The sequence below is a fragment of the Pelophylax lessonae genome (genome assembly GCF_965119305.1).
Source record: "Pelophylax lessonae genome assembly, chromosome: 4".
In the NCBI taxonomy this organism is placed as follows: domain Eukaryota; kingdom Metazoa; phylum Chordata; class Amphibia; order Anura; family Ranidae; genus Pelophylax; species Pelophylax lessonae.
In genome coordinates, this window is record NC_138771.1 from 63,872,956 (window position 1) to 63,945,044 (window position 72,089).

Sequence of the window (72,089 nt, forward strand, 5' to 3'; positions counted from 1 at the left end):
TCACGACTGACTGCTGGTCAGGACAAAAAATCAGGCGAGCCATTAACGATTCTTTCATGCCACTTCACTGACAGTGGATGGACATAAAGCCAATTGGTGTTGGATACAAAAGTGATGCACGGATCCCACACTGAGTACAGTAGAGAAATGTTTCTAGGCATGCTTGAAGACTGGGGAATCAACAAAGACTGAGTGATGCTTGTGTTTCTTCAAGACAATGGAGCAAACATGCAGAAAGGAATGAGGCTTGCTGATATGTCAGACTTCAGTGTCATGGCACACAACACCCTCCAACTTTTACATGATGGTCTGTCAAGCCAAAGAGCTTTGGTTGATATATGTTTTGAGAAGCATGAAGAGATTAAAAATGTTGTGCTTGCAAGTCTTTTGAATCCTTGATACAAAAACCATGCTTTCTCTTCTGATGTATTGGCTAAGGCAAAACAATGGCTGACAGAAGATATTCAACAGGAAGTGCAGGAGGTTACTGCCAAGAAGACAAGTCCAGAACAGCATTTTTATAATGTGAAAGAGCAGCATGCTGCAAAAACAGAAAAATGTCCAAAAAGGCCGGTATTTTTCAGGCATGTGTTGGACCAGCTATGAGGGGAGGGGAGGTTGGAGGCCGGTACTTTTTCTTTTTATGTGTGTGTTGGACTGGCTATAAAGGGAGATTGGAGGCCGGTACTTCTTTTTTACAGGTGTGTGTTGGACCGGCTATGAGGGGAGGTTGGAGGCCGGTATTTTTTTTAGGCGTGTGTTGGACTGGCTATAGGGGAGGTTGGAGGCCAGTACTTTTTTCCCCAGGTGTGTGTTGGACCGGCTATGAGGGGAGGTTGGAGGCCGTTATTTTTTCAGGTGTGTTTGACCGGCTATAAAGGGAAGGTTGGAGACTAGTATATTTTCAGGGATGTGTTGGACCGGCTATGAGGAGAGGTTGGAGGCCGGTATTTTTCAGGCATGTGTTGGACCGGCTATGACGGGAGGTTGGAGGTCGGTGTTTTTTTTTTAGGCGTTTGTTGGACTGGCTATGAGGGGAGGTTGGAGGACGGTATTTTTCCAGGTGTGTGTTGGACCAGCTATAAGGGGAGGTTGGAGGCTGGTATTTTTCTCAGACAGGTTTTGAACAGCCTGCAATGGAAGGTAATTTCACATATGATTGCAAATATATGTAACCAAAACCTCTGTTTTGAATGAAATTATTGAACTAGTTTAGACTTTGAATGTTTTTTTTACTTTATATATCACAATTTGGAAATGACAGTAGAGTAGAGTTAGGGACTGCACTTTGCAGAGGGGCCTTGACGTGGCAGTGCAGCTTCAGATATATTTGCAAATGTATCCAACATAAATCCAATACAAATTGCTGAAACATTGTAGATGTTTTCTTATTTTGCTGATTGGCTGCCCATGCGCACCTTACTTTAACCAGTTCCTGACCACCCGCCGCCTTTTTACTGCGGCAGGGTGGCTCGGGCAGGAAAAGCGAGGGTCTACGGGGCCTATGGGGCGCCCTCCCGCATGCCCTCAGTCCCCGCGATGGTCTGATTCGGTATAGAACTGATAAGTCATCAGGTCCAGGCCAATGATGATTTTTGGCCTGGACCCGGTGATCGGTTCTGACCAATGACAAACCGACCTGTGTAATGTAAACAGGAAAAGGTCCTCCCTCCTGGAGTCTTTTTTGGATTCCAACGTGAGAGAAGAGAGGATTAAACTGAGTAAACCAACAGCACATATACAGACACCTAGCTAGGCACATTTAACGCCCCGATCACCCCCCAGTTAACCCCTACACCCCCTGTCACATTGAACACAATATACAGTATATAGTGGTTTTGCTGATTTCTGTAATAGTGTGCCTTGTGACTTCATTTAGCGTTAGCAACAGTTAGTTTCTGTCCCAAATAGGTTTAGGGTACCCACCATCCCCCCAATAAAGATTTAACCCCCTGATCACCCCCAGTTAACCCCTTCATTGCCCTGTCACAGTGTCACTTTTATAGTGTACAGTTTTTTTTCTGATCATTATTATTAGTGTCACAGGTGACATTAGTTAGCATTAACACTAGTTAGCGTCAGTCTAGGACAGCGCAGATCTCCGCCGCATAGTTAGAAATATAATTTAACCCTTTGATTACCAGTAACACACACATACACTCACACTAAACACCTCCATTACTAGTATAGTATATGAACGGATCAATATCTTTTATCTGATTAGAACAATACTAGCATCCCCAATAGTTTTAGGGTTCCCAAAATGCAGCATTAGCAGGATCGGCCACAACACCTGCCAGCATCTGCGCTTAGCCCCTCCGCCCAGCCCACTCCACCCAGGCAAGAGAAGTAATCAATAGATTATTGTCACTTCCAAAAACACACAAAATGGCAGCGTTAGCAGAGTCAGGCCTGATCTCTGCTAGCACTAGCAGTTATTTTTTTTGTAGCGTTTCAAATAGTCCTGGACAACCAGGTGCTTTTTTACCTGTGAGTCACACTAAATACCTATAAATGTTGTGGCTAAAATGTCCAAACGGAGGTACACTAGTGAAGAGGCCTACAGGATACTGTCCATGTCAGATGAGGGGAAGCCTCACAGGCAGAATCAGGGTCAGTATACGAACCTGTAGAGAGCAGTGGCTCCCTGACAGATAGCTCTGATGACGGAGGGGTCCCTGCTAAGGTCAGGCATACCTGACCCCGTTTTGGAGTTGCTGAGGTGCAGAGATCGCAGGGTGCTAGTATGCAGCAGAGTGTTGGTACTAGTGCCGCTCAAACGTCAGGTGAACTGGCAAGCACTAGCGGCCTAGTACACCCTGGTCGTAGACAAACCAGCACTGCAGTAACACTTGCTGACGTGATGAGTCCCATAAGTGCAGTTAGAGCTGGTGCGGTGGCTAGCACAAGTTGTGGACCGCAGCCACCAAGAATATGAACACAGGCCCGTAGAGCCCATAGTGTCCTCCCTGATGCGCTGGCATATCTTAATTGGCAGCCCACAGATTCTACAGCGCCCGTACTTTCCCCATTCACTGCCCAACCCGGAATTCAGGTGGAAACAGCCAATTTTAATTCCCTAGACGTCTACGAGCTGTTTTTCACGAAAGATCTCTTACGGATCTATTGTGGACCAAAGCAATTTATATGCTGGTCAATTCATCACCGCCAATCCAAATTCGTCCCTTGCCAGACCATTCGGCTGGAAACCTATAACGGTTTCCAAGTTTAAAACTTTTCTGGGCCTATCCCTCAACATGGGCATAACTAAAAGGAGTGAACTGTGGTCATATTGGTCCACTAACCCAGTCCTCCATATGCGCGTGTTCTCTGCTGCCATGGCCAGGGGGAAATACGAGCAAATTCTGCGGTTCATGCACTTCAGTAACAATGAACTCTGTCGTCCTCGGGGAGACCCTGGATATGACCGGCTCCACAAAATTCGACCCCTCGTAAACCACTTCAATCAGCGGTTTGCAGGCTTGTTTACCCCCCAACAAGTTGTCTGCGTTGACGAGTCCCCTGATTAGGTTTTCTGGCCGCCTTGCTTTCAAGCAGTTTCTCCCCAGCAAGTTTGTCAGATACAGGTTCAAGCTGTATAAGCTTTGTGACAGGCCCTGTCACGGCAGCCCATTACCATGGGATCTGTTATGTCCAATGACAGCTGATTACACATAAACAGATTTACCAGTTATCATCTCTCCTTTCCTCACATGCCGTGACTGTGTTAGAAAAGGAGACCCGATAAACAGCAATTGTTTACACTGAGAATCAAGGTCAGTGCCCTGATTATCAGTGCAGCCCCATCAGTGCCAATCAGTGCTGCCCATCAGTGCAGTCTCATCAGCGTCCATCAGTGCAGCCTCTTCAGTGCTCATCAGTGCAGCCTCTTCAGCGCCCATCAGTGCAGCCTCATCAGCACACGTCAGAGAAGAAGAAAAGTGACTTATGACATGGTATATGGATACAGGATGATATCTAAGAGCAGGGGAGGGTTGGCAGCCTTAGGCCTGGGGTACAAGTCCAGTCAAGTGGCCCATTGAACCCCCGAATCAACTCACCATCCATGCCCACCTGGTTTTAAAACGGATATTCATCTTATATAGCAAGACAAATTTGATACAATGTGGTATCATAATTAAATTATAAAAAAGAAAACTTTTGATCAATTTAGATCAGTATGTATTCTGCTACATATTTTTGGTAAAAAAAAAAAAAAAAATAATAAGTGTATATTGATTGGTTTGTGCAAATTGTATTGTGTCTACAAACTATGGGATACATTTATAGATTATTTTTTTATTTTTTATTGTTTTTACTAGTAATGGCGGTGATCAGTGCTTTTTAATGGGACTGCGCCATTGCGACGGACAAAGCTGACACTTTGTGACACTTTTTGGGGACAAGTGACACTAATACAGTGATCAGTGCTAAAAAATGCACTGCTACTGTATAAATGACAATGGCAGGAAAGGAGTTAACACTAGGGGTGATCAAGTGGTTAAGTTTTGCTCCTAGGGAATGCTTTCTTACTGTGTGGGGGATGGATGTACTAGAGAAAAAAAAAGATCTGTGTTTCTGCTTAGCTGAAACACAGATCTCTATCTTCCTGTGACAGAACAGCTGTCTGCCTTGTTTACAAAGGCAGACCGCCATTCTGTCATTCTCCTGCATGATCGCAGGTGACCTGCTGATTGGCTCCCGCTGTGTCGCGCCCCCTAGAACCCATGCACAAAATCACACACCAGTATGTGATTTTGCTCAGCCAGGCCGCCCTACAACACTATATATGCGGTGGGCGGTCTGGAAGTGGTTAAGCTGGAAGAGTGGGTCCTGTAGTCCTTCACTAGTTGGGGGGGTTACATCCCCAAAAGCAAAGGACTACAAGTCTCAGCATGAACCCTGGCTGAGATCTAATCATGTGACCTCCTCCTTTGCGGCCAGCTTACGCTCCCATGACACAAGGGGGAGCCCTATGGGACCTCAGGGACCCAATACCTTTAACTGGACTGTATACAGCCTGTATATTGATGTCTAGCTGCTCTTGGCTCTATATACCTGTCTCATACCTGTATAATACAGGTATGAGACAGGTATATAGTGTCAGGAACAGCTAGACATCAATATACATGTATACAGTGCCAGGGGGTAGCAGAGTACAGGAAAATATGCTCCACATGTCCATACAGGACACTTTTTTTTTTTGGCACTCACTGCTCTTCTCCGACTCAAGTCCTGACCACCTCACCGCAGCAGGTTGACTCTGGAGACTGGAGAGGTGCTACGGATGGTGGATCTGCTGCTGGCTGCTGCACCTGCGGAGTGCAGAGTGTGTTCAATTCTATATTGCAGCTTTAGTTTACCAGCCAGGCCCTCTCTTCTGCATCGGCCGGCCCCACGTTGGAAGATGGATGGAGGGAGGGAGGGAGGAGCTGGAGGTGGGTGGGGGCCAGTAATTGGCGCAGAGGACAAGGAAGGAAGATCCTCCGCTGACCACTTTGCATTGGTGGGTCCTCTCTGCTCTCTCCACTCTGCATCGCTTTCGTCCTCTGCTCTGGAGACCGTAATGTCATTGGTTGCTAGACGCTAAGCGGCTGGAGATCTAGCAACCAGGAGGTCTCCGGGGGAGTCGCCGGCCGCGGCCAATCAGTGAGTGACTCCATTTCAATTTCAAAGCAATGCACTGAGAGTGAGTGAGTGACCCCTTAATGAAGAGAAACTGAGCGGCCTTTTCTGGGGGGGATCAGATCGGCCCGGGGGAAAATTGCCACCCTGCCCCCCAGCCCAGAGAGGTATATATGGATGAATAGAATAGTACATAAGAGAGGTATATGGATGAATAGGATGGTATATGAGAGAGATATATGGATGTGCAGGATGATATAGAGAGTGTGTGTATATATATATATATATATATATATATATATATACTGTATATACATATACACACACACAGTATCTCACAAAAGTGAGTACACCCCTCACATTTTTGTAAATATTATATTCTATCTTTTTATGTGACAACACAGAAGAAATGACACTTTGCTACAATGTAAAGTAGTGAGTGTACAGCTTGTATAAATTGTGTAGATTTGCTGCCCCCTCAAAATAACCCAACAAAAGTGAGTACACCCCTAAGGCCCCTTTCACACATACGGTCCGATCAGATCCACCTGTCAGTTTTTCAGGCGAACCTGATCGGATACCCCTAGCATCCCTATGGGGCAGCGGATGTCAGCGGAGACATGCTTGCTGACATCCAATCCAATCCTGTCCGTCAAATCCGGACGGATCGAAACACTATTTTCCATCCATCTGGTGGATCGGATGAGAATGGAAAGGCGGTCCGTTCTCATCCGATTCCCCCATAGAGTACAGCGGGGATCTGACACCTCTGTCTCCGCACACAGAGTGGAGACGGAGCTGTTATCCGCCTGCTCAGCGGGGATCGGCGGATAGATCCCCGCTGAGAGAAAACTGAATTTTTGTAAAATCTTACCGTAAAATTCCTTTCTCGGAGTCCCCTGACAGTCGCCGCCCCTCATATAGTCTTCACCAATGGGTATTGACCTTTTATCCACAGGAGCAAGCTAGGCATAAGACTTGTTAAAAACACAAACAATTTGCATAGACACACCTGTAGGTTGCTGTCCCACTGGTCCAATACCCCCCTGCTATCAGCATTCCCAACTCAGTTTGGTAGCAAGCAGAAGATAGTCCAAAAAACCCCACAAAAGAGGGGCGGGGGCGGCGACTGTCAGAGGACTCAGAGAAAGGAATTTTGCGGTAAGATCTTACAAAATTTCAGTTTTCTCTTACGTCCTCTGACAGTCGCCGCCCCTCATATAGTCTTCACCAATGGGATGTCCCAAAGCAGTGTAGACATGAGGGGTGGGAAGCGCAACCGTCACAAAGGCAACGCAGCACCCAGGTCGGACAAAGGAACCTTATCTGAACCAGGAAGGTAAACTCTGGGTAACAAGAAAGCTCAATAGGAGCAACAAACCCAGGAAAGCAAATCAACAAAGGGGAAAACAACCCCAACAGACAGGGACAGGTAAACGCCATGTCCCCCTCAAGGCACGGCCGCGCACAGGACTTTGCGGCCAAAGGAGGCATCTGCCGATGCCAAAACGTCAAGTTTGTAAAATTTGGAAAAGGTGTGCATGGACGACCAAGTCGCTGCCTTGCACACCCGGGCCACTGAAGCTTGATGCTGGAAGGCCCAGGACGCACTCACCGCTCTGGTAGAGTGCGCCTTGGCAGGGAAGGGCGGTACCCGTTCCATAATCGAGTAGGCCTGCACAATTGTCTGTCCAATCCATCTTGAAATGGTTGCCGCAGACGCAGCCGTACCCTTCCAAGGGAAGGACAAAAAGATAATCCGACCTATGGAAGGATTCAGTAGACGACAGGTACACCCTGATCGCCCGGACTACATCCAAGGAATGCAAAGCAAACTCCTTAGGATGCTTAGGATTTGCACACAGCGAAGGCAAGACAATATCCTCGTTAAGCTGAAAATCGGATACCACCTTAGGAAAAAAAGATTGGTGAGGTCGCAAGACCACCTTATCCTTATGAACAACCAGGTAAGGAGAGCGGCAAGACAGGGCCGCCAACTCCGACACTCTGCGGGCAGATGTGATCGCCACCAGAAAGGCAACCTTCCGTGACAGCACAGGCAGAGGAATCTCCCTGATGTTCTCAAAGGGAAGATCCTTGAGGTCGATTGAAGCCAGGAAATCTCTCGGGCTCAGAGAGGCTACCACTGAACGGAGGGATTCCATACGGAACTTCTGAACCCGCGCGAAGCGGTTCAGAGCCTTCAACTCCAGAATCGGACGTACCTTGCCCTCCTTTCTGGGCACAGTGAACAGATTCAAGTAAAACCCCCGAAATCTGTCCCGATGCGGCACCGGTACGATCACCCCCTGGGCGAGGAGATCCTGAACAGCCCGTTGAAGATCTTGCAAATGATCTGGGGTCAAACGAAGATTTGAGGGAAAGAACCTGTCCGCTGGACGCGAAAGGAATTCGATCTTGTAACCTGATCGAATGATTTCCTGAACCCACCTGTCCGGAATCCGGAGCAGCCAAGGTTCGAGAATACCGCACATACAATTTCATAACTTGTATGAAAAATACAAGGGCTACAAGACTGTGGAATTCTCTACCACAAATGGTGGTTACTGCGGGGAGTATGGCTACTTTTAAAAGACTCTTGGACATACATCTGAAGGATAAAAACATCCGGGGGTATGGGAAATAAATACGTCCACACACACCTACACGCGTTGAACCAGATGGACTATTGTCTTTATTCAACCTTAGCTACTATGTTATATCTTGGTATGCTGACACCTTAAGAGTTCCCTTCACTGGAACTAAGGGACCAAGCCCAACCCCTGAGAAAAAAAAAAAAAAAACAGCATAATCCCCCCTCCACCAAATGATTTGGAGCAGTGCATAAAGCAAGGTCTATAAAGACATGGATGAGTGCGTTTTGGGTGAAGGAACTTGACTGGCCTGCACAGAGTCCTGACCTCTGGAATAAATTAGAGCGGAGAATGCGAGCCAGGCCTTCTCATCCAACATCAGTGCCTGACCTCACAAATGCCCTTCTTGAAGAATGGTCAAAAATTCCCATAGATACACTCCTAAACCTTGTGGACAGCCTTTCCAGAAGAGATGAAGCTGTTATAGCTGCAAAGGGTGGGCCAACTCAATATTGAACCCTACGGGCTAAGACTGGGATGCCATTAAATTTCATGTGTGTGTAAAGGCAGGCGTCCCAATACTTTTGGTAATATAGAGTGTATACTGTATATTTATGGTAGGATTGGCATCTTTGCCCCCTTGTTCTGCACTGTAAATTTACTATTTATTATTACCAAATACTTCACTATGTAAGTATGTAAGTCATCTCTATTAAACCACACCCCCTTTAAGCTACGCCCACTTTTCGCAAGCACTTTTTCTCTCCATACCTAGGGCCCACTTTTGATCCTGCACATGGGCCCACTGATTTCATGATACGCCCCTGAGCGTCCCCCGCTCCCGCCCCCTTCTGTAGCTCCTGGGCTCTCCCATCCCCCAGGGAGACACAAGCTACCAGTCGACACGTCCGCCGGCTGGCCGGAGACTCATACAAAACCGCAATCAGCTTTGATTGGGTCTCCGCTATATTAACCCGGAAGCGATGATATGACATGACTTCCGGTTTACCTGACTGTCATCGGCACCCGTGCAAAGGAGGGATTTGGGGACATATTGACCCCCGATCCCCCCATAAAGAGTACCCGTCACATGTCTATTGCTATCACAAGGATGTTTACATTCCTTCTCACAGCAATAAAGTGACAAAAAAAATGTTAAAGAACAGTTAAAAAAAAAAAAAAAGAATTCATAATTTAAAAAAATTGAATAAATAATTAAAAAAAAAAAAAAATGATTTATTAATTAAAAAAAAAAAAAATTCAAAGTGCCCTATCCCCATGTTAGCGTGCAAACAGCGATCGTCCCACACATGAAGTATCACCGCGAACGTCATATCATGGGCACTATTTCTAGCACTAGACCTCCTCTGTAGATAGAAAGTGGTAACCTGTAAAGGATTTTAAAGCGTCACCTGTGGACAGTAACATTTACGTTGTTTGTAGCCATTGCACGGGTATGCTGACACCTTAAGAGTTCCCTTCACTACTGGAACTAAGGGGCCCAACCCCTGAAAAACACCCCCACACCATAATCCAAATGATTTGGGCCAGTGCACAAAACAAGGTCCATAAAGACATGGATGAGCGAGTTTGAGGTGGAGGAACTTGACCGGCCTGCACATCCATCCCGATAGAACATCTTTGGGATGAATTAGAGTGGAGACCGTGAGCCTGACCTTCTCTCCAACATCAGTGCCTGACCTCACAAATGTGCTTCTGGAAGAATGGTCAAACATTCCCATAGACACACTCCTAAACCTTGTGGACGGCCTTCCCAGAAGAGTTGAAGCTGTTATAGCTGCAAAGAGCAGGTGTCCCAATACTTTTGGTAAAATAGTGTATGAATGAATGAATAAACATTCCGTATTCTTATATCTGTTCTTTAGGTGCAAAAATGTAAGTTTTGGTTCTGCAGTAAATATAAAGAGCTGATAACTTTCTGGTCTCATTGCCTCTGGACTGTTTTCAGTCAGCATTGTTCCCAGTTCTCTATGTGCACTGCAGAACATCACCTCACTATGGTATAGACAGGGGGGAGTATTCTGTAGTCCTAACACACATCCTGTCCTAGGGTGACAACACAGCTTCTCCATAGATTCAGTACAGTGAGTGTTGTCACCCTAGGACAGGAAGTGAGTTACTGGCAGAAACACAAAGTGAAAACAAAGGAAAAAGAAAACCAATGCAGCCACCATATCTAAGGACTGCTCAGCTGTAGTGTATTACATTTTTGTGTTTGAGTTTAGATGTTCTTTAGTGATATTCTAATGCACATGATGGTGGGAAAGACAGGAATGAGATCAGTGGATGAGGAATGACACAATGGTAAAGTATGCGGCTATCACCCAATCAAGGTTTATCCTGAAGGTGTGGCATATTGGTGAAGATTTGTCCCTGGATTCCATGCTGAATACATTCCCCATTATTCCCCGCCGTTTGCTTTCTATGCTGTTTTCAGGGTCAACAGCTTTTTGAAGAATCAGAACTACTATGTAATACTTCAGGACTTTTCAGGTTCTAAAAATCAGACAAATCTCATACCTCCCAACAGTCCCGGATTTCGCGGGACTGTCCCGCATTTGTAACAGAGTCCCGATGTCCCGCACATTGAGGCTGTGTCCCGCACCTGTCCTCCCTTAGCATTAGCATGGCGTGGCGCCGCTAGTATTAGAAGACTGTAATGCAGTGTCCACGGCTATGCCGGTATCTCCGCCCACTCCCTTGCTATTGAAAGCCTGCATTTACCATACAATGCCTGCCCTGGGCTTTGCCACTAAGCCCCGCCCACTCCAGGAATCTCCTGTAAGGGGAAGCGTGTGCTCTCCAGGAAGGAAGACGAGACTGACCTGATGTCATGCTGTGTGATCTCCCTCCAGCAACAAGTGTGTGTGAGTGATGCAGCCTTCGTTCTCACGTGTACAGGGTGGGAGCGCCAGGCACCCAGGGCATATTTGGGGTACATTTGCTGCTGGGTGCCCTGGGTCCTGGCACCACAACTGCCCGCATTGTTTTTTTTTTTTTTTCTTACCATAGGCTTCTTTCCCCGTGGTAAACTCCTCCTCAGCTAGTCCCTGCTAGTCGGAGCTCAGCTGCACTGTCACTCTATTCTTCACTGATTGCCAGTGCAGTCTGATTGTCCTCTCTTCCTCTCTATACAATAACCTGAAGCCAGGCTGTGTCCCCTCACTTCTCTCCTGATTACCAGTGCAGTCTGATTTTCCTCTCCTCCTCTCTATACAATAACCTGAAGCCAGGCTGTATCCCCTCTCTTCTATGTTCACTGATGATCAGTGAGAGGGGATACAGCCTGGCTTCAGGTTATTGTATAGAGAGGAGGAGAGGAAAATCAGACTGCACTGGTAATCAGGAGAGAAGTGAGGGGACACAGCCTGGCTTCAGGTTATTGTATAGAGAGGAGAGGAGAATCGGACTGGTCATCAATGAATAGAGAAGTGAGGAGGTACAGCCTGGCTTCTGGTCAGTTTGTAGGGAGAAGAAGAGAATCAGACTGTTGATTGGTGAAAATAGAGGAGAGGGGTGCACTGCAGGCTTCTGACCAGTGAATGGAGGAGATTCCAACTGCTGACTAGTGAACATAGAAAAGAGGGGATCCAGGCTTTTGGTCAGTGTATGGAGTGAAGAAGAGGACTTCTCAGACTACAGATCAATGATCTGTAGGATACCTCCCAACTGTCCCGCAAATCAAAGGGGGTCCCGGGGTCCCGCGGAGCTGGGCTGAAGTCCCGGAAAATCTGGCCCGCCGGTGTCCTGTCAGATAATATCTCCGATAATGCCGTCCATCTCTGCTGCCCGCCCCCTCCTCCTCCCAGCTCCGCCCTCGTCTTCTGCTCCCAATCAGAAGGGTGGACACGGGGTGCAGAGCAGTGTGCCCCGAGTCCACCCATTGTGTGACAATAGCGAATGAAAATTCGCTATTGTCACACAGATCCTCCTCCTGGCCAATCAGGAAGCAGGTCTTCCTGATTGGCCGAAAGGCAAAACCATGCCATTGGCCGAGGAGGAGAAAGAAGGACTCGAGGAGACGCCAGGGGACAGAGGAGAAACCTCTGCAGGTAAGTGCACCGGTCTCGGGGTGAGGGGGGGGCACGGCACGCTGGTCATTCTGCATTAAGGGGGTCTGTAACGGATCTTCGTACCCCAGCTGGGCACATCCGCCAAAACTGTGTCTCCTGTCCTCCAAACGCACCCACAGCCTGCGGAGAAGCCATACCCAGCCCGTAACCCCTCAATCACCAGACAATCCACACAGGTGTTGAGGGTTCAACATGCAGAGCTTAAACTGTTTATTACATTCCAAGACAACAGTTTTACACACAGTTAGGGAAAATCCCTTTAGCCTTGCCACAGCGGGGGAAGGGGACAAGAAAAAAGCCAATGGGAACTGAACATTTGTACATTAAACAGTCTCTTAATACACACCCCCTGCGGAGAGATGTCTCCAGCTCAGACCATTGTCCACACAATTAGACACAGAAACAGGAGGGGGGGATGGGTTGTAACATTACATTACATTAACTCAATGCCATGAGTCAGTTGTTCAGAGGATGAATAAAGGGAAAATAAAATGCAATGTCCCAAACTCATAAGAAAATGACACAAAGGGGTTTACAATCCAGGGACAGGGTGATCCGTCACCCATAGTGACGGCTAGTACCGTCACATCTCTTCCCCCCAAAGGTAGACTAATCCAGGTACTAGACCTCCAACTGGTCTGTGCCTGAGTTAGTCGGGTAACAAGTCCCAAAGAGTCAATGTCTGTTTGCCTGGATAATTCGTCGGCGTTGCCGTTTTGCTTCCCAGGGCAGTAGTGGACGGTAAAGTCAAAAGGCTGCAGCGCCAAACTCCAGTATCTTCTGGCCCATAGTCTGTCGGTAGGAGGCTTGCGCACAGTCCCCTCCAAAACACACAGTGACAGTGGGTTCTGTCACAGGGTCACACTGGTCATTCTGCATTAAGGGGTCACGTTGGTCATTCTGCATTGAAAGGGGGCACGCTGGTCTCTCTGCATTGAAAGGGGGCACGATGATCTCTCTGCATTGAAAGGGGGCATGCTGGTCATTCTGCATTGAAAGGGGGCACGCTGGTTATTCTGCATTAAAAGGGTCAGGTTGGTTATTCTGCATTGAAAGGGGGCATGCTGGTCACTCTGCATTGAATGGGGGCACGGCACGCTGGTCACTCTGCATTGAAAGGGGGTACGCTGGTCATTCTACATTGAAAGGGCACGTTGGTCTGACTGCATTGAAGGGGGTACGCTGGTCTCTCTGCATTGAAAGGGGGCACGCTGGTCTCTCTGCATTGAAAGGGGGCACACTGGTCTCTCTGCATTGAAAGGGGGCACGCTGGTCTCTCTGTATTGAAAGGGGGCACGCTGGTCTCTCTGCATTGAAGGGGGCACACTCTACCTTGATTAATGAAGGCCCCTTTCACACTTTTGTGACCTCAAAGTCACGCAATTTTTTACAGCGTTTTTTGCCGCAAAGCAATGCCTATAACATTTTTCTGTTAGCGCCCCCCCAAGGGGACATTTGGGTTGGATGGAGCTGGGGTGGGCATATGGGGTGAATGGAGCTGGATGGGGGGGTGTATGGAGCTGGGGTGGGCATTTCGAGTGTTTGGAGTTTGTATGGGTGTTTGGGCTAGATAGTGCTAGGGTGGGCATTTGGGGTGGATGGAGCTAGGGTGGGCATTTGAGGTGGATAGAGCTGCTGGGGGCATTTGGGGTGGATGGGTGGGTGTATGGAGCTGGGTGGGCATTTGCGGTGGATAGAGCTGCTGGGGGTATTTGGGGTGGATGGGGGGTGTATGGAGCTGGGGGTGTGGATGGTGCAGAGTCCGACCCTGCATTCTGTACATTATATACTCCTGTCTCCTGCATTCTGTACATTACACTCTCCTGCACTATATACACAATACTGTACATTATATACTTCTCACCAAAGTCTTCATTGTCTCAACAGTTGCTGGTTGCTATGCAGTCTCTGACTATTTTAATGAAGTTCTTCTTTAAGGTAGGCTGAGCAATCAAAGCATATTTTATGAGTACTAGGAAGTTTGGGTTTTGTTTACCCTATCCCTTAAGCCCCTCCCACTGCTAAGCAATTGGCCACACCGACAATTTGCCGCGCGCCGCATGTTTGTTTTCTCTTTCCGTGTCCCTCATTGCAAAGTTCAAAAGTTGGGAGGTATGCAAATCTTTATAAAAATAGAAAAGAGATATTTCATTTGTAAAGAATAAAATCTTGATAGAAATCTCCTGGAAGAGTAATAATGGGGAGTGTTCGGATCCATTCAGGTCTCATCACTACATCTCTATAGAAGTGTGTCCGATGTTTCCATTGTATCAATACAATTTCCACATTTCCGCATTCCAGAAATGGAGGCTGATCAGAACTAATGAGTGTAACCTCCAGTTCTCCGGGTGTGCAGACCCCCCACTTGGAGGAGGAATGGACCACCCTATGAAAGGGTCAGATATTCTCATATCCTTATCACAGATTTGTCCGGTCGCCGTCTCTGCACAGCTGGCTGGTGTCTGTGATGAGCCAATGATGTGAAAGGGAGAAAATGGCTGACAACCGATGACAGGGCTAGGCTGGGCTGCCATTAGAAATGATGGGGCACTGGAGAGCTGACCAGACACCCCCCACCTATCCACAGGCAGCCTCTGTTGGCGCCGCCTGTACCCAGGGATCAAGTTCTGGGAAAAAAAGTGTGGGAACTAACCCAACAAAGTACCTAAAATGGCCATTTTTTGCGCTAAACAGTGCAAATATCATTATTTAAACTATAAACATGTAGATAGCGCTATTAGCAATGTGTTTAAGTTAAAAAAAGTAAAAAAACATATTTCTCCATTTACATGAAGGTCAGGTTAAAATAACCCAACCAGCACAGAGTTCCTCCATGCGTCAGAGTGTGCAGAAATCCCCCTTACAGTACAAGGGAAGGGGAATGCTGCAGATTATGATCTACAGGGGAACTCTGATATAAGGGGGGCTCTGGTGACCAGAGACCCCCTTATATCAGAGTCCACTGCGTTCCCCTTTCCATCAGAGTTCCCCTTCACATCAGCGTCCACAGAGTTCCCTCTTGCACTGTAAGGGGGAATCTTGCAGACTGATGTAAAGGGGAATGCCGGGAACTCTGATGTGGGGGGGGGGGGGGACTCTGGTGACCAGAGACCACCTTCCACAGAGTGAATGCACTAAGGTGAGGGGTCCTGATATAAGGGGGAACCTTTATATTAGTGTCCCCTTACATTATTGTATTCACTCCCCTTTACATCAGTGAACCCCCCCCCCCTCCCCCCCAGACTGGCCTGGCAGCACGGTCACTGACCTCCTCTCAGGTGCACCGTGCAGGGCTCAGTCAGTCAGCTCCAGTGGCTCTGGTTTTATCCTATAGTCTCTTCTCCACAGTCCACACATGTCTGACTTCTCCCGTGACCACCATCCTGACGGCGCTCCCACTCTTGAGTCCTCTCCAGACTCCCCCTCAGAGACTGCAGACATGATAAAAGACAAGAGATGGTCAGAGATTGCATACATGATAAAAGAGATGGTTAGAGGCTGCAGACATGGTACAGGAGAGGTGGTTAGAGGCTGTGGACATGATGCAGGAGGTGGTTAGAGGCTACGGACATGATACAGGAGGTGGTCAGAAGCTACAGACATGGTACAGGAGATGGTCAGAAGCTGCGGACATGGTACAAGAGATGGTCAGAAGATGAAGATATGATACAAGAGATGGTCAGAGGCTGCAGATATGGTACAGGAGATGGTCAGAAGCTGCAGATATGGTACAGGAGATGGTCAGAAGCTGCAGAAATGGTACAGGAGCTGGCTAGAGGATGCGGACATGGTACAAGAGATGGTTAGAGGCTGTGGACAGCCATATTTTTTATGGGCGCCGCTGCCGGTAACAGACATTTACGGGCAGCCTGTAAATTACCGGGTGGTTGGCAACACTGCCCCACACAATAGTGTCCTCCTCTGCCTCCTTCCTTCACCCTCCCCTACAGTAATGTCCTCCTCTGCCCCCTCAAGTAGTGTCCTTCTCTGCCCACTTCATATCATGACCCCCCACTGCCGTGTCCTGCTGTGCCCCTTTCACCTCTCCACATCAGTGTCCTCCTCTGCCCCCTTCACCCCCTCCCCGCACAGTAATGTCCTCCCCTGCCCCCTCCATAGAGCGCTAGGAGGAAGTAATGTCACTTTAGAGCAGCGGTCCGCAAACCTTTTTGACATGGGGGACTGATTTTGTAGAAGACAAAAGGACTGGAGGGGGGGGGGGGGATGTAGTTTCAAGGTTGATGGGGAATTCGGTGGCTGTGATTTCTCGGGCAAATGGCTGGTATTAGCACTTAAATCATCCCGACACCATTCTTGATATGGTGTCGGGATGATTGAAGCACATTATTTCTATTATTACATTGTAATATATAATAAAATAGTTTAACTCACCATAATGCAGAATCAGTGGGAACCCTGAGCTTGTCACTTGCCACCAGATGCAGTGTGCCACTGTCACCTGCTACCAGATGCAGCTTGTCACTTTCCACCAGATACAGCGTGCCACCATCACCATCCACCAGATACAGCCTGTCACTTGCCACCGTCGCCTGCCATCAGATGCAGCGCGTCACTTGCCCCTGTTGTCTGCCATCAGATGCAGCGTGTCACTTGCCGCTGTCGCCTTCTGCCAGATGCAGCGTGTCACTTGCCACCATTGCCTGTCCCCAGATGTAGCGTGTCGCTTGCCGCTGTCGCCTTCTGCCAGATGCAGCTTGTCACTTGCCACTGTCGCCTTCTGCTAGATGAAGCGTGTCAATTGCCACTGTCGCCTTCTGCCAGATGCAGCGTGTCACTTGCCACCATTGCCTGTCCCCAGATGTAGCGTGTCACTCGCCGCTGTCGCCTTCTGCCAGATGCAGCTTGTCACTTGCCACTGTCGCCTTCTGCTAGATGCAGCGTGTCAATTGCCACTGTCGCCTTCTGCCAGATGCAGCGTGTCACTTGCCACCATTGCCTGTCCCCAGATGTAGCGTGTCACTTGCCATCGTCACCTTCTGCCAGATGCAGCGTGTCACTTGCCAATGTCGCCTTCTGCCAGATGCAGCGTGCCACTTGCCACGGTCGCCTTCTGCCTGATGCAGCATGTCACTTGCCACCATTGCCTGTCCCCAGATGCAGCGTGTCATTTGCCACTGGCGCCTTCTTCCAGATGCAGCGTGTCACTTGCTACCGTCGCCTGCCATCAGATGCAGCGTGTCACTTGTCACTGTCGCTTTCTGCCAGATGCAGCGTGTCACTTGCCACCATTGCCTGTCCCCAGATTCAGCGTTGTCAGGTTATCTCTATATGAAATTATAAGTGATGAAATATATCTGCAACACTTACATTGACCTCGGCCTGACACATCAACCTCTGTGCAGGAAAGCTGGGCCACACACACACAATAGTGTTGACCAACCCTTAACAGTGCAAATTAAGACAGGCTTGTGTAACTAGTCAGAGACAATTGACCATGCAAAAACGTCCCCATTTTCAAGGTTTTATACAAAGAAATGTGATAAGAGCCTGGAACTCAAAGTTTGAAGAAGAACTTCATCAACAAAAGGAAACAATGCAGTAGACTGTCCTCATTGTTCTAGGGTGAAATTATCTCTTCCTGAGACACCCAGTATTGACTCAGCTAAACACATAAGCCTCGTCAAAATGGTGACTAAAATGTGTATATATATATATATATGTGTATGTGTATATATGTACATGTGCGTATATGAATATATCTATGTGTGTGTATGTATCCAGTTATCACCATATATTGAATTTTGGTGTTGTTATATATAAAGGATAATGCATCACAAGAATAACTCATCAACAGAGATGGCTCACCAAATCATAAATAATGTCCAATGACGCTATAAACTACAAATAGCATGATATATCCCTATGAATTTCTTGTAATTAAAAAACCTTGCAGTTGATTTTATGAATTTAAATTGTTTGTCTAGAGTTAAGGCTAATTTAGCAGATTATTGAATTTAAGTGTATTGGGTATAATAGGGTGTTGCTCTTTAAGATAAGTTTCTTTCTTTCCTACGGCCGCGGAAAGTGAGAAACTGCCTTAAGAGTGGTCAGGCATTTTGTTTTTAATATTTTAATTCACAGTTAATTTTACTTTCTATCGGGTCATATCTAATTCTTTGGTTTCAAAAATTGATTTCTAATTACATTGTATCCGTGCAACATATTTTTGATATTGTGTAAATATATAATTATACTCATATTTTAATAAATTATATTTATAAATTTAATTGGGAGATATTTATATATTAGTAAGAAATCACCATAAGCTCCAAGAACTCAGGAAAATTGCTGTGGTATACTATTGAGTGTCTGAAAAAATTGATTGGGTTTTTCTTAGTTATTAAATTATTTGCCGTAATCGGCTGGAGGCACTGCGTCATAATTCTATTGATAATTCAGACACCGCCTTTTAGTGATAAATTAAAATAATCAGATTTTATACCACACTGCACAACAGCGTGTCACTTGCCACCATTGCCTGTCCCCAGATGCAGCGTGTCACTTGCCACTGTCAACTTCTGCCAGATGCAGTGTGTCACTTGCCACTGTCAACTTCTGCCAGATGCAGCGTGTCACTTGCCAGCCGCAGCTGGCCACCAGATGCAATGTGTCACTTGCCACCCAAAGCCTGCCACCAGATGCAGTGTGCCACTGGCCACCCTCAGCCTGCCACCAGATGCAGCATGTCACTTGCTACCATTGCCTGTCCCCAGATGCATCGTGTCACTTGCCATCATCACCTTCTGCCAGATGCAGCGTGTCACTTGCCACCCGCAGCTGGCCACCAGATGCAGTGTGCCACTTGCCACCCTCAGCCTGCCACCAGATGCAGCATGTCACTTTCCACCGGCAGTGTTCTACTTGCCACCATCTCTGTCCTTTCTCTTCAGCTGATCATGCTGGGGACTGCAGTTTCCCCCAGTCCTCGGTACAACATGTCCCACCATCCTCTCTGCTTCTTTTTTTTTTTCCTCTTTCCAATAGGAGAGGAAAGATATATAGTGAGTGGCTGTTCTAGCAAGCGCCGCTCCCAAGAACACAGCAGCAGGAGGAGGAGGAGGGGTGGGGGGAGAAGAGCCTCTTCTCCTCCTCCTCCTCGTGCTGCTGTGTTCTCAGGAGCAGCACTTGCCAGAACAGTGCAAGACACAGCTGCCCCGATTCTCTGCATTCCCTTCCCCACTGCTGACAGGAGGGAGAATGGGCAGGAAACAGAGCCCTCTTCTGACAGTGGTGGTTTGGGGGGGGGGGGGGGAGCACAGTTTTTCCTTTTTGAAAGGGCAGTCCTGCAGGACACAGCTGCTAAAGGGAACGGCATTCCTGCTATGGAAAAAGTACAGGAACGCCGTTCCCATGCATTCCTGCAGGACTCGAGCCCTGCCTGTACCCCCCTATTGATGATCCTGATCCAGAGGGTGGCCTGGAGTATTGGTAGAATGGAGGATGACCTGTGATATTGTCCAAATATACTGGAGAATGAACTGAAGTGTAAATGGATCAAACTGGGGGGTGGTCTGGGGTATCAGCAGATACTGGGGGGTGACTTGTAGCAAAGACATTTTAATAGATTAGACTTTACCTCCGACCAGTGCAGCTGATTAGTTCTGATCCTCAGAGCTTTCAATGGTGCCTTGCCCTTGGATCTGTTCATGGTGACCGGTCTTCTCTGAGCCCCGGATTCTGCCTTTCGGGGACTCCTCTTCTCCTTTCTATGATCATTCCTATTCTTCCACCTTCACTGGCTGTGCCCTTTTATTCTGCCCTTCCACAAACAACTATCTTTACCAGAAACAAGATGGAAGACAAATAAATAACTCTTTAATAAAACATAAAAGTAGGCCAATCACATCCATATTTCAAGTGAAAGAAAATAGAACCACTTCACATCAGGTGTCTCCATTTGAGTTCCCCATAAATCGAGAACCCCAATCAGAATACCTTCATATATCAGTTGCCACCACATATCAGATGCCCCATCAGAATATTGTCTTAGATCAGTTACCCCAATCAAGATACCCCTTTATACCAGGTGTACCCTTACATCCAGTGTCACCTTAACAGTGCCCCCTTACACCAGGTGTTCCCATAACAGTGCCCCCTTACATCCAGTGTCCTCATAACAGTGCCCCCTTACATCTGGTGTCCCCTTAACAGTGCCCCCTTACATCAGGTGTCCACATAGCAGTGCCCCCTTACATCAGGTGTCCACATAGCAGTGTCCACTAACATCAGGTGTTCCCATAACAGTGCCCCCTTACATCAGGTGTTACCATATCAGTGCCCCCTTACATCAGGTGTTCCCATAACAGTGCCCCCTTACATCAGGTGTTCCCATAACAGTGCCCCCTTATATCAGGTGTGCCCATAACAGTGCCCCCTTACATCAGGTGTTCTCATAACAGTGTCCCCTTACATCAGGTGTTCCCATAACAGTGTCCCCTTACATCAGGTGTTCCCATAACAGTGCCCCCTTACATCAGGTGTTCTCATAACAGTGCCCCCTTAACCACTTGCCTACAGTGCACTTTCACCCCCTTCCTGCCCAGACTGATTTTCAGCTTTCAGCGCTCTCACTGAATGACAATTACTCATGCAACACTGTACCCATAAAAAATTTGTGTCCTTTTTTTCACACAAATAGAGCTTTCTTTTGATGGTATTTAATCACGACTGGGTTTTTTATTTTTTGTGCTATAAATAAAAAAAGACTGAAAATATTGTGAAAAAACACATTTTTCTTTGTTTCTGTCATAAAATTTAGCAAATGAGTAATTTTTCTTCACAAATTTTGGCCAAAATTTATACTGCTACTTATCTTTGGTAAAATAACCCAAAGTGTATATTATTTGGTGTTTCTGAAAGTTATAGAGTCCACAAGTTATGGTGCTAATCATTGAAAATTGATCACACTTGACCACACCTGATGTACTGAAGGCCTATCTCATTTCTTGAGACACTAAAAAGTCAGGAAAGTACAAATACCCCCCAAATGACCCCTTTTTAGAAAGTAGACATTCCAAGGTATTTAATAAGGGGCATGGTGAGTTTTTTGAAGTTGTCATTTTTTCCCACAACTCTTTGCAAAATGAAGACAAATTGACGTATTAACAGGTTATTTCTCTCACACAGCATATGTATACTTGCAACTACACCCCAAAACACATTCTACTACTCCTCCTGAGTATGGCGATATCACATGTGTGAGACTTTTTCACAGCCTGGCCACATACAGAGGCCTAACATCCAAGTAGTACCGTCCGGCATTCTAGGAGCACAAATTACACATATAATTTCCTGACAACCTATCGCACTTTTGAAGGCCCTGGAGCACCAGGACAATGGAAACCCCCATAAAATGACCCCATTTTGGAAAGCAAACAGCCCAACGTATAATTTTTGAGGCATAATGAGTCTTTTGAATATGTCATTTTTTTCCACAAGTTTTTGGAAAATGTGGAAAGAAAATGAAAACACATTTTTTTTACACAAAGCTGTCCATTTATGCAATATTTCTAACACATAGCATGTACATAGCAAAAATTGCACCCCAAAATACATTCTGCTATTGATCCTGAGTATGGCGATACCACATGTGTAACACTTTTTCACAGCCTGGCCACATACATAGGCCTAACATTCAAGTAGCACTTTTCACAAAGCTGTCCATTTATCCACTTTAAGACTGGGCCTATTTTTGACACTTGGTTTTCCCCGCTGCCGGCGGGTCCGGTAAGCTGGGAAAACATCTGGGACGCGGCAGGAGGGGGGGGGGGCACCTCTTCCCCTGCACCGTAAGGGTAATTCCGCGGCGAATCCGCCACTGGGACCACCCTTATCTGAAAGCCGACCGCCCGCCGTTTCAAAAAATACCGGGGTTATGGCAGCTATCTGCTGCCATAACCCCAGTATTTAGCTTTTAATGGCCGACGCATATAGTCGTTAGGCGGTCAGTAAGTGATTGCATGTATATGGCAAACAGGTGACGATGACTGATGGGGTGACAGGTGACAATGACTGATGGGGTGACAGGTGACGATGACTGATGGGGTGACAGGTGACGATGACTGATGGGGTGACAGGTGACGATGACTGATGGGGTGACAGGTGACGATGATTGATGAGGTGACAGGTGACGATGATTGATGAGGTGACAAGTGACGATGATTGATGAGGTGACAAGTGACGATCACTGACGGGGTGACAAGTGACGATGATTGATGGGGTGACAAGTGACGATCACTAATGGGGTGACAAGTGACGATGATTGATAGGGTGACAGATGACGATGACTGATGGGGTGACAGGTGACGGGCGATGGTCACTGATGGGTGACAGGTGACGGGCGATGGTGCATGGCGGTACTGATGGCAGTCTCTGGTGACCGGTGAACTTTAGGCTATGTCCACATGTGAGCGTAGCAATCGCAGGCAGAATCACTGCGATTCTGCCCGCAATCCAGAAATCATTGCAAATGGCAGGACGCCTGTGCGTTGCCCATGATTTGCAATAGCACCCCAAACGCTGTGCGATGTTGCTGCGATTTCCGCCTGCCGAATCGAGGTAACATCACGCAAACAACGCATGACGCCCCAAAGAAGCTCTTGTACCTTTTTTGGGCGTCATGCGTTGTTTGCGCGATGTTACCACGATTCGGCAGGTGGAAATCGTGGCATCGCACAGCGTTTTGGGTGCTATTGCAAATCACGGGAAACGCACAGGCATTCCGCAATTTGCAATGGTTTCCGGATCGCAGGCAGAATCGCGGTGATTCTGCCCGCGATCGCTACACTCAAATGTGAACGTAGCCTTATGGGTGTCAATTTCTGGGCACTGATGAGGTGACTGTTGGGTGACAGGTGACATTGGGGAGGGGCTGAGGACTGTGTGGGGACATCTATTTTTGTGATTTTTACTTTTACAGGTACACAGAGCAGTAACTCACTGTTTCTAGCTCTGCTCCCCTCACACTGGAAACTGTATGAGGGGAGAAGAGCTAGTAACAGTGAGTTACTGCTCTTTGTTTACATTTTGTGATCGGCTGTGAATGGATTCACAGGCGATCACATAGTAAACAGTCACTGTCAGTGACTGTTTACTACTGCCGGTGACAGCTGTGTTCCTACGGAACACAGTGCCACCGACATGACCGCGCTGCGCGCTCCCGATCGCGAATGCGCGGTCATCTCCCGGGCGCCTCCATTGTGATCGGCTGTGTCATTGGAACACAGCCGATCACGTGGGAAACAGCCATGCCCATTGGCTGTTTCCCCCCTGCCGGTGATGGGGGGTGTCCTGGGGACACCCCGACACCGGCAGTGCAGGGCGGTGCACACACGATCGCGCGCCTGCCCTGTTTTCTGGGATTACGTCATATGACGTCTTCCCAGGATAATGGTCGCACCGCTCCACTGTCAATTGACGGCGGGCGGGCGGCAAGTGGTTAAATCAGGTGTTCCCATAACAGTGCCCCCTTACATCAGGTGTCCTCATAACAGTGTCCCCTTACATCAGGTGTTCCCATAACAGTGCCCCCTTACATCATGTGTTCTCATAACAGTGCCCCCTTACATCAGGTGTCCCCATAACAGTGCCCCCTTACATCAGGTGTTCCCATAACAATGCCCCCTTACATCAGGTGTCCTCATAACAGTGTCCCCTTACATCAGGTGTTCTCATAACAGTGCCCCCTTACATCAGGTGTTCCCATAACAGTGCCCCCTTACATCAGGTGTTCCCATAACAGTGACCCTTACATCAGGTGTCCCCATAACAGTGCCCCCTTACATCAGGTGTTCCCATTACAGTGCCCCCTTACATCAGGTGTTCCCATAACAGTGTTCCCTTACATGAGGTGTTCTCATAACAGTGTCCCCTTACATCAGGTGTTCCCATAACAGTGTCCCCTTACATAAGGTGTTCCCATAACATTGCCCCCTTACATCAGGTGTTCCCATAACAGTGTCCCCTTACATCAGGTGTCCTAATAACAGTGTCCCCTTACATCAGGTGTTCCCATAACAGTGTCCCCTTACATCAGGTGTTCCCATAACAGTGTCCCCTTACATCAGGTGTCCTCATAACAGTGTCCCCTTACATCAGGTGTCCTCATAACAGTGTCCCCTTACATCAGGTGTCCTCATAACAGTGTCCCCTTACATCAGGTGTTACCATAATAGTGTCCCCTTACATCAGGTGTTCCCATAATAGTGTCCCCTTACATCAGGTGTTCCCATAACAATGCCCCCTTACATCAGGTGTCCTCATAAAAGTGCCCCCTTACATCAGGTGTCCTCATAACAGTGTCCCCTTACATCAGGTGTTCCCATAACAGTGCCCCCTTACATCAGGTGTTCCCATAACAGTGTCCCCTTACATCCGGCGTCCTCATAACAGTGTCCCCTTACATCAGGTGTTCCCATAACAGTATCCCCTTACATCAGGTGTTCCCATAACAGTGCCCCCTTACATCAGGTGTCCCCATAACAGTGCCCCTTTACATCAGGTGTTCCCATAACAGTGCCCCCTTACATCAGGTGTTCCCATAGCAGTGTCCCCTTACATCAGGTGTTCCCATAACAGTGCCCCCTTACATCAGGTGTCCTCATAACAGTGCCCCCTTACATCAGGTGTCCCCATAACAGTGCCCCTTACATCAGGTGTCCTCATAACAGTGTCCCCTTACAACAGGTGTTCCCATAGTAGTGCCCCCTTACATCCGGTGTCCTCATAACAGTGTCCCCTTACATCAGGTGTTCTCATAACTGTGTCCCCTTACATCAGGTGTTCCCATAACAGTGCCCCCTTACATCAGGTGTTCCCATAACAGTGCCCCCTTACATCAGGTGTTCCCATAACAATGTCCCCTTACATCAGGTGTTCCCATAACAGTGCCCCCTTACATCAGGTGTTCTCATAACAGTGTTCCCTTACATCAGGTGTCCCCATAACAGTGCCCCTTACATCCAGTGTCCTCATAACAATGTCCCCTTACATCAGGTGTTCTCATAACAGTGCCCTCTTACATCAGGTGTTACCATAACAGTGCCCCCTTACATCAGGTGTTCTCATAACAATGCCCCCTTACATCAGGTGTTCTCATAACAGTGTCCCCTCACATCAGGTGTTCCCATAACAGTGTCCCCTTACATCAGGTGTTCCCATAACAATGCCCCCTTACATCAGGTGTCCTCATAACAGTGTCCCCTTACATCAGGTGTTCCCATAACAGTATCCCCTTACATCAGGTGTTCCCATAACAGTGTCCCCTTACATCAGGTGTTCCCATAACAATGCCCCCTTACATCAGGCGTCCTCATAACATTGTCCCCTTACATCAGGTGTCCTCATAACAGTGTCCCCTTTCATCAGGTGTCCTCATAACAGTGTCCCCTTTCATCAGGTGTCCTCATAACAGTGTCCCCTTACATCAGGTATCCCCATAACAGTGCCCCCTTACATCAGGTGTCCCCATAACAGTGCCCCCTTACATCAGGTGTTCCCATAACAGTGCCCCCTTACATCAGGTGTCCTCATAACAGTGTCCCCTTACATCAGGTGTCCTCATAACAGTGTCCCCTTACATCAGGTGTTCCCATAACAGTATCCCCTTACATCAGGTGTTCCCATAACAGTGCCCCCTTACATCAGGTGTCCCCATAACAGTGCCCCTTTACATCAGGTGTTCCCATAACAGTGCCCCCTTACATCAGGTGTTCCCATAACAGTGTCCCCTTACATCAGGTGTTCCCATAACAGTGCCCCCTTACATCAGGTGTTCCCATAACAGTGCCCCCTTACATCAGGTGTCCTCATAACAGTGCCCCCTTACATCAGGTGTCCCCATAACAGTGCCCCTTACATCAGGTGTCCCCATAACAGTGCCCCTTACATCAGGTGTCCTCATAACAGTGTCCCCTTACATCAGGTGTTCCCATAGTAGTGCCCCCTTACATCAGGTGTCCTCATAACAGTGTCCCCTTACATCGGGTGTTCTCATAACTGTGTCCCCTTACATCAGGTGTTCCCATAACAGTGCCCCCTTACATCAGGTGTTCCCATAACAGTGCCCCCTTACATCAGGTGTTCTCATAACAGTGCCCCCTTACATCAGGTGTTCCCATAACAATGTCCCCTTACATCAGGTGTTCCCATAACAGTGCCCCCTTACATCAGGTGTTCTCATAACAGTGTTCCCTTACATCAGGTGTCCCCATAACAGTGCCCCTTACATCCAGTGTCCTCATAACAATGTCCCCTTACATCAGGTGTTCTCATAACAGTGCCCTCTTACATCAGGTGTTACCATAACAGTGCCCCCTTACATCAGGTGTTCTCATAACAATGCCCCCTTACATCAGGTGTTCTCATAACAGTGTCCCCTTACATCAGGTGTTCCCATAACAGTGTCCCCTTACATCAGGTGTTCCCATAACAATGCCCCCTTACATCAGGTGTCCTCATAACAGTGTCCCCTTACATCAGGTGTTCCCATAAGAGTATCCCCTTACATCAGGTGTTCCCATAACAGTGTCCCCTTACATCAGGTGTTCCCATAACAATGCCCCCTTACATCAGGCGTCCTCATAACATTGTCCCCTTACATCAGGTGTCCTCATAACAGTGTCCCCTTTCATCAGGTGTCCTCATAACAGTGTCCCCTTACATCAGGTATCCCCATAACAGTGCCCCCTTACATCAGGTGTCCCCATAACAGTGCCCCCTTACATCAGGTGTTCCCATAACAGTGCCCCCTTACATCAGGTGTCCTCATAACAGTGTCCCCTTACATCAGGTGTTCCCATAACAGTATTCCCTTACATCAGGTGTTCCCATAACAGTGCCCCCTTACATCAGGTGTCCCCATAACAGTGCCCCTTTACATCAGGTGTTCCCATAACAGTGCCCCCTTACATCAGGTGTTCCCATAACAGTGTCCCCTTACATCAGGTGTTCCCATAACAGTGCCCCCTTACATCAGGTGTTCCCATAACAGTGTCCCCTTACATCAGGTGTTCCCATAACAGTGTCTCCTTACATCAGGTGTTCCCATAACAGTGTCTACTTACATCAGGTGTTCCCATAACAGTGCCCCCTTACATCAGGTGTCCCCTTACATCCAGTGTCCTCATAACAGTATACCCTTACATCAGGTGTCCCCATAACAGTGCCCCCTTACATCAGGTGTTCCCATAACAGTGCCCCCTTACATCAGGTGTTCCCATAACAGTGCCCCCTTACATCAGGTGTTCTCATAACAGTGCCCCCTTACATCAGGTGTCCCCTTACATCAGGTGTCCCCATAACAGTGCCCCCTTACATCAGGTGTTCTCATAACAGTGTCCCCTTACATCAGGTGTCCCCATAACAGTGCCCCCTTACATCAGGTGTCCCCATAACAGTGTCCCCTTACATCAGGTGTCTCCATAACAGTGTTCCCTTACAACAGGTGTTCTCATAACAGTGCCCCCTTACATCAGGTGTTCCCATAACAGTGCCCCCTTACATCAGGTGTTCTCATAACAGTGCCCCCTTACATCAGGTGTTCTCATAACAGTGCCCGCTTACATCAGGTGTTCTCATAACAGTGCCCCCTTACATCAGGTGTTCCCATAACAGTGCCCCCTTACATCAGGTGTTCCCATAACAGTGACCCTTACATCAGGTGTCCCCATAACAGTGCCCCCTTACATCAGGTGTTCCCATTACAGTGCCCCCTTACATCAGGTGTTCCCATAACAGTGTTCCCTTACATGAGGTGTTCTCATAACAGTGTCCCCTTACATCAGGTGTTCCCATAACAGTGTCCCCTTACATAAGGTGTTCCCATAACATTGCCCCCTTACATCAGGTGTTCCCATAACAGTGCCCCCTTACATCAGGTGTCCTCATAACAGTGTCCCCTTACATCAGGTGTTCCCATAACAGTGCCCCCTTACATCATGTGTTCTCATAACAGTGCCCCCTTACATCAGGTGTCCCCATAACAGTGCCCCCTTACATCAGGTGTTCCCATAACAATGCCCCCTTACATCAGGTGTCCTCATAACAGTGTCCCCTTACATCAGGTGTTCTCATAACAGTGCCCCCTTACATCAGGTGTTCCCATAACAGTGCCCCCTTACATCAGGTGTTCCCATAACAGTGACCCTTACATCAGGTGTCCCCATAACAGTGCCCCCTTACATCAGGTGTTCCCATTACAGTGCCCCCTTACATCAGGTGTTCCCATAACAGTGTTCCCTTACATGAGGTGTTCTCATAACAGTGTCCCCTTACATCAGGTGTTCCCATAACAGTGTCCCCTTACATAAGGTGTTCCCATAACATTGCCCCCTTACATCAGGTGTTCCCATAACAGTGTCCCCTTACATCAGGTGTCCTAATAACAGTGTCCCCTTACATCAGGTGTTCCCATAACAGTGTCCCCTTACATCAGGTGTTCCCATAACAGTGTCCCCTTACATCAGGTGTCCTCATAACAGTGTCCCCTTACATCAGGTGTCCTCATAACAGTGTCCCCTTACATCAGGTGTCCTCATAACAGTGTCCCCTTACATCAGGTGTTACCATAATAGTGTCCCCTTACATCAGGTGTTCCCATAATAGTGTCCCCTTACATCAGGTGTTCCCATAACAATGCCCCCTTACATCAGGTGTCCTCATAAAAGTGCCCCCTTACATCAGGTGTCCTCATAACAGTGTCCCCTTACATCAGGTGTTCCCATAACAGTGCCCCCTTACATCAGGTGTTCCCATAACAGTGTCCCCTTACATCCGGCGTCCTCATAACAGTGTCCCCTTACATCAGGTGTTCCCATAACAGTATCCCCTTACATCAGGTGTTCCCATAACAGTGCCCCCTTACATCAGGTGTCCCCATAACAGTGCCCCTTTACATCAGGTGTTCCCATAACAGTGCCCCCTTACATCAGGTGTTCCCATAGCAGTGTCCCCTTACATCAGGTGTTCCCATAACAGTGCCCCCTTACATCAGGTGTCCTCATAACAGTGCCCCCTTACATCAGGTGTCCCCATAACAGTGCCCCTTACATCAGGTGTCCTCATAACAGTGTCCCCTTACAACAGGTGTTCCCATAGTAGTGCCCCCTTACATCCGGTGTCCTCATAACAGTGTCCCCTTACATCAGGTGTTCTCATAACTGTGTCCCCTTACATCAGGTGTTCCCATAACAGTGCCCCCTTACATCAGGTGTTCCCATAACAGTGCCCCCTTACATCAGGTGTTCCCATAACAATGTCCCCTTACATCAGGTGTTCCCATAACAGTGCCCCCTTACATCAGGTGTTCTCATAACAGTGTTCCCTTACATCAGGTGTCCCCATAACAGTGCCCCTTACATCCAGTGTCCTCATAACAATGTCCCCTTACATCAGGTGTTCTCATAACAGTGCCCTCTTACATCAGGTGTTACCATAACAGTGCCCCCTTACATCAGGTGTTCTCATAACAATGCCCCCTTACATCAGGTGTTCTCATAACAGTGTCCCCTCACATCAGGTGTTCCCATAACAGTGTCCCCTTACATCAGGTGTCCTCATAACAGTGTCCCCTTACATCAGGTGTTCCCATAACAGTGCCCCCTTACATCATGTGTTCTCATAACAGTGCCCCCTTACATCAGGTGTCCCCATAACAGTGCCCCCTTACATCAGGTGTTCCCATAACAATGCCCCCTTACATCAGGTGTCCTCATAACAGTGTCCCCTTACATCAGGTGTTCTCATAACAGTGCCCCCTTACATCAGGTGTTCCCATAACAGTGCCCCCTTACATCAGGTGTTCCCATAACAGTGACCCTTACATCAGGTGTCCCCATAACAGTGCCCCCTTACATCAGGTGTTCCCATTACAGTGCCCCCTTACATCAGGTGTTCCCATAACAGTGTTCCCTTACATGAGGTGTTCTCATAACAGTGTCCCCTTACATCAGGTGTTCCCATAACAGTGTCCCCTTACATAAGGTGTTCCCATAACATTGCCCCCTTACATCAGGTGTTCCCATAACAGTGTCCCCTTACATCAGGTGTCCTAATAACAGTGTCCCCTTACATCAGGTGTTCCCATAACAGTGTCCCCTTACATCAGGTGTTCCCATAACAGTGTCCCCTTACATCAGGTGTCCTCATAACAGTGTCCCCTTACATCAGGTGTCCTCATAACAGTGTCCCCTTACATCAGGTGTCCTCATAACAGTGTCCCCTTACATCAGGTGTTACCATAATAGTGTCCCCTTACATCAGGTGTTCCCATAATAGTGTCCCCTTACATCAGGTGTTCCCATAACAATGCCCCCTTACATCAGGTGTCCTCATAAAAGTGCCCCCTTACATCAGGTGTCCTCATAACAGTGTCCCCTTACATCAGGTGTTCCCATAACAGTGCCCCCTTACATCAGGTGTTCCCATAACAGTGTCCCCTTACATCCGGCGTCCTCATAACAGTGTCCCCTTACATCAGGTGTTCCCATAACAGTATCCCCTTACATCAGGTGTTCCCATAACAGTGCCCCCTTACATCAGGTGTCCCCATAACAGTGCCCCTTTACATCAGGTGTTCCCATAACAGTGCCCCCTTACATCAGGTGTTCCCATAGCAGTGTCCCCTTACATCAGGTGTTCCCATAACAGTGCCCCCTTACATCAGGTGTCCTCATAACAGTGCCCCCTTACATCAGGTGTCCCCATAACAGTGCCCCTTACATCAGGTGTCCTCATAACAGTGTCCCCTTACAACAGGTGTTCCCATAGTAGTGCCCCCTTACATCCGGTGTCCTCATAACAGTGTCCCCTTACATCAGGTGTTCTCATAACTGTGTCCCCTTACATCAGGTGTTCCCATAACAGTGCCCCCTTACATCAGGTGTTCCCATAACAGTGCCCCCTTACATCAGGTGTTCCCATAACAATGTCCCCTTACATCAGGTGTTCCCATAACAGTGCCCCCTTACATCAGGTGTTCTCATAACAGTGTTCCCTTACATCAGGTGTCCCCATAACAGTGCCCCTTACATCCAGTGTCCTCATAACAATGTCCCCTTACATCAGGTGTTCTCATAACAGTGCCCTCTTACATCAGGTGTTACCATAACAGTGCCCCCTTACATCAGGTGTTCTCATAACAATGCCCCCTTACATCAGGTGTTCTCATAACAGTGTCCCCTCACATCAGGTGTTCCCATAACAGTGTCCCCTTACATCAGGTGTTCCCATAACAATGCCCCCTTACATCAGGTGTCCTCATAACAGTGTCCCCTTACATCAGGTGTTCCCATAACAGTATCCCCTTACATCAGGTGTTCCCATAACAGTGTCCCCTTACATCAGGTGTTCCCATAACAATGCCCCCTTACATCAGGCGTCCTCATAACATTGTCCCCTTACATCAGGTGTCCTCATAACAGTGTCCCCTTTCATCAGGTGTCCTCATAACAGTGTCCCCTTTCATCAGGTGTCCTCATAACAGTGTCCCCTTACATCAGGTATCCCCATAACAGTGCCCCCTTACATCAGGTGTCCCCATAACAGTGCCCCCTTACATCAGGTGTTCCCATAACAGTGCCCCCTTACATCAGGTGTCCTCATAACAGTGTCCCCTTACATCAGGTGTCCTCATAACAGTGTCCCCTTACATCAGGTGTTCCCATAACAGTATCCCCTTACATCAGGTGTTCCCATAACAGTGCCCCCTTACATCAGGTGTCCCCATAACAGTGCCCCTTTACATCAGGTGTTCCCATAACAGTGCCCCCTTACATCAGGTGTTCCCATAACAGTGTCCCCTTACATCAGGTGTTCCCATAACAGTGCCCCCTTACATCAGGTGTTCCCATAACAGTGCCCCCTTACATCAGGTGTCCTCATAACAGTGCCCCCTTACATCAGGTGTCCCCATAACAGTGCCCCTTACATCAGGTGTCCCCATAACAGTGCCCCTTACATCAGGTGTCCTCATAACAGTGTCCCCTTACATCAGGTGTTCCCATAGTAGTGCCCCCTTACATCAGGTGTCCTCATAACAGTGTCCCCTTACATCGGGTGTTCTCATAACTGTGTCCCCTTACATCAGGTGTTCCCATAACAGTGCCCCCTTACATCAGGTGTTCCCATAACAGTGCCCCCTTACATCAGGTGTTCTCATAACAGTGCCCCCTTACATCAGGTGTTCCCATAACAATGTCCCCTTACATCAGGTGTTCCCATAACAGTGCCCCCTTACATCAGGTGTTCTCATAACAGTGTTCCCTTACATCAGGTGTCCCCATAACAGTGCCCCTTACATCCAGTGTCCTCATAACAATGTCCCCTTACATCAGGTGTTCTCATAACAGTGCCCTCTTACATCAGGTGTTACCATAACAGTGCCCCCTTACATCAGGTGTTCTCATAACAATGCCCCCTTACATCAGGTGTTCTCATAACAGTGTCCCCTTACATCAGGTGTTCCCATAACAGTGTCCCCTTACATCAGGTGTTCCCATAACAATGCCCCCTTACATCAGGTGTCCTCATAACAGTGTCCCCTTACATCAGGTGTTCCCATAAGAGTATCCCCTTACATCAGGTGTTCCCATAACAGTGTCCCCTTACATCAGGTGTTCCCATAACAATGCCCCCTTACATCAGGCGTCCTCATAACATTGTCCCCTTACATCAGGTGTCCTCATAACAGTGTCCCCTTTCATCAGGTGTCCTCATAACAGTGTCCCCTTACATCAGGTATCCCCATAACAGTGCCCCCTTACATCAGGTGTCCCCATAACAGTGCCCCCTTACATCAGGTGTTCCCATAACAGTGCCCCCTTACATCAGGTGTCCTCATAACAGTGTCCCCTTACATCAGGTGTTCCCATAACAGTATTCCCTTACATCAGGTGTTCCCATAACAGTGCCCCCTTACATCAGGTGTCCCCATAACAGTGCCCCTTTACATCAGGTGTTCCCATAACAGTGCCCCCTTACATCAGGTGTTCCCATAACAGTGTCCCCTTACATCAGGTGTTCCCATAACAGTGCCCCCTTACATCAGGTGTTCCCATAACAGTGTCCCCTTACATCAGGTGTTCCCATAACAGTGTCTCCTTACATCAGGTGTTCCCATAACAGTGTCTACTTACATCAGGTGTTCCCATAACAGTGCCCCCTTACATCAGGTGTCCCCTTACATCCAGTGTCCTCATAACAGTATACCCTTACATCAGGTGTCCCCATAACAGTGCCCCCTTACATCAGGTGTTCCCATAACAGTGCCCCCTTACATCAGGTGTTCCCATAACAGTGCCCCCTTACATCAGGTGTTCTCATAACAGTGCCCCCTTACATCAGGTGTCCCCTTACATCAGGTGTCCCCATAACAGTGCCCCCTTACATCAGGTGTTCCCATAGCAGTGTCCCCTTACATCAGGTGTTCCCATAACAGTGCCCCCTTACATCAGGTGTCCTCATAACAGTGCCCCCTTACATCAGGTGTCCCCATAACAGTGCCCCTTACATCAGGTGTCCTCATAACAGTGTCCCCTTACAACAGGTGTTCCCATAGTAGTGCCCCCTTACATCCGGTGTCCTCATAACAGTGTCCCCTTACATCAGGTGTTCTCATAACTGTGTCCCCTTACATCAGGTGTTCCCATAACAGTGCCCCCTTACATCAGGTGTTCCCATAACAGTGCCCCCTTACATCAGGTGTTCCCATAACAATGTCCCCTTACATCAGGTGTTCCCATAACAGTGCCCCCTTACATCAGGTGTTCTCATAACAGTGTTCCCTTACATCAGGTGTCCCCATAACAGTGCCCCTTACATCCAGTGTCCTCATAACAATGTCCCCTTACATCAGGTGTTCTCATAACAGTGCCCTCTTACATCAGGTGTTACCATAACAGTGCCCCCTTACATCAGGTGTTCTCATAACAATGCCCCCTTACATCAGGTGTTCTCATAACAGTGTCCCCTCACATCAGGTGTTCCCATAACAGTGTCCCCTTACATCAGGTGTCCTCATAACAGTGTCCCCTTACATCAGGTGTTCCCATAACAGTGCCCCCTTACATCATGTGTTCTCATAACAGTGCCCCCTTACATCAGGTGTCCCCATAACAGTGCCCCCTTACATCAGGTGTTCCCATAACAATGCCCCCTTACATCAGGTGTCCTCATAACAGTGTCCCCTTACATCAGGTGTTCTCATAACAGTGCCCCCTTACATCAGGTGTTCCCATAACAGTGCCCCCTTACATCAGGTGTTCCCATAACAGTGACCCTTACATCAGGTGTCCCCATAACAGTGCCCCCTTACATCAGGTGTTCCCATTACAGTGCCCCCTTACATCAGGTGTTCCCATAACAGTGTTCCCTTACATGAGGTGTTCTCATAACAGTGTCCCCTTACATCAGGTGTTCCCATAACAGTGTCCCCTTACATAAGGTGTTCCCATAACATTGCCCCCTTACATCAGGTGTTCCCATAACAGTGTCCCCTTACATCAGGTGTCCTAATAACAGTGTCCCCTTACATCAGGTGTTCCCATAACAGTGTCCCCTTACATCAGGTGTTCCCATAACAGTGTCCCCTTACATCAGGTGTCCTCATAACAGTGTCCCCTTACATCAGGTGTCCTCATAACAGTGTCCCCTTACATCAGGTGTCCTCATAACAGTGTCCCCTTACATCAGGTGTTACCATAATAGTGTCCCCTTACATCAGGTGTTCCCATAATAGTGTCCCCTTACATCAGGTGTTCCCATAACAATGCCCCCTTACATCAGGTGTCCTCATAAAAGTGCCCCCTTACATCAGGTGTCCTCATAACAGTGTCCCCTTACATCAGGTGTTCCCATAACAGTGCCCCCTTACATCAGGTGTTCCCATAACAGTGTCCCCTTACATCCGGCGTCCTCATAACAGTGTCCCCTTACATCAGGTGTTCCCATAACAGTATCCCCTTACATCAGGTGTTCCCATAACAGTGCCCCCTTACATCAGGTGTCCCCATAACAGTGCCCCTTTACATCAGGTGTTCCCATAACAGTGCCCCCTTACATCAGGTGTTCCCATAGCAGTGTCCCCTTACATCAGGTGTTCCCATAACAGTGCCCCCTTACATCAGGTGTCCTCATAACAGTGCCCCCTTACATCAGGTGTCCCCATAACAGTGCCCCTTACATCAGGTGTCCTCATAACAGTGTCCCCTTACAACAGGTGTTCCCATAGTAGTGCCCCCTTACATCCGGTGTCCTCATAACAGTGTCCCCTTACATCAGGTGTTCTCATAACTGTGTCCCCTTACATCAGGTGTTCCCATAACAGTGCCCCCTTACATCAGGTGTTCCCATAACAGTGCCCCCTTACATCAGGTGTTCCCATAACAATGTCCCCTTACATCAGGTGTTCCCATAACAGTGCCCCCTTACATCAGGTGTTCTCATAACAGTGTTCCCTTACATCAGGTGTCCCCATAACAGTGCCCCTTACATCCAGTGTCCTCATAACAATGTCCCCTTACATCAGGTGTTCTCATAACAGTGCCCTCTTACATCAGGTGTTACCATAACAGTGCCCCCTTACATCAGGTGTTCTCATAACAATGCCCCCTTACATCAGGTGTTCTCATAACAGTGTCCCCTCACATCAGGTGTTCCCATAACAGTGTCCCCTTACATCAGGTGTTCCCATAACAATGCCCCCTTACATCAGGTGTCCTCATAACAGTGTCCCCTTACATCAGGTGTTCCCATAACAGTATCCCCTTACATCAGGTGTTCCCATAACAGTGTCCCCTTACATCAGGTGTTCCCATAACAATGCCCCCTTACATCAGGCGTCCTCATAACATTGTCCCCTTACATCAGGTGTCCTCATAACAGTGTCCCCTTTCATCAGGTGTCCTCATAACAGTGTCCCCTTTCATCAGGTGTCCTCATAACAGTGTCCCCTTACATCAGGTATCCCCATAACAGTGCCCCCTTACATCAGGTGTCCCCATAACAGTGCCCCCTTACATCAGGTGTTCCCATAACAGTGCCCCCTTACATCAGGTGTCCTCATAACAGTGTCCCCTTACATCAGGTGTCCTCATAACAGTGTCCCCTTACATCAGGTGTTCCCATAACAGTATCCCCTTACATCAGGTGTTCCCATAACAGTGCCCCCTTACATCAGGTGTCCCCATAACAGTGCCCCTTTACATCAGGTGTTCCCATAACAGTGCCCCCTTACATCAGGTGTTCCCATAACAGTGTCCCCTTACATCAGGTGTTCCCATAACAGTGCCCCCTTACATCAGGTGTTCCCATAACAGTGCCCCCTTACATCAGGTGTCCTCATAACAGTGCCCCCTTACATCAGGTGTCCCCATAACAGTGCCCCTTACATCAGGTGTCCCCATAACAGTGCCCCTTACATCAGGTGTCCTCATAACAGTGTCCCCTTACATCAGGTGTTCCCATAGTAGTGCCCCCTTACATCAGGTGTCCTCATAACAGTGTCCCCTTACATCGGGTGTTCTCATAACTGTGTCCCCTTACATCAGGTGTTCCCATAACAGTGCCCCCTTACATCAGGTGTTCCCATAACAGTGCCCCCTTACATCAGGTGTTCTCATAACAGTGCCCCCTTACATCAGGTGTTCCCATAACAATGTCCCCTTACATCAGGTGTTCCCATAACAGTGCCCCCTTACATCAGGTGTTCTCATAACAGTGTTCCCTTACATCAGGTGTCCCCATAACAGTGCCCCTTACATCCAGTGTCCTCATAACAATGTCCCCTTACATCAGGTGTTCTCATAACAGTGCCCTCTTACATCAGGTGTTACCATAACAGTGCCCCCTTACATCAGGTGTTCTCATAACAATGCCCCCTTACATCAGGTGTTCTCATAACAGTGTCCCCTTACATCAGGTGTTCCCATAACAGTGTCCCCTTACATCAGGTGTTCCCATAACAATGCCCCCTTACATCAGGTGTCCTCATAACAGTGTCCCCTTACATCAGGTGTTCCCATAAGAGTATCCCCTTACATCAGGTGTTCCCATAACAGTGTCCCCTTACATCAGGTGTTCCCATAACAATGCCCCCTTACATCAGGCGTCCTCATAACATTGTCCCCTTACATCAGGTGTCCTCATAACAGTGTCCCCTTTCATCAGGTGTCCTCATAACAGTGTCCCCTTACATCAGGTATCCCCATAACAGTGCCCCCTTACATCAGGTGTCCCCATAACAGTGCCCCCTTACATCAGGTGTTCCCATAACAGTGCCCCCTTACATCAGGTGTCCTCATAACAGTGTCCCCTTACATCAGGTGTTCCCATAACAGTATTCCCTTACATCAGGTGTTCCCATAACAGTGCCCCCTTACATCAGGTGTCCCCATAACAGTGCCCCTTTACATCAGGTGTTCCCATAACAGTGCCCCCTTACATCAGGTGTTCCCATAACAGTGTCCCCTTACATCAGGTGTTCCCATAACAGTGCCCCCTTACATCAGGTGTTCCCATAACAGTGTCCCCTTACATCAGGTGTTCCCATAACAGTGTCTCCTTACATCAGGTGTTCCCATAACAGTGTCTACTTACATCAGGTGTTCCCATAACAGTGCCCCCTTACATCAGGTGTCCCCTTACATCCAGTGTCCTCATAACAGTATACCCTTACATCAGGTGTCCCCATAACAGTGCCCCCTTACATCAGGTGTTCCCATAACAGTGCCCCCTTACATCAGGTGTTCCCATAACAGTGCCCCCTTACATCAGGTGTTCTCATAACAGTGCCCCCTTACATCAGGTGTCCCCTTACATCAGGTGTCCCCATAACAGTGCCCCCTTACATCAGGTGTTCTCATAACAGTGTCCCCTTACATCAGGTGTCCCCATAACAGTGCCCCCTTACATCAGGTGTCCCCATAACAGTGTCCCCTTACATCAGGTGTCTCCATAACAGTGTTCCCTTACAACAGGTGTTCTCATAACAGTGCCCCCTTACATCAGGTGTTCCCATAACAGTGCCCCCTTACATCAGGTGTTCTCATAACAGTGCCCCCTTACATCAGGTGTTCTCATAACAGTGCCCGCTTACATCAGGTGTTCTCATAACAGTGCCCCCTTACATCAGGTGTTCCCATAACAGTGTCCCCTTACATCAGGTGTTCCCATAACAGTGCCCCCTTACATCAGGTGTTCCCATAACAGTGCCCCCTTACATCAGGTGTCCTCATAACAGTGCCCCCTTACATCAGGTGTCCCCATAACAGTGCCCCTTACATCAGGTGTCCTCATAACAGTGTCCCCTTACATCAGGTGTTCCCATAGTAGTGCCCCCTTACATCAGGTGTCCTCATAACAGTGTCCCCTTACATCGGGTGTTCTCATAACTGTGTCCCCTTACATCAGGTGTTCCCATAACAGTGCCCCCTTACATCAGGTGTTCCCATAACAGTGCCCCCTTACATCAGGTGTTCTCATAACAGTGCCCCCTTACATCAGGTGTTCCCATAACAATGTCCCCTTACATCAGGTGTTCCCATAACAGTGCCCCCTTACATCAGGTGTTCTCATAACAGTGTTCCCTTACATCAGGTGTCCCCATAACAGTGCCCCTTACATCCAGTGTCCTCATAACAATGTCCCCTTACATCAGGTGTTCTCATAACAGTGCCCTCTTACATCAGGTGTTACCATAACAGTGCCCCCTTACATCAGGTGTTCTCATAACAATGCCCCCTTACATCAGGTGTTCTCATAACAGTGTCCCCTTACATCAGGTGTTCCCATAACAGTGTCCCCTTACATCAGGTGTTCCCATAACAATGCCCCCTTACATCAGGTGTCCTCATAACAGTGTCCCCTTACATCAGGTGTTCCCATAAGAGTATCCCCTTACATCAGGTGTTCCCATAACAGTGTCCCCTTACATCAGGTGTTCCCATAACAATGCCCCCTTACATCAGGCGTCCTCATAACATTGTCCCCTTACATCAGGTGTCCTCATAACAGTGTCCCCTTTCATCAGGTGTCCTCATAACAGTGTCCCCTTACATCAGGTATCCCCATAACAGTGCCCCCTTACATCAGGTGTCCCCATAACAGTGCCCCCTTACATCAGGTGTTCCCATAACAGTGCCCCCTTACATCAGGTGTCCTCATAACAGTGTCCCCTTACATCAGGTGTTCCCATAACAGTATTCCCTTACATCAGGTGTTCCCATAACAGTGCCCCCTTACATCAGGTGTCCCCATAACAGTGCCCCTTTACATCAGGTGTTCCCATAACAGTGCCCCCTTACATCAGGTGTTCCCATAACAGTGTCCCCTTACATCAGGTGTTCCCATAACAGTGCCCCCTTACATCAGGTGTTCCCATAACAGTGTCCCCTTACATCAGGTGTTCCCATAACAGTGTCTCCTTACATCAGGTGTTCCCATAACAGTGTCTCCTTACATCAGGTGTTCCCATAACAGTGCCCCCTTACATCAGGTGTTCTCATAACAGTGCCCCCTTACATCAGGTGTCCCCTTACATCAGGTGTCCCCATAACAGTGCCCCCTTACATCAGGTGTTCTCATAACAGTGTCCCCTTACATCAGGTGTCCCCATAACAGTGCCCCCTTACATCAGGTGTCCCCATAACAGTGTCCCCTTACATCAGGTGTCTCCATAACAGTGTTCCCTTACAACAGGTGTTCTCATAACAGTGCCCCCTTACATCAGGTGTTCCCATAACAGTGCCCCCTTACATCAGGTGTTCTCATAACAGTGCCCCCTTACATCAGGTGTTCTCATAACAGTGCCCCCTTACATCAGGTGTTCCCATAACAATGTCCCCTTACATCAGGTGTTCCCATAACAGTGCCCCCTTACATCAGGTGTTCTCATAACAGTGTTCCCTTACATCAGGTGTCCCCATAACAGTGCCCCCTTACATCAGGTGTTCTCATAACAGTGCCCCCTTACATCAGGTGTTCTCATAACAGTGTCCCCTTACATCAGGTGTCCCCTTACATCAGGTGTCCCCATAACAGTGCCCCCTTACATCCAGTGTCCTCATAACAGTGTCCCCTTACATCAGGTGTCCCCATAACAGTGCCCCTTACATCCAGTGTCCTCATAACAATGTCCCCTTACATCAGGTGTTCTCATAACAGTGCCCCCTTACATCAGGTGTTCTCATAACAATGCCCCCTTACATCAGGTGTTCTCATAACAGTGCCCCCTTACATCAGGTGTTCCCATAACAATGCCCCCTTACATCAGGTGTTCTCATAACAGTGTCCCCTTACATCAGGTGTTCCCATAACAGTGCCCCCTTACATCAGGTGTTCCCATAACAGTGTCCCCTTACATCCGGCGTCCTCATAACAGTGTCCCCTTACATCAGGTGTTCCCATAACAGTATCCCCTTACATCAGGTGTTCCCATAACAGTGCCCCCTTACATCAGGTGTCCCCATAACAGTGCCCCTTTACATCAGGTGTTCCCATAACAGTGCCCCCTTACATCAGGTGTTCCCATAGCAGTGTCCCCTTACATCAGGTGTTCCCATAACAGTGCCCCCTTACATCAGGTGTCCTCATAACAGTGCCCCCTTACATCAGGTGTCCCCATAACAGTGCCCCTTACATCAGGTGTCCTCATAACAGTGTCCCCTTACAACAGGTGTTCCCATAGTAGTGCCCCCTTACATCCGGTGTCCTCATAACAGTGTCCCCTTACATCAGGTGTTCTCATAACTGTGTCCCCTTACATCAGGTGTTCCCATAACAGTGCCCCCTTACATCAGGTGTTCCCATAACAGTGCCCCCTTACATCAGGTGTTCCCATAACAATGTCCCCTTACATCAGGTGTTCCCATAACAGTGCCCCCTTACATCAGGTGTTCTCATAACAGTGTTCCCTTACATCAGGTGTCCCCATAACAGTGCCCCTTACATCCAGTGTCCTCATAACAATGTCCCCTTACATCAGGTGTTCTCATAACAGTGCCCTCTTACATCAGGTGTTACCATAACAGTGCCCCCTTACATCAGGTGTTCTCATAACAATGCCCCCTTACATCAGGTGTTCTCATAACAGTGTCCCCTCACATCAGGTGTTCCCATAACAGTGTCCCCTTACATCAGGTGTTCCCATAACAATGCCCCCTTACATCAGGTGTCCTCATAACAGTGTCCCCTTACATCAGGTGTTCCCATAACAGTATCCCCTTACATCAGGTGTTCCCATAACAGTGTCCCCTTACATCAGGTGTTCCCATAACAATGCCCCCTTACATCAGGCGTCCTCATAACATTGTCCCCTTACATCAGGTGTCCTCATAACAGTGTCCCCTTTCATCAGGTGTCCTCATAACAGTGTCCCCTTTCATCAGGTGTCCTCATAACAGTGTCCCCTTACATCAGGTATCCCCATAACAGTGCCCCCTTACATCAGGTGTCCCCATAACAGTGCCCCCTTACATCAGGTGTTCCCATAACAGTGCCCCCTTACATCAGGTGTCCTCATAACAGTGTCCCCTTACATCAGGTGTCCTCATAACAGTGTCCCCTTACATCAGGTGTTCCCATAACAGTATCCCCTTACATCAGGTGTTCCCATAACAGTGCCCCCTTACATCAGGTGTCCCCATAACAGTGCCCCTTTACATCAGGTGTTCCCATAACAGTGCCCCCTTACATCAGGTGTTCCCATAACAGTGTCCCCTTACATCAGGTGTTCCCATAACAGTGCCCCCTTACATCAGGTGTTCCCATAACAGTGCCCCCTTACATCAGGTGTCCTCATAACAGTGCCCCCTTACATCAGGTGTCCCCATAACAGTGCCCCTTACATCAGGTGTCCCCATAACAGTGCCCCTTACATCAGGTGTCCTCATAACAGTGTCCCCTTACATCAGGTGTTCCCATAGTAGTGCCCCCTTACATCAGGTGTCCTCATAACAGTGTCCCCTTACATCGGGTGTTCTCATAACTGTGTCCCCTTACATCAGGTGTTCCCATAACAGTGCCCCCTTACATCAGGTGTTCCCATAACAGTGCCCCCTTACATCAGGTGTTCTCATAACAGTGCCCCCTTACATCAGGTGTTCCCATAACAATGTCCCCTTACATCAGGTGTTCCCATAACAGTGCCCCCTTACATCAGGTGTTCTCATAACAGTGTTCCCTTACATCAGGTGTCCCCATAACAGTGCCCCTTACATCCAGTGTCCTCATAACAATGTCCCCTTACATCAGGTGTTCTCATAACAGTGCCCTCTTACATCAGGTGTTACCATAACAGTGCCCCCTTACATCAGGTGTTCTCATAACAATGCCCCCTTACATCAGGTGTTCTCATAACAGTGTCCCCTTACATCAGGTGTTCCCATAACAGTGTCCCCTTACATCAGGTGTTCCCATAACAATGCCCCCTTACATCAGGTGTCCTCATAACAGTGTCCCCTTACATCAGGTGTTCCCATAAGAGTATCCCCTTACATCAGGTGTTCCCATAACAGTGTCCCCTTACATCAGGTGTTCCCATAACAATGCCCCCTTACATCAGGCGTCCTCATAACATTGTCCCCTTACATCAGGTGTCCTCATAACAGTGTCCCCTTTCATCAGGTGTCCTCATAACAGTGTCCCCTTACATCAGGTATCCCCATAACAGTGCCCCCTTACATCAGGTGTCCCCATAACAGTGCCCCCTTACATCAGGTGTTCCCATAACAGTGCCCCCTTACATCAGGTGTCCTCATAACAGTGTCCCCTTACATCAGGTGTTCCCATAACAGTATTCCCTTACATCAGGTGTTCCCATAACAGTGCCCCCTTACATCAGGTGTCCCCATAACAGTGCCCCTTTACATCAGGTGTTCCCATAACAGTGCCCCCTTACATCAGGTGTTCCCATAACAGTGTCCCCTTACATCAGGTGTTCCCATAACAGTGCCCCCTTACATCAGGTGTTCCCATAACAGTGTCCCCTTACATCAGGTGTTCCCATAACAGTGTCTCCTTACATCAGGTGTTCCCATAACAGTGTCTACTTACATCAGGTGTTCCCATAACAGTGCCCCCTTACATCAGGTGTCCCCTTACATCCAGTGTCCTCATAACAGTATACCCTTACATCAGGTGTCCCCATAACAGTGCCCCCTTACATCAGGTGTTCCCATAACAGTGCCCCCTTACATCAGGTGTTCCCATAACAGTGCCCCCTTACATCAGGTGTTCTCATAACAGTGCCCCCTTACATCAGGTGTCCCCTTACATCAGGTGTCCCCATAACAGTGCCCCCTTACATCAGGTGTTCTCATAACAGTGTCCCCTTACATCAGGTGTCCCCATAACAGTGCCCCCTTACATCAGGTGTCCCCATAACAGTGTCCCCTTACATCAGGTGTCTCCATAACAGTGTTCCCTTACAACAGGTGTTCTCATAACAGTGCCCCCTTACATCAGGTGTTCCCATAACAGTGCCCCCTTACATCAGGTGTTCTCATAACAGTGCCCCCTTACATCAGGTGTTCTCATAACAGTGCCCGCTTACATCAGGTGTTCTCATAACAGTGCCCCCTTACATCAGGTGTTCCCATAACAGTGTCCCCTTACATCAGGTTTTCCCATAACAGTGCCCCCTTACATCAGGTGTTCCCATAACAGTGCCCCCTTACATCAGGTGTCCTCATAACAGTGCCCCCTTACATCAGGTGTCCCCATAACAGTGCCCCTTACATCAGGTGTCCCCATAACAGTGCCCCTTACATCAGGTGTCCTCATAACAGTGTCCCCTTACATCAGGTGTTCCCATAGTAGTGCCCCCTTACATCAGGTGTCCTCATAACAGTGTCCCCTTACATCGGGTGTTCTCATAACTGTGTCCCCTTACATCAGGTGTTCCCATAACAGTGCCCCCTTACATCAGGTGTTCCCATAACAGTGCCCCCTTACATCAGGTGTTCTCATAACAGTGCCCCCTTACATCAGGTGTTCCCATAACAATGTCCCCTTACATCAGGTGTTCCCATAACAGTGCCCCCTTACATCAGGTGTTCTCATAACAGTGTTCCCTTACATCAGGTGTCCCCATAACAGTGCCCCTTACATCCAGTGTCCTCATAACAATGTCCCCTTACATCAGGTGTTCTCATAACAGTGCCCTCTTACATCAGGTGTTACCATAACAGTGCCCCCTTACATCAGGTGTTCTCATAACAATGCCCCCTTACATCAGGTGTTCTCATAACAGTGTCCCCTTACATCAGGTGTTCCCATAACAGTGTCCCCTTACATCAGGTGTTCCCATAACAATGCCCCCTTACATCAGGTGTCCTCATAACAGTGTCCCCTTACATCAGGTGTTCCCATAAGAGTATCCCCTTACATCAGGTGTTCCCATAACAGTGTCCCCTTACATCAGGTGTTCCCATAACAATGCCCCCTTACATCAGGCGTCCTCATAACATTGTCCCCTTACATCAGGTGTCCTCATAACAGTGTCCCCTTTCATCAGGTGTCCTCATAACAGTGTCCCCTTACATCAGGTATCCCCATAACAGTGCCCCCTTACATCAGGTGTCCCCATAACAGTGCCCCCTTACATCAGGTGTTCCCATAACAGTGCCCCCTTACATCAGGTGTCCTCATAACAGTGTCCCCTTACATCAGGTGTTCCCATAACAGTATTCCCTTACATCAGGTGTTCCCATAACAGTGCCCCCTTACATCAGGTGTCCCCATAACAGTGCCCCTTTACATCAGGTGTTCCCATAACAGTGCCCCCTTACATCAGGTGTTCTCATAACAGTGTCCCCTTACATCAGGTGTCCCCATAACAGTGCCCCCTTACATCAGGTGTCCCCATAACAGTGTCCCCTTACATCAGGTGTCTCCATAACAGTGTTCCCTTACAACAGGTGTTCTCATAACAGTGCCCCCTTACATCAGGTGTTCCCATAACAGTGCCCCCTTACATCAGGTGTTCTCATAACAGTGCCCCCTTACATCAGGTGTTCTCATAACAGTGCCCCCTTACATCAGGTGTTCCCATAACAATGTCCCCTTACATCAGGTGTTCCCATAACAGTGCCCCCTTACATCAGGTGTTCTCATAACAGTGTTCCCTTACATCAGGTGTCCCCATAACAGTGCCCCTTACATCCAGTGTCCTCATAACAATGTCCCCTTACATCAGGTGTTCTCATAACAGTGCCCTCTTACATCAGGTGTTACCATAACAGTGCCCCCTTACATCAGGTGTTCTCATAACAATGCCCCCTTACATCAGGTGTTCTCATAACAGTGTCCCCTTACATCAGGTGTTCCCATAACAGTGTCCCCTTACATCAGGTGTTCCCATAACAATGCCCCCTTACATCAGGTGTCCTCATAACAGTGTCCCCTTACATCAGGTGTTCCCATAAGAGTATCCCCTTACATCAGGTGTTCCCATAACAGTGTCCCCTTACATCAGGTGTTCCCATAACAATGCCCCCTTACATCAGGCGTCCTCATAACATTGTCCCCTTACATCAGGTGTCCTCATAACAGTGTCCCCTTTCATCAGGTGTCCTCATAACAGTGTCCCCTTACATCAGGTATCCCCATAACAGTGCCCCCTTACATCAGGTGTCCCCATAACAGTGCCCCCTTACATCAGGTGTTCCCATAACAGTGCCCCCTTACATCAGGTGTCCTCATAACAGTGTCCCCTTACATCAGGTGTTCCCATAACAGTATTCCCTTACATCAGGTGTTCCCATAACAGTGCCCCCTTACATCAGGTGTCCCCATAACAGTGCCCCTTTACATCAGGTGTTCCCATAACAGTGCCCCCTTACATCAGGTGTTCTCATAACAGTGTCCCCTTACATCAGGTGTCCCCATAACAGTGCCCCCTTACATCAGGTGTCCCCATAACAGTGTCCCCTTACATCAGGTGTCTCCATAACAGTGTTCCCTTACAACAGGTGTTCTCATAACAGTGCCCCCTTACATCAGGTGTTCCCATAACAGTGCCCCCTTACATCAGGTGTTCTCATAACAGTGCCCCCTTACATCAGGTGTTCTCATAACAGTGCCCCCTTACATCAGGTGTTCCCATAACAATGTCCCCTTACATCAGGTGTTCCCATAACAGTGCCCCCTTACATCAGGTGTTCTCATAACAGTGTTCCCTTACATCAGGTGTCCCCATAACAGTGCCCCCTTACATCAGGTGTTCTCATAACAGTGCCCCCTTACATCAGGTGTTCTCATAACAGTGTCCCCTTACATCAGGTGTCCCCTTACATCAGGTGTCCCCATAACAGTGCCCCCTTACATCCAGTGTCCTCATAACAGTGTCCCCTTACATCAGGTGTCCCCATAACAGTGCCCCTTACATCCAGTGTCCTCATAACAATGTCCCCTTACATCAGGTGTTCTCATAACAGTGCCCCCTTACATCAGGTGTTCTCATAACAATGCCCCCTTACATCAGGTGTTCTCATAACAGTGCCCCCTTACATCAGGTGTTCCCATAACAATGCCCCCTTACATCAGGTGTTCTCATAACAGTGCCCCCTTACATCAGGTGTTCTCATAACAATGCCCCCTTACATCAGGTGTCCCCATAACAGTGCCCCCTTACATCAGGTGTTCCCGTAACAGTGCTCCTAGAAATCCAAAACCCCAATCAGAATATCAGATATCAAATATTCATATATCAGTTGCCCCCTTCAATGAGCCCCCATATATCTGTAGCACTGCCCCCCTAGGGAGCTGCTCAGTGTGGATTCCCCTGGGTTACCCATAGCAACAGTCTGTAAAACTTTTCACTTTAAGACTTGGCTCAGACAATGAACAGTCAAGGGAATTTGGTTTTTGTGTTTAATTTTAGAACTTGGATGGGAGAAGGGATGAGTGGGATACTCCAACTTGAACTATGCACAATTTCTGAGGAAAACTGACTGTAGTGTGTGCGGCAAGGCCGCTGCTTCACCTTGCCACTTCACCTTGTGAAGTAAAAGTTATGTTCCTGAATGAATTCCTCTTCAGGGTCCTAACCTAGCACCCCCTTTCTCACTTCCCATGCATGCTAGCCCTTGTCCACTGACTCTCCACTGGAGTGGTCCCCTTACTGGGCAGACCCCTGGCAAGCTTCCCAGTACTCAAGGACACTTTTTCCCTGGGTTGCTCTGCCTTCAGCTCCACTCGTCAGTATCCTGGCCCTCCTGGCTCAGCATCACACACTTGGTCCACTAGGCCGACCGCCTGTGACCACCTTCCTTGCTGACAACCGTCACCCTCCTCCTGGGACCTGACTTCCTGCCCAAAGACACCCTGTCACATGTGCCCCCGGCTTTTATGACCTATCCCAGAATGCACCACTGTTTTGCCAACCCATTGGGACAGCCACAAAAGCCTGTGTGTCACTGGCTGGGTTTCCTCCACTGTCCAACAGGCTCTCCCATTGGATACAGCGGGGACACTCCCTCAGCCCAAATGAATCACACCCTGGACAAATGCAAGAGGCAGAACTAACAATCGGGCTCCCCTGATAAGCAGATAGAGCTGCTAAGCTTTTAACAACCTAGCACCTACCTAGGAGGGTACTACATCCACCCCCCACCAAAATTGAGGGACACAATAAACGCACATGCGCACTAGAGGGACACAATAACCGCACATGAGCACTAGAGGGACACAATATCCACACATGGGCACTAGAGGGACACAATAACCGCACATGAGCACTAGAGGGACACAATATCCACACATGGGCACTAGAGGGACACAATAACCGCACATGAGCACTAGAGGGACACAATAACCGCACATGTGCACTAGAGGGACACCACCGCACATGGGTACTACAGGGACACAATATCCGCACATGCGCACTAGAGGGACACAATAACCGCAGATGCGCACTAGAGGGACACAATAACCGCAGATGCGCACTAGAGGGACACAATAACCGCACATGCGCACTAGAGGGACACAATAACCGCACATGTGCACTAGAGGGACACAATAACCGCACATGGGCACCAGAGGGACACAATATCCACACATGCGCACTAGAGGGACACAGTAACCGCACATGTGCACTAGAGGGACACAATAACCGCACATGGGCACTAGAGGGACACAATAACCGCACATGGGCACTAGGAGGACACAATAACCGCACATGTGCACTAGGAGGACACAATAACCGCACATGTGCACTAGAGGGACACAATAACCGCACATGGGCACCAGAGGGACACAATATCCACACATGCGCACTAGAGGGACACAGTAACCGCACATGTGCACTAGAGGGACACAATAACCGCACATGGGCACTAGAGGGACACAATAACCGCACATGGGCACTAGAAGGACACAATAACCGCACATGGGCACTAGAGGGACACAATATACACACATGCGCACTAGAGGGACACAATAACTGCACATGGGCACTAGAGGGACACAATAACCGCACATGGGCACTAGAGGAACACAATAACCGCACATGGGCACTAGAGGAACACAATAACCGCACATGGGCACTAGAGGGACACAATAACCGCACATGGGCACTAGAGGGACACAATAACCGCACATGCGCTCCAGAGGGACACAATAACCGCACATGCGCTCCAGAAGGACATATTCATGCATGCTATAGGAACACAATACCTGTGCAAGCACACTAGAATGGTGCAAAAATGGCAAATGCGCACTAGAGAGACACAACAGCCCTGCTTGCACACCAGGAGAACCCAATTAACAATAATTAATAAACACGCACGTGCGCAGGAAATAACATTATCATGAAACTTTCTCATCTAGTGGCCTCACCTCACCAGTTTATGGGATTGATTTTCAGGTTAAACCATTAAAAATTGGAGGGACAAGCAGGTGGAGTGGAACTTGTCAGGAATGCTAAAGTGTAGAAAACTAGTAAGGACCCCATGAGTACCCCTCCCCCCGTAGACCGTCTTCCTGCATTCCTAATGTCAGTCTATTGGAAAGCAAATCCGATCTTTCCGCAATCAAACTCCAATATTGCAAAAATGTAAGATTAGTGCCACCTTGTGGTAACATGGAGAGAATCACAAAGGAGACCCCTGTACTGCCTTTGTATAATGTACAGACTAGGCTTACACATACACAGTGTGACAGACTTCCAGGGGGTGCCGATGTGGACTCTGAGTGGACGGCATTTCCTTTACATTGTCCTGGACAGGATCTGAACTGAGGATACCAGTGCTGCAAGGCAGAAGTGCTAACCACTAAGCCACTCCACTGCCATGATCTCAGCGCTGTTCCTCAGTTTGCTCTGCGCATTATAAACTATTCCATTACGTTCTGCTGATCTCCTGCAGCCTCTATGTAGCCACTTCACAATTATACACAGTCCAGTGATGGCTGCCTGGCATCAGTTTCCTGATGGTGACAACACTGGACTTTGCGCTGAAAAAGCCATACTAAGCTTGTACGACAACGCAAGAGCACAATTGGGGGACAGGGACAGAGCGTTGTCACCCCATACCAGGAAATGTCTTATATGGCAGGATCACCAGGGAATATTTTAACCACTTAAGCCCCGGAGGATTTGGCTGCTCAAAGACCAGGCTCTATTTTGCGATTCGGCACTGCGTGACTTTAACGGACAATTGCGCGGACGTGCGACGCTGTACCTAAATGAAATTGATGTCCTTTTTTGTCCCACAAACAGAGCTTTCTTTTGGTGGTATTTGATCACCTGTGCGATTTTTACTTTTTGCGCTATAAACAAAAAAAGAGCGACAATTTTGAAAAAACAACAATATTTTTTCACATTTTTTTATATGAAATCCCCCCCCCCCAAAAAAAAAAATTTAAAAATCAAAATTTTTTAACATTTTAGGCCAATTTGTTTTCTGCTACATATTTTTGGTGAAAAAAATCGCAATAAGCGTAATTTGATTGGTTTGCGCAAAAGTTTTTTGCGTTTACTAACTACGGGAAAGATTTTTGTCATTTTTATTGTTTTTTTTTTTTAACTAGTAATGGCGGCGATCTGCGATTTTTTTGTGGGGCTGCGACATTGCGGCAGACATTTTTGACACTTTTGGGGGTACCAGTGACATTACTGCAGTAATCAGTGCTATAAATATGCTCTGTTACTGTAAAAATGACACTGGCAGGGAAGGGGTTAACTTTATTAGAGATCAAGGGGTTAAGTGTGTCCCTAGGTGTGTGCTTCTAACTGTAAAGGGGCGTGGCTTTTGATGTAACCACAGAGACATACGATCCTACATAGGAGGATCATATGATCTCTACAGTTACATCAGGGAGAATGACAGACGGCTTTGTTTACATCAGCCGCCTGCCTTTCTCCCTCTCCAGCGGGAGATCGAGAATGGCCAGTGGACATCGGAGCCGCTGGTCAATCGCACTGGGATGGCAGTGAACGAGCGGGAGCGTGCCTCCGCGACGCGCTCTCGCCCCCTATTGGATCGCGGGCGAGTGACGTACCCATACGTCACTTTGCCCAGGGGGGGGCTGACCGCCGCAGTATATGTACTTGGGGCGGTCGGCAAGTGGTTAAAGAATAACTCCACTCTTGTTGAGAAGAACCCCCCCCCCCCTTGGGTGATCTCTGTACATTGCAGGGATTGTAGCAAACCTTGTTGTAGATTCCTTCCTTTTGTTATTCTGAAGAAATCATTGTTTGTTCCTCTGTGTCCATGTGCAAAGTGAATGTGAATGGGAGTGACTTTATAATTATCAATCAGCTGCTGCACCTGCAGGGCTTTAATGAAGAAAGTTGCAGGGTCTGCATCCCTGTAGACGTGATTTCCTATTCGGAGTATCTCACCAAAAATGTGATGCCCAAAAATCTGACTTGTATCTCAGTGCAGACTTCTGGGAAAATCAGCGAGCCAATCACACCAGCAGGAAATTGCGCTCTGTCTATATGTGTACACAGCGCCTCCAGGTGGCCATATTGCATTTTACAGAAAATTACAGCAACTGCAGATTAAAAACGGAAAGGTCATTTTTAACTGCTTGCCGACCGCCCGACGCAGATGTACTACGGGCAGGCAGCCGCTTCCAGGCAAATCGCCGTACATGTACGGCGCTTGCTCTGGGGAGTCTAGGGGGCGAGCGTGTGCCACTGGCGGCGCGCTCCCGCCCCCGCTCGTCAGCGGAGAAGCCGATGCCGCGGGCAGGCGTCTCAGATTGCCACCTCGGATTGCCGCCTGACACCCGCGATCGCTCCCCGCTGAGAGAGAAGGACGGTCGGATGTTGTAAACACAGCTGACCGTTCTTCTCCCTGGAATGATCACAGAGCTCCTGTGATCCTTCTATATAGGATCACATGTCTCTATGATCATTTCACAAACCACGCCCCCCCCCCCCCCCACAGTTAGAATCACTCCCCTGGGCTCACATTTAACCCCTTGATCACCAACAAGGTTAACCCCTTCCCTGTCAAAGTCATTATTGCAGTAACAGTGCATATTTTTAGCACTGATTACTGCAGTAATGTCACTGGTCCCCCCAAAAGTGTCAAAAATGTCAGTCAGGGGTCCGATCTGTCCGCCACAATGTCGCAGTCCCGCTAAAAAAAAAAAAAAAATATCGTAGATCACCGCCATTACTAGTAAAAAAAAAAAAAAACACCACAACAACAAAAATGACATAAATCTTACCCTTAGTTAGTAAACGCAATAAATTTTGCGCAAACCAATCAAAATACGCTTATTTCATTTTTTTTTACTAAAAATATGTAGCAGAAAAATTGGCCTAAAATGTTAAAAAAATTTACATTTTTAATTTTTTTTTTGGAATGTTATATAGCAGAATGTGAAAAAAATATTTTTTTCAAAATTGTAGCTCTTTTTGTTTTATTAGCGTAAAAAATAAAAATCGTACAGGTGGTCAAATACCACCAAAAGAAAGCTCGGTTTGTGGGGAAAAAAAGGACGTCAATTTAGTTTGGGTACAGCGTCGCACGACCGCACAATTGTCCGTTGAAGTTACGCAGTGCCGAATTGCAAAATAGGGCCTGGTCATTAAGGGGGTAAAATCTTCCGGGGCAGAAGTGGTTAAGAACATACAATTACAATATAACTACTGTCACAATTCTATATATTATTTTTTTTTACTAAATTTTTTCCCCACGAAACTGGGAGTTGCCCTTTAATGATCGCTGCAAGTAAAAGGATTGGAAATGACATTGATTGATTGATTCTGCGTGTAGTCGGTGTGACATACCTGAAGATGAGCGATGGGCCCACGGTGCATCTGGGTGAGGGCGGAGTCATCTAGGCTGCAGAGGCGTTCAATTGGCTCCTTGCCCCAGGGGAAGTCGTACTGTATGAGGGTCATTTTCCTTCCGTCTTCGTCAGGGTGGTCACCGCTGCTGAATCTGGACGGCAACTGAGCAAACTGGACACAGAGGGGGGGAGGGGTGAGAAAATAGCACCGTACAGTCAGGTCCAGGCATGCTTTCTCAGCATTTCGTCATATGTAAAAATACATTTTATAATATATATATATATATATATATATATATATATATATATATATATATACATACATACACTGCTCAAAAAATATTAAAGCAACACTTTGAAAACACCTCAGATCTCAATGGGGAAAAATATCATGATGGATATCTATACTGGTATGGACTGGGTAATATGTTAGGATCTATACTGGTATAGACTGGGTAATGTGTTAGGATCTATACTGGTATAGACTGGGTAATGTGTTAGGATCTATACTGGTATGGACTGGGTAATGTATGAGGATCTATACTGGTATGGACTGGGTAATGTGTTAGGATCTATACTGGTATGGACTGGGTAAAGTGTTAGGATCTCAACTGGTATGGACTGGGTAATGTGTTAGGATCTATACTGGTATGGACTCAGTAATGTGTTGATCTATACTGGTATGGACTGGCTAATGTTTTAGGATCTATACTGGTATGGACTGGGCTATTGCGTTAGGATCTATACTGGAATGGACTGGCTAATGCGTTAGGATCTATACTGGTATGGACTGGCTAATGTTTTAGGATCTATACTGGTATGGACTGGGTAATGTGTTAGGATCTATACTGGTATGGACAGGGTAATGTGTTAGGATCTATACTGGTGTGGACTGGGTAATATGTTAGGATCTATACTGGTATGGACTGGGTAATGTGTTAGGATCTATACTGGTATGGACTGGGTAATGTGTTAGGATCTATACTGGTATGGACTGGGTAATGTGTTAGGATCTATAGTGGTATGGACTGGGTAATGTGTTAGGATCTCAACTGGTATGGACTGGGAAATGTGTTAGGATCTATACTGGTATGGACTGGGTAATGTGTTAGGATCTGTACTGGTATGGACTGGGTAATATGTTAGGATCTATACTGGTATGTACTGGGTAATGTGTTAGGAAGGAAAGGATGCCACATCGTCTGATGGAAATGAAAATTATCACCCTACAGAGGGCCGAATTCAAAGACACCCCGAAAATCAAAGTTAAAAAACAATGCAGCAGGGGAGTCCATTTTGCTGAAATTTCATTGCAGGACCTCAGAATGGTCCTCAGTAGTTTGTATGGCCCCCACGTGCTTGTATGCATGCCTGACAACATCAGGGGATTCTCCTAATGAGACGGCGGATGGTGTCCTGGGGTATTTTCTCCCAGATCTGGACCAGGGCATCACTGAGCTCCTGAACAGACTGAGGTGCAACCTGGCGGCGTCGGATGGATCAAAACATAATGTCCCAGAGGTGTTCTATTGGATTAAGATCAGGCGAGCGTGGGGGCCATTCAATGGCATCAATTCCTTCATCCTCCAGGAACTGGCTATATACTCTCGCCACATGTCCTGCATTGGCATTGTCTTGCACCTGGAGGAACCCAGGACCCACTGCACCAGCATAGGGTCTGACAATGGGTTCAAGAATTTCATCCCGATACCTAATGGCAGTCAGGGTGCCATTGTCTAGCCTGTAGAGGTCTGTGTGTCCCTCCATGGATACGCCTCCCCCAGACCATCACTGACCCACCACCCAACCGGTCATGCTGAACGATGTTACAGGCAGCATAATGTTCTCCACATCTGTCAGGAAAGAAAGACGCCTCTAAGTGCAGTATTAAAAGGATTTATTATTTGGTGCAAGGGATTAAAAAAAAAAAAAAACACTTACAAGATGGCAGAGATAACAGACATGTATTAATTGTCCTCTTCTGGTTTGCTGTGTCCTCTGTCTGCTGGGTGAGGGAGGATGAGAGAGTTGTCCTGCAGCTGTCCGGATTCCCTGGTGACGTGGAGGAACGAGGAAGCGGAGAGGCAGATGGCGACCCAGGTTCCAGAACCAAGCTGGAACGCACACGGCTGATATGCCCAACGCCATAACGTGTTTCAGAGCATGTGCGGCTCCTTCATCAGACCTAAGCCCATGTTTGTTCAGCAGGCACAGGGTCAGAGCCTTGTGTTCAAACTCTCCGTTGAGAGCCAACTGACGACCTCCCGGCCCTTTCGACTTCCTCTGTCCAATCAACGCCTCACAAGACCATCAGGATAGGATAGTCTTGTGAGGAGTAGACATATGCCGGTTTTCGGTAATTCGATATATCGCGGTATTGCATACCCATGGTATTGTTATTGTGGCATTTTTAAAATACAGAGTTTCTCTGCTCCTGGGTCTGACTTGTGAATTGATACATTTGGATGACTCATTCCTCACTCAGCAGTTCACTCACTCAATAGAAAACAGCTCTGGTAATATGATCCTAGAGTGAGAGACTTAGCTCCTCCCTGTAACCAATCAGACAGCTCCCACTCAGCACACACCCACATGCTTCCTTCCCGGGCTCAGAGAGACACATAGTTACATAGTTAGTGAGGTTGAAAAAAGACATCAGTCCATCCAGTTCAACCTATGATGTGTGTGTGTTTGCTTTTAACCGTACATTGTATACCCCTGTATGTTGTGGTCTCCAAGGTGCCCATCTAATCGTTTTTTGAAACTATCAATGCTCCCAGCTGATACGACTGCTTGTGGAAGAGAATTCCACATCCTTACCGCTCTTACAGTGAAGAAACCCTTACGCATTTTAAGGTTAAATCGCCTTTCCTCTAGTTTTAGTGAATGGCCACGTGTCTTATTGTATTCCCTTTCTCTGAATAGTTTGTTCCTTATGCTAGGGTCGCCAATACAGTATTTGTACATTGATATCATATCCCCCCTCAATTGTCTCTTCTCCAGAGAGAATAAGTTCAGTGCTTGTAGTCTTTCCTCATAGCTGATGTCCTCCATTCCCCTAATTATTTTTGTTGCCCTTCTCTGGACTCTTTCCAATTCCAGCACATCCTTCCTGAGGACCGGTGCCCAGAACTGGACAGCATACTCCAAATGTGGCCGGACCAGAGTCTTGTAGAGCGGGAGAATAATCTCTTTATTTCTGGAGTGAATCCCCTTTTTTATACATCCCAGTATTCTGTTGGCTTTGCTTGCAGCGGCTTGGCATTGCATGCCACTGCCAAGCCTGTTGTCTACCAGTACCCCCAGGTCCCTTTCCATCCTAGACTCACCCAGAGGTTCCCCCCCTAGTGAGTAGCTTGCTTTGACACAGTGAGAGACACAGTGCCTGTGTAACGTGAGAATTACCTAGCCCGTGAGAAAAACCTACCCTCGTCACTTCCGGCCAGGAACAGCTGAGCAGCGCAGCAGTGCGCATGCTCACAGCCCCGGATACCTAATGGGACAACAGAGGAGCTGACTAGTGCGCATGCGCACTAGTATGGAAATATGTCGGTGTACCGTGAAGAAAATCTACCCACGCCGCGGCTACATAAAACAGCTGGGCTGCATTATGAGTCATCTCCGCTCCTGTCCCTGTCACTACCCTGATCTGGGCTAGTAAATATAAAAGCGGCTGGCGGCTCCGTGAATTAAACTTTCATACACCTGCCGCCGCTTTTATATTCAGTAGCCGAGATGAGGGAAGTGCCAGGGACAGGAGCGGAGATCACTCGTATTGCAGCACAGTTATTTTAATGAAACCGCCGCATTACATAAAGTGCCGTGCACCGGAAGTGACGAGGGGTAGGTTTTTCTCACGGGTAGGTAATTCTCACGGAACACCTGCCTTCTACAAGTGTCTGCAAGTACTTTTACCATACACTGTCACTAGATAGATAGATGGAGAGATAGATATACAGATAGATGGAGAGATAGATATACAGATAGATGGAGAGATAGATATACAGATAGATGGAGAGATAGATATACAGATAGATATACAGATAGATGGAGAGATAGATGGAGAGATAGATGGAGAGATAGATGGAGAGATAGATATACAGATAGATGGAGAGATAGATATACAGATAGATGGAGAGATAGATATACAGTCGCATGGTGCAGAAGTAGGATGGATTTAAAGGCCACTGCATTTTTTTAAAATGCTGCATGCACCTTTTTTCTGCGTAAAATGAGGGCATAGCAGCCCATTCAAATCAATGGGCTGCTATGCCTGTGCAAATGTGGGCCGCCAACCCGCATACATGTGAACCGCCAACCAGCATACATGTGAACTAGGCCTAAAGCATGTGAAAAGTAATTTACAAATAAAAACACCGGTCCTCCTGCAGGTTTAACCACTTCTGGGCCGCAAGGATTTAGCCCCTAATGACCAGGCCATCGGATCAGAGCGCCAGGACCAGTCATCACCAGGCAGGCCAGACACTGCTTGATGGCTTATTTTAGGCCTGGTTCACAGAGTCTGTACTGACTGACTACATAATTATGTGCAAAAGTGAACCAAAGTCCCTAAATTCAGCAATGAAATTCAAGTGAGGTAGAAATTTAATAATTTAAGTTTAATAATTGAATACCGTGATAATACCATATACCGTGACAAAACCCTAATCAATTAATCGCAGCATGGAAATCTGATATCGTCACATGCCTAGTGAGGAGTTGATTGGACAGAGGTAGCCAAAAGGGTCGGGAGGCCATCGATTGGCTTTCGGAGAGTTTGAACACAAGGCTCTGAGCCTGCTGAACAAACATGGGCTTAGGTCTGACGAAGGAGTCACACATGCTCTGAAACGCGTTACCGCCCAACGCTTTCCCCTGACGCCATACAGGCCACGAGCGTTGCAGCTTGGTTCTGGAACCCGGGCCACCATCTGCCTCTCCGCTTCCTCGTTCCTCCACGTCACCAGGGAATCCGGACAGCTGCAGGACGGCTCTCTCATCCTCCCTCACCCGGCAGACAGAGGACACAGCAAACCAAAAGAGGACAATTAATACATGCCTGTTATCTCTGCCATCTTGTAAATGTTTTTAATCCCTTGCATCAAATAATAAATCCTTAGAATTCTGCACTTAGAGGCGTCTTTCTTTCCTTATATGATCCTATAGAGCTGCTTCTCACACAAGTGCTGCCCTCAGTGCAACCGCTCTACCGCAACAAAGGACCAGACAGCCTTCCTCACCAGAGCGCCCACATCTCTCCCTTCCTTTCACGTCTGTCACATGTGCTCAGGGTGAACCTGCTCTCATCTGTGAAAAGCACAGGGTGCCAGTGGTGGAGCTGCCAATTCTGGTGTTCACTGAGGCAGGGCAGTGAGCACAGAGCCCACTAGAGGAAGTCGGGCCCTCAGGCCACCCTCATGAAGTCTGTTTCTGATTGTTTGGTCAGAGACATTCACACCAGTGGCCTGCTGGAGGTCATTTTGTAGGGCTCTGGCAGTGCTCATCCTGTTCCTCCTTGCACAAAGGAGCAGATACCGGTCCCGCTGATGGGTTAAGGACCTTCTATGGCCCTGTCCAGCTCTTCTAGAGCAGTGTTTCTCAACTCCGGTCCTCAAGGCACACTAACAGGCCAGGTTTGCAAGATAACTGAAATACATCACAGGTGATATAATTTGCTGCTCAGTGATTTCAGAATTCTAGTCTGCATCTCTCCAAGGTAATACTTAAAATCTGGCCTGTTAGTGTGCACTGAGGACCGGAGTTGAGAAACACTGTCCTAGAGTAACTGCCTGTCTCCTGGAATCTCCTCCATGCTCTTGGTAATGGTATGGATTAATGTGCCATCGTGGAGGAGTTGGACTGCGTGTACAACCTCTATAGGGTCCAGGTATGGCCTCATGCTACCAGTAGTGACACTGACCCCAGCCAAATGAAAAACTCGTGAAAAACAGTCAGAAAAAAAATGGGTAGGGAAAAAAATGTCAGTGGCCTCCACCTGTAAAACCATTTTTGTTTTGAAGGTTGTCTCCTTTTGCCCATCCAGTGCACCTGTTGGTAATTTCATTAACACCAAAGCAGCTGAAACTGATTAACAACGCCCTCTGCTACTTAACTGACCAGATCAATATCCCAGGAGTTTAACTGACTTGATGCTATACTCTGATTCAAAAGTGCTCCTTTAATTTATTTGAGCACTATATATACAATATATATATATATATATACACACACACACACACACACACACACACACACACACACACACACACTAGGGATAGACCAATTACCGGCGTGGCCGATATGCACTTTCCCTGATATATCGGTATTGGCCTTGGAACTGGCCGATATTTTTGTGACTTCATTCTGCCTTCTTAGGCCGCCTCCCTCGCCTTGGACAGCCTCCTCTGGAGTCGGGCCTAGTCTCACGGAGACTGTATCACAGCCATACACCCACCCACAGCAGCCCGGTGCCAGCCAGCCAGCCAGCCACCCACATCCACAGGCCCTGTACCAGCCAGCCACCCACATCCACAGGCCCTGTACCAGCCAGCCACCCACCCACATCCACAGGCCCTGTACCAGTGAGCCAGCCAGCCACCCACAGGCCCTTTACCTGACACCCACAAGCACTGTACCAGCCAGTCAGCCACCCACCCACCACAGGATTCCAGACAGCCAGCCACCCACAGACAGTGTGCCAGCCAGCCAACCACAGGCCCTGTACCAGCCAGCCACCCACAACCCCTGTGCCAGCCAGCCACCCACCCACCACAGGGTGCCAGCAAGCCCGCCAGTAGGCATTAAACAAAAATGAACATGTTCAGTACCAGATTTGTGTCAAAAATTGTCTTTATTTTTCAAAACTTTAAAATGTACAAAATATCGGCCCATATCGGCCGATACCGAAACATTGTGACCAAAATATCGGTATCGGCCCTGAAAAAAACATATCGGTCTATTGGGCCATACACACTATCAGATTATCTGAAGACTTTTGTCTGTAGACTTACCAAAACCATATAATATGAGGTCAAACCTAAACACTTTCAATTTGTATGTAATCCGGCAGGCCCTTGCACTACATAGAAAAGGTAAATCTGAAGGAAAAAGTCTTCAGATAATCTGATAGTGTGTATGGCCCTTATCTCTAATAGACACACACACACATACACTGCTCAAATATTTAAAGGAACACTTTTTCTGGAAGAATGGTGAAACATTCCCACAGACACACTCCTAAACCTTGTGGACGGCCTTCCCAGAAGATTTGAAGCTGTTATAGCTGCAAAGGGTGGGCCAACTAAATATTGAACCCTACGGACTAAGACTGGGATGCCATTAAAGTTCATGTGTGTGTAAAGGCAGGCGTCCCAATACTTTTGACATAGTGTAGTTCTCTATGATGTAAGCTACACAGGTATCAGCAATGTTCCAACTCTGTTTAATGAATTGCTATTACAGCCTACTTGTGAAGGTTACACTATACAGAATGCATGCTCAACCTGGGGCCCTCCAGCTGTTGCGAACTACAAGTCTCATCATGCCTCTGCCTTTAGGAGTCATGCTTGTAACTGTCAGCCTTGCAATGCCTCATGGGACTTGTAGTTCAAGTAGCTGCAAAGGGGGGGCCAACTCAATATTGAACCCTACGGACAAAGACTGGGATGCCATTAAAGTTCATGTGTGTAAAGGCAGGCGTCCCAATACTTTTGACAATATAGTGTATCTCATCTCTTATAAATAACCCCCATAGATGTCTCAGCAATCACAGGGCGCTCACCTTCCTCCACCACAGCAGCCGTTGCCGCAGCCAGTAGTCCCGCCACTGAGCGCAAGTCTTGGCTGAGCTGAACCAGACCAGAGAGGCTGCCGTCCTCTCCCCCACCCTAGAACATGAAAGTAAAATTTATCAACTTACAGGAACTTAATAACCTCATAAAAATCAATTCTACTCCGGAACTTTATCGCTTTATCGCTGTCAGTAGGATTCTATCTCTTGTTTTTAGGATTTTGCACCAGTTGATTAAATCGGTGGCCTGTGAACCCATGTGACCTCCAATCTCCTTCCCCGGTATTAATCAGAGCGCACACACCTGAGAGTTACTAACAAACTGCATTGTGGGTAAAAGACAAATGAGAAATACATTGTATTCTGCACACTAATTTGGACCCCCCCCATTACTAGGTACATTACAAGATGGCTGACCTGCAGGTGCAGATCCTTGTTGTCTGAGATTGGATGAAAACATCTCCCCACCTCTGCGATACCAAAAGGCAACTTTCTGTTCAGGAGCTCCAAACAAGGGGGGTAATAATACAAGGCACCTAAAATTGAAAAAATATTTTAAAAAGTCAACATTTTCAGCCCCTCCCACAATGGTGAGATTTTCCCCCAGTAATTTGTGTCTCTGCCCCTCCCTCAATGGTGAGATTTCCTGCAGTAGTTTGTGTCTCTGCCCCTCCCACAATGGTGACATTTCCTGCAGTAGTTTGTCTCTGCCCCTCCCACAATGGTGACATTTCCTGCAGTAGTTTGTGTCTCTGCCCCTCCCACAATGGTGACATTTCCTGCAGTAATTTGTGTCTCTGCCCCTCCCACAATGGTGAAATTTCCTGCAGTTTTGTGTTTCTGCCCCTCCCACAATGGTGAGATTTCCTGCAGTAGTTTGTGTCTCTGCCCCTCCCACAATGGTGAGATTTCCTGCAGTAGTTTGTGTCTCTGCCCCTCCCACAATGGTGACATTTCCTGCAGTAGTTTGTGTCTCTGCCCCTTCCACAATGGTGACATTTCCTGCAGTAATTTGTGTCTCTGCCCCTCCCACAATGGTGACATTTCCTGCCGTAGTTTGTGTCTCTGCCCCTCCCACAATGGTGACATTTCCTGCAGTAGTTTGTGTCTCTGCCCCTCCCACAATGGTGACATTTCCTGCAGTAGTTTTTTTTGTCTTTGCCCCTCCCACAATGGTGACATTTCCTGCAGTAGTTTGTGTCTCTGCCCCTCCCACAATGGTGACATTTCCTGCAGTAGTTTGTGACTCTGCCCCTCCCACAATGGTGAAATTTCCTGCAGTAGTTTGTGTCTCTGCCCCTCCCACAATGGTGACATTTCCTGCAGTAGTTTGTGTCTAGTGTTGGGCGAACGGTTCAGCCTCAGCAGGAGTTTGAGCTTATTATTAGCTATTCACCCCGTTCGGCAAACACCCAAATTTGCAGGGTGTTTGCTGGGTGTTCCCTGTGCTGCACAGCGCATTCTACGCAAGCTCTGCCCAATAAGGGTGCAGTATAAGCTGGTTGTAAAGGAGCGGCCGGGAAGCCGGCTACAGCGTCCTTAACAACCAATGAGCCATCAGCGGTCAAAAAAAAACGGTGTGGGGGCCCCCCAACCCCCCCCCCCCCACAATACATACCAGTCCCTTATCAGAGCATGCAGGCAGGGGAGTCAGGTAAAGGGTGGGGGTGGGGTGGGAAAATGATGAGTGTGGGCCCCCACCCCCTCCTGAACCATACCAGACCACATGCCCTCAACAGGCAGGGGTGCTTTGGGGCAGGGGACATGTTGAAGGGGACAAGGATCTCTTCCCCAAAATCTTGGGGTGTGGTTGTGGGGGGTCTGCGGGCATCAGAATCGGGTCTTGCCCACCATATGTGAATGAGTATTGGGTACATTGTACCCCGACCCATTCATCAAAAAAAAATGTCAAAATTAACTAAAACAGTAGACAGGTTATTGACAAATCCTTTATTAAAAACTAAAAAAAACCCGCTGTCCTCCAATGTAGATCGATCGTCAATCACAACGCCGCCACCACCGGACCTGGAAAAAAAAAATGCCTCCGCCCACCGCAAAGACAAACTGCCCAATGGCTGGCTTGCCGTTTGACAGTTCTTATATTAGGTAAGAGCGAGACCACCTGGCTGCAACACCTGGTGGCACCGCCCCCCTTGTGACATCACCAACCAGTGCATGCTGGGTCGATGACATAACTGGGGGGCGGTGCCACCAGTTGATGTCACCAGGTGGCCCCGTCCTAACCGAAGAACTGTCATATTTGATGATGTCAGCTGATATCACCTGGTGGCACCGCCCCCCCTTGTGACCTCACCAATACTTGCTGGGTCAATGACATCACAGGGGGGGCGGTGCCACCAGGTGATGTCGCCAGGTGGTCCCGCCCTTATCTATATAAGAACTGTCAAACGGCAAGCCAGACATTCGGTGGTTTGCCTTTGCGGTGGATGGAGCGATTTTGTTGTATTTTTTTAGGTCAGGTGGTGGCGTCGTTAATGACGATGGATCTACATTGAAGGACAGCGTTGTTTTCTTTTTAATAAAAGAAATTGTAAAAAAAAAACCTGTCTACTGTTTTTTATTTTGACACTTTTTTGGTGAATGAGTAGGGGTACCCTACTCATTCCCATGGGAGGGGGGAGGGAATAGGACCTTGGGGCCCCCTTGTTAAAAGGGGGATGCCAGATTTCGATAAGCCCCTTACCCACAGACCCCCACAAACACAGCCCAAGTTTGTGTGTAAGAGGCCCTTGTAGGAGGATGCATGCTTGGATAAGGGTCTGGTAAGTACTGGGGGGACCCCACACCGTTTCCTTCTTTCTTTTTTAAATAGCCGGGTGCCAGCACTTGCAAATCAATTTAAGTGTGATTTAAATATAATTTTTTCGTTGATAAATGTCTGTTTTGCTGCAGCAGGTTCTATACATGGTACAGATGCTCCACTTTACAGGCAGACTAAGGGGACCCCACCCGCCCAGGCACTTTTTCATTTTTATTGTTGCACTTTAAGCATCATTAAAATCACTGCTCCTGTGAAAAAATGTTGCATTGATACTTGTCCCCCAGGGTAGTACCCAGCCCCCATACCCTTTTCATGGCCAATTACTTGCATATAAGCCTTCATAATGGGGACTTTTGATTTCTCATGTTCGGCCCCCATAGCCTTTAATGGGTTTGTGGCAGAATTCCCGAACGGGGGTGTTCAGCCCATCTCTATTTGTGTCATTGTTACCATATAGTCAAACGGCAAGCCAGACATTCGGTGGTTTGCCTTTGCGGTGGATGGAGCGATTTTGTTGTATCTTTTAGGTCAGGTGGTGGCGACGTTAATGACGATGGATCTACATTGAAGGACAGCGTTGTTTTCTTGGGGGTCTTGGCGAGGACCGGCCATCTTTTCCAGCTCCTCCTGGGTTAGACTTTGGTTTTGGAGGCGGTCCAGATGGGCTTTGGGGAGGGTCTTCAGCGGTGGTCTTAGTGAAGGGTTGGATGTTCCTGGTAGGTGACACAAAGTCAATGGGCAGAACCTGTTCCCGGTGCAGCACCATGGCGTCCCACCATTCCTTTACCAAGTTCCTTTTCATTTGGGCTCCCAGGGGCCCCAGGCCGTGACGTCCTCCTAGAACAGAGGCCGGAGTCATCTTCTCCCCCAACAGGAAGAACCTTCGACGGCACAACTCCAGAAGATCATCGCTCTCCCGCCCTCCGGCCGCCAGCCTTCTGCACTGCAGTAATAGAGACGCTGGAAATGTCTTCCTTGTCCGCCCGACCTGGACTAGTCCCACCGCACACCAAGACATGGCGGATCGTGGTCACCTGACACAATATGGCCTCCGCCGGGGGATGGTACATAGCTCTGTGAGAATAGTACAGAAAGATAATGTGAGAATGACATTGTTCATGGCAGCAAATCAGCAGTCAGGAAAAGAAAACCTCTGCCAGGTGAGATCTAAACTTTACTGCAAATCCTTGCCTGCTCCTGTTCTGTAGATACAGAGGTAAGCCATTCACACATGCAGAAATCATTAAAAAATAGTGTTGCACATATACTGAAAGTATGGTCAATAATTCCAATGTGCGAAGGGATCGGACCGGGTGAAATCAGAATTATTTTTATTGAGAAGTTTCTGCAAATACAAGGACATCAGTGAGGTGACTTTTTATTCTGAAGGACAGGAACTGCTATTCTGTCCATACATACTACAGTATTACATAACTATATATATATTAATATCAACATTCTGATATACAGGAATAACGTCCTCATAGAAAATAACAACCAATTAAACATGTGCTGAAATGTTGTTACTCCTTCTGCATCACAGGGGTCTCATAAAACAATCTAATATCAGATATAAACACATAACACTATAATAACCCCATTCCTGGTACACTGTAGTCATGTTGCGACAGTGTGACCCACTAACATTTGTGCAGTCTGTTATTCAATCACACAGTAGTGACAGGAGCCTTTACTGATCACAGGGATGTAAATTAAATCGACTTTGCCCTGTTTATAACCCTAAATATACTCCCTCTTACCTGCAAATACAAGGACATCAGTGAGGTGACTTTTTATTCTGAAGGACAGGAACTGCTATTCTGTTCCCCCAGGAACAAAACGTCGAACTTTTTAGTTCCTCCCATGCCTTGCTTGCAGTTGTGCTTTGTGCTGCCATCTACTGGTAAATTAATAGAAATGCCATAAAACAGAAATGTATTATTTTTTAATGGGGTACCTGACATCCCTTACACTCTCCCCCACAAAATTTGATGTCGTCCCAGACATATGCAGATTTAGTATTAGAACCATTCCATTCCCCATCTCACAATAGCCATTGGGAGCCAAGGTTAAGTAGTAATCCAATTACTGGAGGAACCATCCTCCCTGCGACATCTACTCCCAGTTATGTCACAGTTTCCCACCAGGTCCAGAGCGCTCATGTACCTGGTGAGATATTGTTGCATATAGCCAACTAATTAGTAAACCTCTACAACACAGGTTTGTGTAGGCTATTGAGAAGATGGTTTGATGGAGAACTAGGGAACATCTTATTACTTCTGTCCATTATTTAAGGTGGAATACCCATGGTACGTTATCAATACAATACAGCATAACCACCTAATACTCTCAATCCATTTTGTTGTCGGCCGACTTTACCTTAACTACCTAGTTCCATCACGTGAAGCTATTTTTGCTTGACCTGGAAAATCTGCTGTGATAGTGCAAGAACTGTCATTTTGTTAACTACAGAAAATAAGAGCTAACATCTTCAAAATACGTAAACAACTGTAACCTAGTGATAATTAATAGACTGTATCAATATATATGTGACTGTTTTTACCAGTTTTTAGAGTCTTCAGCAAAACATTCTGGACTTAAATACCAGCTAAGGCAAATGGGTAGTGTATGAATACAGTCTATGACCTGTACAGCTGCATTTCTGGCAGTACTACTGGGTTGACCCAAAGTGTCATAAGTCAGAACTTTTGGTTGTTTCCTATTCCTGCTGGGTTGTATCCTGCGTAGAGGAAGGGCATTCGAAGTGTCCTCATATTCGCCTTCGTCACAGTCAACTGTCTCTGTTGGCTTTCCTGGTGAAGGATTTTCTTCTTCTATATCTCCTGGTAAACATGCAGTTTGTTCAGGTTGACCCACAGGCTTGTCCTCTGTAGTTTCCTCTGTAACTTCCGCTGTAGCTTCCTCTGTACTTTCTTCTTGAACTTCCGCTGTACTTTCTTCTGTAACTTCCCCACTCGTTTCAAACTCACAGGGGTAGAACTCTGCTGCTTCTGGATTCAACTCTGTGTCTTCTCTTGTGTGATCTCTCTGAGTTACAGGGATGAAAGATCTCCATTGCTCTTGTTCATGATCGGATTCATCTTCTGATACTTCCTCAGATATCTGTGTAGGCAGTTGAGTAGTCTTTGGAACTTTACCTTGTTTTCTGGCACTGGGTCTGTCAGGTATCTTCTGATCTCTGTCGACGGGTAGGTAATCGCATGGTGATAACAAATTGCGGTGTAGAATCCTTGTTCGGCCCTTTCCAATTTCTGGCTTGACCTCATACACTGGACTATCTTCACACTTTTTCCTAAGGACAACATGTACGGCATCTTCCCAGAACGATCTCAATTTTCCTGGTCCTCCTCTTTCAGTAAGATTTCTTACAAGAACTCTGCTGCCAGGTGCAAGTTTAACTCCATGAGTCTTCTTGTCATAGTGTTCTTTTCCTCTTTGTGCAGCTTGAGTAGCTACCTTTGAAGCAACTTGGTAGGCCTCAGTCATCCTCTCTGTCCACGTTTTCACATACTCAGAGTGAGTCTTATATTTTTCTGTTACTGGAGTGTCAAACATGCTATCTATGGGTAATCTTGGAGACCTCCCAAACAGTAGAAAGAATGGAGAATACCCTGTAGCTTCACTCTTGGTGCAATTGTATGCATGTACGACCTGTGCAAGTGAACTTTTCCAGTCTTTCTTGGAATCTGGTGACAGGGTTCGAAGCATAGACAACAGGGTACGATTAAATCTTTCACATTGTCCATTGCCTTCTGGATGATATGGAGTTGTGTGAGAGTTCTGGATATGGCAGTGTTTCCCCAATGCCAAGAACAATTGATTTTCAAATTCTTTGCCCATGTCATGGTGAATTCTGGTAGGAAATCCAAACTTCAAGACAAAGTCACTGAATATCTTGTCGGCAACAGTCTTTGCAGACTTGTTTTTGGTTGCGTAGGCTTGAGCAAACCTGGTGAAATGGTCGATTACCACTAATATGTACTCATAACCTCCTTTACAAGTCTCAAGATGGAGAAAGTCAATGGAGACCAGCTCAAAAGGATAAGTGGTGGCAATATTGTTCAATGGAGCTCTAGTAGGTTTATGTGGGCGTTTGTCTTTCAGACAAGTGCACTGGTGGCTGATGTATTGCTCAACGTCTCTCTGCATATGTGGCCAAAAGAATCTTTCTCTGATCAGGTTTACAGTCCTTTCGACTCCTAAGTGTCCCATATCTTCATGTAATTCTTTCAACACCAATTGATGATACAACTTGGGCAACACTAGTTGAGAACCTGATGATGTTTTCCGTCTCAAGATTCCATCTTCATCAAGGTATAGCTTGGTCCACTGTTTCATTAGTATGAAGAGATCAAGTGGTCCACCTTGTTGTTCCTGTTTTGATGGGAACCGGTTTTGGCTCTTGTACTTCCACACTGGGCCAATCACAGAGTCTTCTTTTTGGGCTGTCCTAATGGTCCCTTTGGGTATTTGAGCTACATTCGTTTGGGTACCATCTATTGTTGATGTCATATGGGCGATGGTTACTGGACACAGCCAAGGCATTTCTTCCTTCTGACATACTTGAAGTGCTTGGGTTATGCATCCGACGATTTTGGGGTCAACTTCTTGCGAACACTGTTGCATGTATTGTTCAGGACTTAATGGCATACGGGAAAGTACATCTGCGTCCGCATTTCTTTTTCCTGGACGATACTTGATGGTGAAATTGAAGTCAGCTAATTCTGCAACCCATCGATGGCCTGTTGCATTTAGTTTAGCCGTAGTGAGAACATAAGTTAGGGGATTATTGTCAGTATATACTACAAAGGATGGACAGTAGTATAGGTAGTCTCTGAACCTATCACATATGGCCCACTTCATCGCTAGGAACTCTAGTTTTCCCGAATGCATGTGATAGTTCTTCTCGGCAGGTGTGAGAGTTCTAGACCCGTAAGCAATTACCTTTAACTTTTCCTCTTGCTCTTGGTACAGCACAGCTCCTAGTCCTTCTTGCGAGGCATCACAGTGTAGAACAAAGGATTTGCTGTAGTCAGGGTAACCCATCACTGGAGGATTAGTTAACACCTCAATAAGCCGGTTAAGCACTACCTGGTGGTGGTCAGTCCAGACTATAGACTGATGAGAGGGTAGTTGACCTCTTAGCTTTGGTGATGGCTTCTTCTTCTTCCTGGACTGGCTAGTTGGTGCTGATGATGCAGCAGGTGTTGTATCCGCTGACAGTAATTCATAGAGAGGTTTTGCAATTCTGGAAAAGTTTTGGACGTAAGGGCGATAGTAGGAAATGAATCCTAGTAGTTTTCTGAGTTCTCCAACAGTCTTTGGCTGGTTGTTCTTCAATGCCAGCACAGGCGCAGTGTCTGCTGGATCCACGGAATGACCATCTTTGGACACGATCTTGCCCAAGAATCTGACTTTGTTTCGGAAGAGTTCACACTTCCTAGCTGTTAACTTGACTCCATGTTGCTGATATTGTTGCAGTACCAACCTGACATGCTCCACATGTTCTTGGAATGATCTGCTGTGAACAAGGTTGTCATCTAGGTACGGCAGACATATCTCATCCCTCAGTCCCATTAAACAGGTTTCCATGCTGCGTTGAAATTCAGCTGGTGCAGAGCTAAGGCCAAAGGGTATTCTGATCCACTCATACAGACCCCAAGGTGTGATAAATGCAGTCAGTGGTCGACTGGATTCTTCCACAAATCCTTGATGGTAGGCTTTCCCTTGGTCTAGCACCGAAAACCATGAACTTCCTCCTAGGCTGTCCAGCATGTCTTGGATCCTAGGGATTGGATGGCGGTCAGGGATGGACTTCTGGTTCAATTCTCTGTAGTCACAACACAGTCTTAAACTACCGTCCTTCTTCCTTACGCACACAATGGGTGATGAGTATGGAGATTTTAACTCCGCAATCCATCCACGGTTCAGTAGATCCTGCAGGTACTCTTTCACTTCCCGGTGCAGTGGTTTCGGTACGGACATGTAAGTCCTCCTAACTGGTGTGTAGTCTTTGAGGCAAAGTTGCAATTGTAGGGAAGGGATACATCCTACATCAGAGTCATCTTTGGCGAAAGCATTGCATTCCTCCCTTAACATCGTCTTCACTACCTGTTGATCCTCCTCCGGTAGGTGTTCGATAGCCACTGGTGGATCCCAGTGTTCTCGATTCGCATCGCTTACCGGTGATGGACTCGTGTTTAGGTTTTCCACTCAACCTTCTGGCCCTTGTCTCGATGTCGGTGGCCGATGAGTTACTGTGTGAGTGGCCACACTCACTGATTGTTTCAGTTTCACCTGAGCTGGGTACGTTGTCTTTATGGGTTCGAGGCACCCCATCCTAGTCTGACCTGATAAAATAATGTCCCGCTTAGTTGTGTTCCAAACCGGGATGGATAGTTTGGAAAATTGTCCCTTTTGAAGTGATACTAATGTCTCACCTACATGCAGTCCATCAGGCCAATGATGGGCCTCATCAGGTGTAAATAAAACTGTCTGATCTTGCAGTGCTGGTTTGGCGTGAGCCCTACACCTGAGATACGTCCCAGTGTTTGCTGGAATTCTTTGGCTCTTAGTACCAGTCTTTAGTGTAGCACCATCAGTTTCCCTGTGACTGGCTTGTAGTAGACTTACAAGGATCTCTGTTTTGGTGGTCGACAGTTCCAATGCTGTTCCTAGTACGTCTACAAAACCTGGAATGGCTTTCTTTCCCTTGGCAGATGTCTCCTTGAAGAGTTCTTCAATGACATTATAACCGATGATGGGTTTTTCAGCTACTCTCTCATCCTCCGATACCACAAGGGGCACTATTAACTGTTGGCAGGTGTTAATTCCCGATGTTAGCTGAAAAACGACCTCAATCCACCCGGAGAAGGGAATCTCAGTTTCATTAGCTGCTTTTCCTAGGAGGACTCCGGGCCCAAGCAATTCTTCAAAAGATCGGAGCACTGTATGTGGCAGAAACCGCTGTCTCCAACTCTCATTGATAATGCTAACCTGAGAGCCAGTATCCCATAGGGCCTGGACAGGAGTATCATCTATTTCACAGTTCACAAGGCACTTTTTCCCAATGAGACTCAGTAACTTGCTGTTTTGTCTCATGGTAACACCGTCTACGTGAGTTGGCACTTCCTCAGCCATCTGGTAGAGTCTTTGGTTACTGCGGGTGGGTACCCTTTGCAAGGGGTCTTGGCTCACCCTTCCAGCCATGGCACTGATGGTGGTTTGAGAGCTTATTGCTTTGCTACCGACAGGAGTTGCACTTTGGGACACAGGGTTGGTTCTCGCACAGGTTACTGTCGGTCCCTTGACAGCAACCCTCTCCCGTTTAACTGGTTGGGACTGGTCATTTTACAGTACCTCGCTATATGTCCAGATTGACCACAATGAAAGCAATGGTCACAAGCAGTTCTCCGACCAGTTCTTTTACGAGATTGGCAACCTCTATTGCTCATGTCCATTGTTACCTGAGGCCCTCTAAATTCACAATCTCGCAGAGTTCTCGAACCTTGGAAAAGTGTTTTCATCTCTATCATCTCTTTTTGCATCTGGAGTATCAGCTTTTCCAGTTCAGCGTTGCTCTTTGAAAGCTGTTGGATGGTTGGGCTACTTGATCTTGTGTCAGCAGTCATTGTCAGGACATCTGGTTCCTGAGGACACTGTAAGACATTGGACTGACACTCTTTCCCTTTCATTGAATTGCTGGGCTGAGTTTTCTTTTGCTTCTGTTCCCTTTCCATCTCCATATTAGTGGCTTCATTTGTTTTCTCTATGAGCACCTCATCTGGAATTGACAGATCATCTAAATACTGCTTTAACTGGAACTTGATGTGGTCACTTCTCAGTCCAGTACCCACTGACCGTAGGAATTTCTTTTGTATCAGCTCAGCGCTGAAGTGTTCATCCGAACCTTCTCCTTGTGAGACAAACAACAGGCGGTCTTTCTGTTCCTTTTCACCTATCTGACCAGCAATCTTAAAGTCCTTCCTGATTGTCACCTCTGGCAAGTTACCATGGTGAAGCCTCTGAGTAACTGGTATAGGTTCTTGTTTTGAATGGCTGTCATTGGAGTCCTTGCTTTTACTACTCAGCTCTTTTATCTGTTCCTCGATTATTCTGGAAGTTTCCTGGAACTTCTCCTGCATAGTGTGGTATTGCAGTTTCAGATTGGCTAATTGCTGTTCCGGTTGGGGGTCTTTCTCACTGGTGTTTGATACTTCAGCATTGTCTCTCTTCTTCTCTAGCTCACTGACGAATCTCTTAGTTGCTTGGAGAAATTGTGTCACCGCTTCTTCACTTTCAGTCTCGACCAGTTCATCTATCACCTCATTGACTATCCGCATGTAGTGGCGCCGGGTTTTTCCTGTTGCCATATTTGCTTCGGAGGCCTTGATAAACTGGCAAGTCTCTATGAGATCACTGACTGTCATGTGAATCAGATGTCCACTGATTTCGTCTTGCAACTTTTCTATATCCATCTGTGTGCGATTCCCGTGCAGCAACGGTTAATACCTTTAATCTTCTCTCAGCTTCGCCACGGTTAGCGTAACCGCTCTCTTCCACTTCCGTGACCTTTGCGTTTTCTTCACCCGGTCCCTGTTCGGGCGCCAATTTTGTTGCACATATGCTGAAAGTATGGTCAATAATTCCAATGTGCGAAGGGATCAGACCGGGTGAAATCAGAATTATTTTTATTGAGAAGTTTCTGCAAATACAAGGACATCAGTGAGGTGACTTTTTATGCTGAAGGACAGGAACTGCTATTCTGTCCATACATACTACAGTATTACATAACTATATATATATTAATATCAACATTCTGATATACAGGAATAACGTCCTCATAGAAAATAACAACCAATTAAACATGTGCTGAAATGTTGTTACTCCTTCTGCATCACAGGGGTCTCATAAAACAATCTAAT